At 38.8% G+C, this 72,089-nt stretch overlaps 4 protein-coding genes across 4 annotated transcripts in view; 2 read left to right on the plus strand and 2 right to left on the minus strand.

Annotated features, from left to right (window-relative positions):
• The first annotated feature begins 4,499 nt into the window (after window positions 1-4,499).
• On the plus strand, window positions 4,500-21,449 carry cbarpa (CACN subunit beta associated regulatory protein a). The gene is made up of 10 exons (XM_065276847.2): window positions 4,500-4,631; window positions 7,565-7,627; window positions 7,849-7,994; window positions 8,088-8,149; window positions 8,232-8,397; window positions 9,122-9,293; window positions 9,398-9,532; window positions 10,570-10,765; window positions 12,786-12,975; window positions 14,948-21,449. The coding sequence occupies exons 2-10, from the start codon at window positions 7,589-7,591 to the stop codon at window positions 16,431-16,433; spliced, it is 2,592 nt and encodes an 863-aa protein (XP_065132919.1). The 5' UTR covers window positions 4,500-4,631; window positions 7,565-7,588; the 3' UTR covers window positions 16,434-21,449.
• Window positions 20,882-40,952, minus strand: stk11 (serine/threonine kinase 11). Its single transcript, XM_065276882.2, has 11 exons — window positions 40,787-40,952; window positions 34,715-35,483; window positions 29,971-30,054; window positions 27,368-27,457; window positions 26,448-26,580; window positions 25,928-26,064; window positions 25,668-25,795; window positions 24,584-24,641; window positions 23,777-23,970; window positions 23,373-23,612; window positions 20,882-21,458 (listed from the first exon to the last, which is right to left on the minus strand). The coding sequence occupies exons 2-10, from the start codon at window positions 34,999-35,001 to the stop codon at window positions 23,404-23,406; spliced, it is 1,320 nt and encodes a 439-aa protein (XP_065132954.1). The 5' UTR covers window positions 35,002-35,483; window positions 40,787-40,952; the 3' UTR covers window positions 20,882-21,458; window positions 23,373-23,403.
• A 4,658-nt stretch (window positions 40,953-45,610) lies between these two features.
• On the plus strand, window positions 45,611-57,361 carry vapal (VAMP (vesicle-associated membrane protein)-associated protein A, like). Its single transcript, XM_065276902.1, has 6 exons — window positions 45,611-45,757; window positions 55,115-55,267; window positions 55,389-55,492; window positions 55,759-55,839; window positions 56,173-56,352; window positions 56,453-57,361. The coding sequence occupies exons 1-6, from the start codon at window positions 45,700-45,702 to the stop codon at window positions 56,612-56,614; spliced, it is 738 nt and encodes a 245-aa protein (XP_065132974.1). The 5' UTR covers window positions 45,611-45,699; the 3' UTR covers window positions 56,615-57,361.
• LOC135767216 (protein APCDD1-like) overlaps window positions 57,215-72,089 on the minus strand; it is a 36,544-nt gene continuing 21,669 nt past the window's right edge. Inside the window, exons 2-5 of the mRNA XM_065276877.1 lie at window positions 66,002-66,155; window positions 65,105-65,606; window positions 61,208-61,529; window positions 57,215-60,975 (exon numbers count right to left, since the gene is read on the minus strand). Of these exons, the coding sequence (XP_065132949.1) occupies window positions 60,548-60,975; window positions 61,208-61,529; window positions 65,105-65,606; window positions 66,002-66,155 (1,406 nt within the window). The 3' untranslated portion in view covers window positions 57,215-60,547. The remainder of the gene's footprint in view (window positions 60,976-61,207; window positions 61,530-65,104; window positions 65,607-66,001; window positions 66,156-72,089) is intronic.

The following is a 72,089-nucleotide window of genomic DNA, read 5'->3' on the forward strand; positions in this document are numbered from 1 at the left end:
CTCATATCTTGTTATTTCTCTCTCTCTCTCTCTCTCTCTCTCTCTCTCTCTCTCTCTCTCTCTCTCTCTCTCTCTCTCTCTCTCTCTCTCTCTCTCTCTCTCTCTCTCTCTCTCTCTCTCTCTCCTCTCTCTCTCTCTGTACATCTGCAAAGCAAAAAGTGTGCATGTGTGCACATGCATATATATCCAGACACAGCATCGTGACTAAATGTAAATTATATTTATAAATTATTTCAGTATAAAATTTTAATTGCAATGATTGGTGTTGTGATATCAGAAGAACTGGAACACACTTTCTGTCTGTCAGTTGTGAATTATGTATTGAAAAATATTGCAATAGGTTTAATAGATCATTGTAAAGAAAATCTGTAAATTAGTGTTACATTATGAATGTAACTTAGTTTATATTGAATTATTTGTGATGTTAATGAACTGCTGGGATTACATGAACCACAATTTATATGAAGGTATCCAGTGTGTAACCAGAAGTTCATCCACCTAAAAATTACTTAATGAAACTATTTGGTATGTTTAATGTTTACTAATATATTAAGTTCCTTAATATATATATATATATATATATATATATATATATATATATATATATATATAAAATTATACAATGACTTATTAATCAAAACATTAAAGCTAGGGATGCACCGATACAACATTTCTGTGCTTGATTTGATGTAAATGACATCTACTGATACTAATAGATAGAGATAGTTTTGCTTTTTACTCCTTGTTTCAAATTATTATGCTGTGAAATCCTAGAAGTGCAAGTACAAACTGAAATTCTGTATTCCTTATCACTCAATTCAAAAGAATCACACATTATGAGTTCTGATGCAATTTTTGATTCCCAGCCGATATAATCTGCCCTGATCATTGGTTGTTCTTTCAACAAAATCTCTGTATCATGTTTCCTTCTAGATCATCACTTACATTGATATCATTTTGCACACTGATGTTAAAAACTTCTGTAGAAATTACAGAATTACTGGCAGCTGTTTCCCAGTAACTTACTTTAAATTGATGTTATTTACTGGCAACAGTTTGTTCAAAATTAAACAAACATTCAACATTAACAAATCTTTATCTTTACAGAATAAAACTAAAATTACAGCCTCATGCAAAACATTTTGGGAACCAAAATCTGAAGAAAAAAAACAGAAAAAGGTTGATGAGAATTTCTGTTCCCATGAATGCTTTGCATGAAGCTGTATTATAGTTTTATTCTGTAAAGAAAAAACTTTAAACAAACTGTTGCCAGAAAATAACATCAATTTAAATCTACAATAAGTTACTGGCAAACTGCATAACTACAGCTGTTTTTTTTACAGTGAAACTAAACTCTTTTGCTCATCTGTTTTTCTGTAAATGTATTTTATAAATGCTGTTAGAATATTGCCTGATTTGTCATAAATATCTTCTGCTGAGGTAAAAGGTCAGTTCTGCAGTCAGGTTGCTATATTTCACCTGTGTACCTTTTGCTGTAAACTCTTTTGCTCATCTGTTTTTCTGTAAATGTATTTTATAAATGCTGTTAGAATATTGCCTGATTTGTCATAAATATCTCCTGCTGAGGTAAAAGGTCAGTTCTGCAGTCAGGTTGCTATATTTCACCTGTGTACCTGCTCTCAGCTTCAAAACCCTTTCACATTCACCAGCAGGCCTGAAAAACTTCCTGTTTGATTTCTGACACTTTTCATTGAACTCAAAGTGAAACTATAGTCGACAGGATTGAGACTGCAGATCGGTTCCTGTTGGACAAACAGATGCTGGTTGTTGCATCTATAGATAATGTTTTTTTTCTGTGTATTCCATCAGAAGAGGAAGTCAACAGAAAGACACTTTAGCCCACATACACTGTATAACCAGTTTCAATATCTGAAGCACATACGAGTTTGCAGTTATACAGTTATATCCACCTTATTTTCGAATGCAGAAGTAAGTGATGTGACGTATTTCCTTTCTTTTTTACGAGACGTCCGTTTCAATAGCCAGCTGGTAAAAAAAGTGTAGTGGGAGCATGCATAAAACATGATTTAAACAGTAATGGTAAATATACCTGCCATGTATAACCCAGTGTGAGGATGAAATTGAGAAGTGGCCTGATACATCATATGAAAATATATATGTGTTGTTGCTCAGGGGTGACAGGTCTTCAATGCACAAATATAAAAGCACAGAGACATGCCAGTATCTTTACAATGGGAAAGTCAGCTGAGTATTTGTACATGCCCACTAAACATTAGACGTCTGATGGACATGCAGATCATGTCTTTATTGAGTCCGTCAGTCCAAGACCAATTCTGGGCATCTACACGATGTGCAAACTAGGTCTGCTATTTGAACGTCTAACCATGAGCCGACTAAGATGTCAATATGCAGCTCAACATTTGAACGCCTGACTAAGTAACTTTTTTTGATATCTAAGACGTGCAGAAAATTGACATTAAATGCTGTAGATGTTGATCACAAGACACATAACTTGATGAAATGTGCTTTCACCTGTTGCTGAATTTGTTTGTGTCACTCTCCTTGAGGAAGGCATGGGCCGAAACACGTTAGAATGTTAATATAACTTTTGTATATGTTGCCATCTAAAATAAAGTTTTTTTATTTAAAAGAGCCATGGAAATTTTAAATTGTGTTTGATGGATTAAGATTAACCCTAGAGCAACTTCACTTAAATTCTTTTAACATTGTAAGTTATTTTAACAAACCATAAAAACATATTAAACTATTACATGTATTCAGTTTTGTTTTTGTTTTATGAAAATATTATTACATTGCTTCTTACGCACTACAAATGTAGTTTATAAAATTATTTTCTTATTTTAAAATGATTTGCTTTTTCATTTAAAGCATAACAAAAAAACGCGCAAACATATTTAGAACTATTATAAACAAGAACTAATAAGCAGTTTATTTCGTATTTTGTACTGTAATCACATTTTTGTAATAATTTATAGTAGCAGAATAAATTAACCAGCTAAATCAGCATATTTTTATCAGCATAATAATAGTTAATTTTAAACAATTATTGTTCACTGGCAGTTTCTATGAAAGGTTTTACTGGATGGATGTGTGGATCATGGATGCACGTGCGTCACATACACATTCAGCTAGTGTACGGGGATTATGGTAAAAACAAAAGTGTTTGTAGAGATTTACTTAATTTTTACCAACTATTATGGCAACCCCTAACTGCACAAATTATGCTGGTCTTCCTGTATTTCATAATAAACATTAAAAACCCAGTCAAAATGGCACACTTATGTCTCTCGCAATATGACTACCATTAGCTTTACCGGAAGTCTTACACAAAGGAAATGGCGGCGCCCGCATTTATGTCAAAAATATGATGGATAGAATACTAATAGCTCACAGTTACTTATTTCTGCATTTATGTATGTTTGTAGGCTATGTTTTTGATTATTTATTTCTGCGTTTATCTTTTTATTGATTTTATCATATTAATTTACCTTGCTGAACAAATCCAATGCTGTTCCACGCTGGTTTGGTGCTGGTTTAGCTGGGGGTCATCATGCTGGTTTTCCAGCAGGGTACTTTCGTCATTTTCGTAATTTATTTACTAACGTCCCTAGGGTATATGTATAGGCTTTTATCATTTCAAAATAACATTAAACTCATAATTACACTAAAAACAAAACAGGTCTTAAAGTATTCTCTTCAATCTTATGTGCTGGTTATTTAAGATGCTTTGAAAAATTAACAAGATGAATCGACTTCAAACACTTGATGTTTTAAAATCTAAAAATAAGTTAAACAGTGACCCCGTGTGGTAGTGATAGGGACTGTTATGACCTCGATATTCCTGCAGTGTTTAGCTCAGAATAATATTAATAGGCTACTTATTAATACAATGAAATGATATAAATACTTTTTTCTCTAGAAAACCGCAGAACAGGCAATATGCATGTGTCTATATTGTGTGAGATTTATATGGAAAGCAAACTCTTTGCTATTTAAAGTATTTTATAAATAAATAGATAAATGTGATAGATGTGTTTGACAATTTTTGTTTGCTTAAATTTCTTTTCACAGCCTCTTAACAAATGAAGGTTTTGTTGTTTTGGGTATCCAATATACTGTATGACACGCTCTCTCTCCAGCACCGCGCACTGCATGAAACGTCAGCAGATGACAAACCGACGCTGCGTGACTGCAGTGCTCTGCTCACAGAGAGATAATCGCGAGACCCGTGTCACTAAAAACAGATCCATAAACGACATTTTATATTAATATTATATTTAAATACATTATATTTTTCGCGTTCCGCTCCATTCATTTGAAAATCAACGAGGAGATAAACACAGACATACATAGATTGTGCGCGTTTGTGAATCAAAGCGTTTCTGCAGTGCACAGTGAAGTAAAGCATCATCTCTGACGCACATCAGAAGGAATCCCACCGCTCGCATCATCAGCACCAGTCTCCGGCCTCGCATCATCACCGCCAGTGGGCGTGTCCACAGTCTCCGGGCTTCATTCATAAACTCGGGCTGCCATTAGGATGAAATATAACGCGTCTTCAGGAGGTTCGTGCCATTGGCGAGCGCCTATAACGCGTCCCTCACACGGACAGCATGAATTATAAATAGGTGAGTGATTCACGTAGTGGGCACAGGGTTGTTTAATGTTCATATGTTACTTGCGATTTAACGTTTTATTTATATTGAGAATTTATCGTCGCCTTGTATAAAGCATCTCATCGCGTGCTGCATCAGTACAATAGGCTTAACGTCTGACTCATCGCTTTAAAATAAACAAACACATCGCATCATAAAAACAGATTTTCTTTTTATGACGGACATCCGCGTCGCGCGCATCTCTCATCGTGACCACACCGCGTCGCGTCCGTGCACGCGTTTTGCACTGGACTGTGATGGCGCGAGTGATTTTACCGCCCTGCGTGGAGCGTGAAATGAACGCGGCGCAATGATACGTGGGTCGACGCGAGCTCAAGTCATGAAAACATTTAAAAATCACCGAACGCAAAAATAATCATTAAATTGATATGAATAATACTGCGTCGTTCTTCTGAAGCAGCACCGTTTATAACAACACGTTCACTCGAAAACACGCGCACGGTGCACTACGTCATCTTCTTGTTTTTTTTTAGACTGTATACTTATAGGCTACCGTACTTTATCATTTATTAAACAGATATGTGAGATTAACTAGTACTGACAGAAATTTAAATAGCTGATTTATTTAGAGTAAATTTGGATAAAATATTGAACATTTTGTGTATAATTGTAATTAACATATCATTACTGGTCCCTGACTGGTCTGCTTCATCCATTATAAAGCCAGACTGGTTGTGCTGGTTGGACGTCTTCTGTCCAACTTTTTGCATTTTTGTTTCTCTAAACCTCACCATGAATCCCATGATTCCACAGCTGACATCAGCAAGACCTTTCCTGATTTCCGTTAGGAACATGTGCATGTATTTGTGAATTGGAAGCAGTAGTGATTTCCTCATGAATACACAATGACCTGGAGCCGCTCTGTTTCCCAGCACCACACATGCACAGAATGCATTGACTTGCTGTTTAATTGCGAGTGTGTGTGTGGGCCTAATGAATGAAGAAGTTCATGCAGTTTTAATGTCTCACAGGAGTTTACACGCGTGTGTACTTCATCAGCATCAGTCCAGTGAGAGTCACACTAAAGTACATATGAATATTTATATGTGCACACCTAGATCTGTGCTGGAATACTGACAGTAGCCGTATACAGTTAACCGTGTAAACCAGTTTCTCTTTGCATATCTAAGAACACCATATAAGAAACTATATTTTGTATCTGATAAATCCGTAAATGTTAGTGTCATCAGTTGTTTTTGGGGGTTTGCTAATGTTGGAGAGCGGAGACAGATGTGTTAAAAAAAGATTTGTACAAGATCAAATGTCCAATTTAATGATACAGTGTCCAAATTGTATTTGTATATAAAATAAGTGCTCGGTTGAATATCTGCATTAAAATATCAAATATCACAGTTTTATTTATGTTAGAGAATATGCATACATTTCAAATAAAGTAGCTATGTTTGTTATGTCTCAGATAAACATTAGATAGTATTTCAAATGTAAACAAAATTCTGTGACTCTTTGTGTTGGTAAGATGTTGTGGTGTGGTGATCTACATCTTTGTGAACTTGATCTGAACTGACTTCTTAATCACAAAACCCTTTTGTGTATACTGATCATTATAAAATAGTACATTTGATTCATGTAATCTGGTTAAAATACATTTTCACAAGTCAAAATTTTGTTGACACATAGAAATCTTAAAGGCAAAAAACTTGATGTAAAGCTTTGGCCTGTCTGAGATATTGGGGCCATTTTAGTTTTATATTCAGTAAGATGATACCTTAAAGATGTAACATAATAGGTGCAGTTTCCTGGACAGGGTTAAGATTAGACCAGGACTAGGCAGGGGCGAATTTATCATTTTGGGGGCCCCAAGCAAAGCCAAGACCTTAGGCCCCCATGCCCCAACTTTACATACATTTTACTTTATCATATTTATACCCCTAGGCATAAATTGTATCTAACAGTATAGGAGGGGCAATACAATTTCTCAAGAGCGATTTTTGAAGGGGGCACAATTAATAAAGTCAAAATTGTACTTGTAACAATATGTGTATACAGAGGAAAGTCTTAATACAACTAGACCATGCCACTGTGAGGTAAGGGAGAGGGGGACTCAAAATATTTTTAACCTCATTAGCATTTTTTTGTTCCATTATCAATACAAAATTTACAAACAATTTTTGTCTCATTAACCTTTCTACATACATAATTATTTTAAGTATATTGTTTAAAATACACAGCATGGTTTTTAAATAGTGTCTTAGGGCTTCGGAAGGGAAAGTCCTGATCCACCCTTCACTTCCAACCCCTCGTGATTTCCGCCTATGATTTTCCAGCTGCTGTTCAATGTAATGACAGATGCAGGCTCAGTTTATTCAGTGGGTGACCTGGCCTGGTTCTTCCTCAACATTTGATGTTTAATTTTTCAGTAAGAAAAAGTCACGAGTTTTGGCTGCCAGTATTGTATGTTTTCTGCTTTGTTTTCTTTTATTTTTGAGCGGTGCTACAGTATATGCACTTCACGTTTTCTACTTAAACCTCCTGGTATTAAATGAGGTCAAAAGGAAGTAAGTTTACCACTTGTGGCCAGCAGGACCCACGTGCATTTGCCTTATATTAGGACATTTAAGTAGTTTTTAAAAAACATACCTACAAAAAACAGATATTTTAAGATATGAGAGTGCAAGCTTTGATTTAGTTAAGACAGCCCAATTTTGCTTTTTAGTCTAGGCCTAGGCATATAGTAAGCCCTGTCCAGGAAACCACCCCTATGATTTATTGTAACGTATATGAGTATTTAGTCAATAGATGGTCCTGAATCTATAAAGAGACCCTAAAAGAATCTAATCTTTCTGAAATCAATGTTGATTCAGTTGGTTTTGATGAATCTGTAAAGAATACAGAGCAGTCTCTCATATTCATATCTGGTCTTTCAGGTGTCACACATTCAATGCTGGACCATGAGTGATGAGTCTCCATTACAGACACGCCTGACCACCGTGAGTTTGACACAGTTAACCAAAAACACAGATAACTTAAACTTCCAGTTAACTCTTTTAAAAGTAAACTGAAGTGAGTGTCTTGCGTACTAGTGAGATCAGACATCTCACATTGCTGATCTTAGACCAGATTTACTAATATGTCACAGTTTATAATGCAAACTGAAGCGTTTAGCAGGTGTAACTAATGCTCGCACCTGTTTGTGTGAATGTGTGCGCAGGATGTACCGTTGGCATCAGGTGCGCAGGAGAAATACGTCCATTTGCTGGTGCTGTTGTGTGTGTTTGCTGGCGGGATAATCTTCCTTCTGTCCATCCTGATCATCTTCTGTCATCGCTGCTGTCAACGACAGCGCAGACACTCCAGGTGATTCATAAATATTACACTTCAGATGAGGTGAAGTTTTTCTGATTAGTTCCTCATCATGAATCTGATCATGTGTGTGTCGTGTGCGTCTAGAGCCAGTGAGGATCAGGAGAAAACTAACACCACGTATATAGAGGAGAGTCAACCATCACAAGGTCTGTGACCATATTCTGCATTTCATAACTCCTGTGAATGTTTCCGGTAATCTTTCCTGCTAAAATAAAATCCTGTCATCAGATGTCACTATCAGAATGGACAGCGGTGAACCCGTCTCTACAACCAGTTTTCATGGCGATACAGAAGCCGAGCAGTTCCTGTCTGTGGCGTGCACGGCCCGCCGAGTGTCTTTCAATGAGACCGCCATTTATGAGCAGAGCTCAAAAGACAAGGAGAGAGGTCGCAGGTCAGAAACACTTACAGAATGGTCATGTGAAGGGTGAAGAGGTCACACTAACCCTAATGTCTGATGTGTCAGAAGTTCATATAGGATACTTATAACAGTAAAATTATTTCAGATTAATGAGAGATTCTGTGTGTATTTAAAAAACTCACATCATATTTATTTGTATATATATTTATGCAACAAATATGCTGTTGTGTGAAATGTCGCTTTACGCTGAAAGCGTTTCATAATCACAGCGCTCCAGCTCCGCTCCAGGTTTACAATTTCCCGCTTCCACTGCATTATGGGGTGTTAACATCAGTTGTGCTTGTACACTGTATGCACTCACATTTGACAATTAATTCCAACTTTCTTGACTAGTGAGGAGTTGCTGTAAGTATAAATTATAAAAATAAAGTTGAAATAACTTAAGCAAATTCAACTTAATTTTTATAATTTATAACAAATCCTCACAAGTCAAGAAAGTTTAAATAAAATTTTAAATTTAAGTTGATTAAACTTAAAAATTTCAGTGAAACAAATACTTTTTTTACAGTGTACTCTCGGAGTAAGAGAAAAACCATAACTTTAAAAAGAAATCCAGGAAAAATCACGCCGCTCCACTCTTCACTCCCACTCTGCTCCACTTACATTTTATGTCGTAGATGTCCAGGACAGAAAGAGGGAGGGAGGGAGGGAGGTCCTGGGCAGATATAAACCATTGGTCCATCTGTTCCTCCATCAGATACACACTCACAGAGGGTGACTATCACCACCTGAAGAGATCTCGTCTGACCCATTCACACATCCAGACACCTGTACTAAAGATCGTCACTATACTCGAGTGTGAACCACCTGAAAACATCATCAACATCTCTGATGAATCCTCAAATGAACCTTCCCTCGCTATATTTCAGGTAACACGCACACCTGAACGAGAAAAAGTTTAACAGTGCAGAATAATATGCTAATACCGGTAATTAATACAGTACTAGATTAATAAGTGTGTGCGTGTGTGTAGCCTAGTGAAGGTCAATCATCAGACTCATCTGTACTGTGGACAAACCAAAGCTCCAGCTGTGCTTTACCCGGAGACTCTCTGAACACCAGCGTCACCAACAGCAAACACTCCACAAAACCTCACCGATCACAAACTGTAAGTTACATCACCTTTACTAGACATTACATCATTCTAAGTGAATCAATATGTTTAATCTCAAGATCAGAAACACTGCGCACACTTGGCAATAGAAAGGTAGATAAGGATTTAATAGTCTGGACACCCATAAATCAAAAGATAAAAGTAAGAAATGGTGTTTTGAATATGTTTAAAAATCTTTTTATATATATAATAAAGAAGATGTTAATGAAATATAAAGATTTTATGTTTCATGTGACATTTTCTTCATGCTATTTAATTAAATTTGTACAGCACAATTATTTGCAGTGTTGGGTGTAATGCATTACAAGTAACGCGCATTACGTAATAATATTACTTTTCCGAAGTAACGAGTAAAGTAGCGCATTACTTTAAAAATTTACACATTAAAATTTGAGTAACTTTTTTAAAAAAGTAATGTGAGTTACTTTTCAGTTTAATTAAGTTGATTTAAAAAATAATGTACTGAATTAAACTGAACTTATACCATGGGCCTGTTGACTGCTTTATTCTGATTGGGTTAGAAATGTTTCAGGGTTGAATGTCTTAAAAATAGGCACCAGAGCGATGTTTGTGGTATAAGAGGAATAATTGACTCGGTCCTTTAAATTAAATTATAAGAAAGATTTCTAATAATTAAATGGCCTGTCATCAATTATTCCTTACATATTAACATATAATTACAAACTATATGCATCGCGGCCGAGAGGGAAAAGTTTAAGCCAGAAACAGGACAGATGGCAGGAGAGCTTGATATTTTTGCAAGGAAACTCAATTAGTTACTTTTTTGGAGTAACTTAATATTGTAATGCATTACTTTCAAAAGTAACTTTCCCCAACACTGATTATATCTATAGATAATGGCATTATTTGATATAAAATGTGTTTTAAACAAGTAAAAAAAAGAAACAACCAATGTGTCCATACAGTTTTTCGTTATTGATGTGTTATTTAAATAAAATTAGAAAACAATTAAAAGTCCCAAAAAGAATCTTAATTTAATTTATAAAATGAATATATATATATATTTTCAGCTGGAGATGTTAAGCAGAAACGTGCCGCTGGAAGAAGACGTGTCCGGCAGTGGTTCAGGTTTGGTTCAGGGCAGCATGTTAAACTTTCTTTCTAAACTCCGGCGTCACGCCAGTCTGGAAGGTGCCGCTCCCTTCTACGGCGTAAAGAAATGGAGCTTTGACACCATTCAGAGAGCAGCTAGTTTAGATATGAGAGGTGAGTGGGACACAAATATGTGTGAATAACTGAAATATATCAGATCATCATCTTTAGTTATTCAGTTAAATAAACATTCTTCAATAAGAGGCTATGTAATGGATTTCAACTCTTCTGAATTGTTAAAGTTACAGACCGTTTTCATTCATTTGATCTCAAAAGTTGATCAGATTAAATACAATGAGAGCTGTGATATTGTCAATGTTGGATTAAAAAACCACCTTATGAGCAATTCCAGCCGTATGTATATGTCATACCGTATGTATAATTTTCAGTCAAAAATTAGAATATAATAAAAAATGTATTTTTTGCAAGTATATATATATATATATATATATATATATATATATATATATATATATATATATATATATATATATATATATATATATATATATATATATATATATATATATAGGGCCCTATCTTGCACCCAGCGCAACTGACTTTGTCAGTGACGCATGTATCATTCGTATTTTGCACCGGCGCACAGCGGGTTTTTCCCTCCACAGACGCACGTCGGCAAACTAGGAAATGAACTTGCGCTCCCTGGGCGGTTCAGCGCAAAAAGGAGGCGTGTTGCGGCGCAAACCATCCCTGATGCTATTTTGCAGTTTCAAAAAACCATTGCGCCACTGACCAAAAAAAACTAGTCTAAAGTCAGTGGCGCGTTGCGCGTGGTTCATTATGCTATTTTAAGGGCGCATGCTTGACCATAATGTATAGCGTGCAGATCCACCTCCCGTTACATGGCGTGCCCGATTTATGCTGGCAACTTGGGATTCCCCCGTCTCCTGACATCATTGTAGCGCTTGGCGCAACGATGGGGATGCCAGCTGATGAGACTGTGGCTATTTCCTCTCACGCCTGTTTAACCTACGCTGATTTGGGCGGGTTTCTCCTATCCCCATACAAAACAACTTCTCTGTCTCTGACTGCTCTTACAAGAACGTCGGTCTCCTCGGCTGTGAACCGCTCCTGGCGTGCGCCTGGTAAATCCGTCATAATAATAGCAACCCGCCATGGAACTTGCGCCCTTGTGTTTAAAGGGAATGTTGGATAGCGTTCTGATTGGTTTATTTGACGTTACGCCCAAACCACACCTATAAATAATGAACCTACTTCAGACAAACCCCTTATTGATTTGCGCCCGGCGCAAGAGTTATTTCTCCCGCCGGGAAAATAGCAACAGCGCCCAAGATCCGCCCACAAAGTCACTTGCGCGTTGCGCTTCGCACTTGCGTTTCAGATCGTTAAAATAGGGCCCATAGTGTGCAATGAAAAGAAATGATTCATTCAATTTACTAACATTTTTTAAGGTAAGTGGTTGCAAGTGGTTTACATTTAAACAAAGTTTTTTGATTTGTTTTTCAAATTTTCTTTGTCTAAATGTAGCTTAAATAAATTGATTGCGACCACTTACCTTAAAAAAATTAAGTAAATTGAATGAATAATTTCTTTTCAGTGTGTGCACATTTAAAAAGTTTAAAAACAGAGACCTCACATGGTATTTAAGCTACCAAATATTAGCATCTGAGATATCAGTATGGTTAATAATTGTTGGTGAAAGCTGTAACTTTCACGGTAAGGGTTGATTTTGCATGGAATTGGTCTCATGCTACAGTCTGAGCGCAGAGATCTTAGAGATCAATACTCCATCAATAGCAGAAGAGAAGCGATGCTTTCCTGAGAGCTTCTGTCTGAATAAATGAATAAATAACTGCATTATTCTTCACCTGATCCATCTGAGTTCTCAAGTCAACCACATTACCTGAGCAAAAGATTCAGTTACACGCTATTATTATTATTGGAGAAGGACATCTTCTCTCTCTGTTACAAAAGCATCATATTAATGCATTACAGTGTTGGGTGTGGGTAGACACAATTACAATTGTACTTCATGGAGAAACCAATTGAAACACTTCTTTGATCTTGATTAATAGATTAATTTAATTTGTTTTTTCTACCAGGGTACTGCTCAATGAAGGCCATGATAAAGATTCATCTATTTTTCTCGCAGGTTCTCCACGCAGACGTGCGTTTCAGAGGCAGAGAGCTGCCAGCGAGACTCTGGATCCTGAGGAGGATCATCTGCAGGGTGGAGTCTGTGACTTTCTGTTGAGAAAGAGTCCGGCTCAGCCTCAGACGGATCCGCCGAGACGTCTCTCCGCTGGTTCTCTGGAGCCCGGCGCAGGAACTTCACTCAGCAGGTGCGCAGACACTGTCTGTTATCTCTGAACATTCTCCGGTGTCTCAGTTTTAAAGAAACATCTTTGATGATATAAAGCAGGTTTTTAAACAAGTTTCTGTTAGTACGTTTTTAATTTAGCTTTTTATTTAAAATTATTTATTTACATTTTATGAATTCATTTTGATTTGATTCCCTTTTTCATCAACTCACAAACCCCCTGCGAACAACCAAGGGGTCGCGAACCCGAGTTTGGGACATACTGGTAAAAAGCATTTTGTTGGCAAATTCTGTGCAAAGATTTCCTCAAAAGATCTCTACTTTGATCCAGCAACAAACTAAGTACATCTCACCTATGACTGCACACATGAATGATCTCTTTGTGTGAAAATGAACAAGAGCTAGATGCAGGGGTCCGGTCAACACTGAAGGGGCACATTGAAACACTTGTTGACTGTATTTAAAGTTATGCAAAATAGTGTCACGTATAATAATGTGTTTAAATGCTTCAGAGGACGAACAGCTGAAGAAATCAAGACCGGCACTAACATCCTATTTATAGTTTTCAGTCATGTGTTGGAGGGCAACAGAGCGGCAGTTTACACTGAGAGGCAGCACAAGCCGGTCAATGTTTCCTATGTTTAAAGCACACACAAAACAAATATCTCAATTTCACCTCTTAACAGAAAAAAATAAGATATGAACACAAACTAGTTTTGGGCACTTGCAATCTCAGCCCATCCTCACCCCATGGCGTCAATATTTGACGCCACTTGACCATGCGTCAATATGTTACGCGGAGGGTATACCCTGTCGGTTTAGGGTTAGATTTACATAATGACATCCCTACCCAAACCTATCCCTAACCCCAATGTCAGGCGACAACTGTTTAATTTCGCGTACCTAATAGTATTGAAGTCCCCAGTTCGTCAAAAAATGACGCGAAGGGTATACCCTCCGCGTAACATATTGACGCATGGTCAAGTGGCGTCAAATATTGACGCAATGGGATGAGGATGTGTTGGCAATCTACACCCTCAGAAATAAAGGTACAAAACTGTACCTTTTCTGTCACTGGGGCTGTACCCTTTCAAAAAGTACAGCTTTACACCTAGGGATTAAATTTTACTACCTCTGAAGTACATACTGGGAACAAAGAGAGCTTATTAGTACCTCAAAATACATATAAGTATCTCAAAGGTACATATTGGTACTAAATGTTTACATATCTGTACATAATGGTCCATACAATTACCTTTTTAAGGGGTGCTGCCCCACTGACAGCTAGGGTACATATTTTGACTTTTTTCTAACAATTCAGGTCCTTAAGGGGTTGTGTACACCAACACTTTTACGCCCGCGGCCGGCACATGTTTTCAATTGTTTCCAATGGAAGCCCAGAGTTTTTCAAATAAACCAGCAGCTAGCGGGTTTTTTCCGCGCTGAAAACCGGCGCTCGGCGGTTTTTCCGCGTTCGGCGCTGAGCGTCGAGAGTTGAAAGAGATTCAACTTTGGGAGAAAAGCTCCGCTCGTCAATGTCAGTTTTCACACGGCCGCCCAATCACAGTGGAGGAGGGGCGGGACATTACCACAGCAACCAACCGGCTCGCAGCTGAAGTATCACAGCTACCAAAGCGCTCAGCTGAAGAAAGCTGGCACTCAGCTGAAAAACAGCTGGCATTCGGCATCCTCAAGGCGTTTTCAGCCGCGTTTAAAAGTTTTGGTGTGTCCAGCCCCTTAGGTACGGCAATCTACCCAAAATTGTATTGAAAAAAATGGGATGAACTATTGCTTTAATGCTGGGGCACTGAACGTATTGAGTCACTTCCAGGGTCTCTCTGTATTTTACTTTCTCAGATCTCTCAAAGGGTTTTATTGAGAAAATCACAACAGAAACATATTGTTCCTTATGTATTCTATACATATTGCATCACTTTACAAAAAGGTTCAGAAGAAGAAATGTTCATGTTTTTTCAACTGGTTTCTGTCTGCAGGTTAGAGGTGAAGAGTGTAATGGAGCTCAGATACAACACAGAAGCAGATCTTTCATCACACGGGTCTGTGGAGATGAAGAGCAGTGTGAATGGAGACACCCTGAAGACTGCTGAAGAATTTGGACCAGATAGTTATCAGGAGAATTTTGAGCAGCCCAGCTTATATCGTGACATCTGGAGTCTGAGAGCATCGCTGGAGCAATACGCCTCTTCTGACCTGAGCAGCAATGACAGAGACTCCACACGCAGCGATGCCGACAGTGTCTGCTCTGTCGGGGCTTCCAGAACGGGTGTAACAAGCTATCAGTCACAAGACATCGACGATGAGATGGACGGGGACAGTGAGCTGCCTTATGACGATGCCGGTAGGGAATCAGGGATGCAGAGAAATGTACGGGACAGCATGGAGTCGGAGAGAGGCGTAGATGGAGAAACGACCAACAGGAAACTTTTGCAAATGGACAGCGGTTACGCCTCTATCGAGGCTCCTTGCAAACCTCCGGAGGATTTTCGACTGTTTGGAAGCGCTTCTGGGAAGACCGCTTCAGAACGGCGGCGCTTTTTCACCAACGCAGGACGCAAAGGTACGGTGTGCGAGAGTTTTGAGGCGCGGCTGTTCAAGGAAGAGCTGGAGGACGAGGTGTCGGATAGTGCAGAGGTTAAGGTTTCCCCCAGAAGTGTCCCAGAAGAGCAACCCACAGTCAAACCCCGAGCGCCCTTCCGTCGTCGAGACTACAGCATTGATGAAAAGACAGAGGCACTGTTTAATGAATTCTTGCGTCACGATCCCCAGTTTGATCAACAGGGGTCGCCCTCACTGAGACATCGTCACCGTTCTCGCGTCCACCTGCGCAAACAGTGGCAGCGCAGTAAACAGTACAGTGACCCCGGGGCAGCGCGATACTCGCCGTCACTGGAACGACAGCGCTGCTATCCGCTGCGCAGAGGCGACAGCGCCAACTACCCTCTGGACACGCGATACCACAGCACCTTGCCTCGCATAGCTAGCGCTGCCGACGAGGAGACCAGCGAAGGAGCAGCCGGTACAGAATCTCCTGAACCGGAAAACAGCGCTATAAAACCTGAGGGTGCTGGTCCGTTCTCAGCAACTGAAAGTCCTGGTCCGGACCCGGAAGAAAACGCTAACAACAGCAGCAACAACATGAGTTGTTATTTCTCTTCTTCGCATTCGCAGGGCTTTGAAACAACTGCCCATACTGCAGATGCACATAAACATTTAAAGACTGAGGTCATGAGTTCTCTTAGTCATTTGCATTCATACACAGACCCTGTAAACATTCATCATACTCACCCAGATCCAATAGGTTCAGGCAACGTACATCACATCCTTACCGACACGAGCCGGTCAGACAAACTAGTGTCTGCGTTGGATGATCGGCTGTACTCCAACCTGAGGACTCCCATAGGAAATCAAGAGTGTGTAGTGACCGTGAGCCGCACCTCACCAGACCTGGGAGAAGAATAAACACTTGTGTTATGTTCACACAGGCTATGTTCACACTGCAGTCAAATATGACCTGAATCTTTTTTGGATGACAGTTAAGTCATGTAATAAGATGACCTATTTGATCAACTTAAAGTCACCATGAAAATAAAATTAAAGGTGTAATGTATGTTTTAGCGACATCTAGTGATGAAATTGTAACTCAATTTCAAAATGCAAAGAGAAGCTATGGTATCCGCCACAGGACTAAGTCTAAGTTCCTGTCATCGTCTAAAACAACGTAGGAATGAAACCTGCTTTGTTGAGTAAGTTGTCTTTGATAGGGCTCTTATAGAAACATGATGACATGTCCCTACATTTCTCATTTTCGTTTCACTCGGATATATATTACGATATGGAAAAGAAAACGATTGCTAGTTCTGTTTCATGGTGACTTTTTGCAGTATGAATGTAGCCTGACGGATTTACAACTTCTCACGATGAACTTCAGATTCAGGTAGCGTATATATTGAGTCAAAACATTACATTACACTGTGAAATGGGTCACAGCTGTTTGTGCTTTAAGAGGTCACATTTAAACACTATCAAATATCTCTCAGAATTGAATATTTCTATTTTAAGAGTGTCATGGCAGCATGATTTATAATGTTGAGACATTTGATGATTTACCTGGACCGTTCAATTTACTGCCATTGTCATCACTTACATGCATCCCACAATTCATTGCTTCTCATCTCATTCGCTGCTTCCGAAATTGAGTATTGTGACAATCATACTTAAATTAAGTACCTTTACATTCTACATACTGCATATGTGTGCAGTATGAATACAGTTTGGACATACTGCATCTGCCATGAACGTCCTTTGACCTATGATGTAATCACAACAACCGCGACCAATTTACCTATGTGTTGTTTAACAAGTACAATTAAATCGTGAGGAATGCATGTCTTGGTACCTAAATCACTTAAAGAGCCACCTGGTTCATAGAGCTGGCAGCTCCTTAGCCTCATGGGATAGTCAGTCCATCAAATGGACACTTAAAGGCTGCGTCCCAAATGGCGCACTTCACATTGACTTACAATGGCAGTAGTGTGTATGTGTCCGTTAAGTCCACAAGACTGTATCACATTGAACATTTTAGGTTTGAAGAGGGTACTCAAGGGTGCCCACTTTTCAGTTGATATGCACCATTGTTACACACTTTCCCCGCACTTAAGGTCAGCGCTTCACAGCACACTTAAGCTGCATTCAGACTAGCAGCGACTAGCAGTAGCAGAGCGACGCAATCTCATTGATTTCAATGGAAGCTTGCCGACTTCCAACGACACAAGCAACAGTGACCGTTGGCGACTGGATGGGGCATGTCCAGTCGTATGACAAACCTGAGAAATGTTTACTTTATGCAAATTATGAGTGAATTTTGGGAGGGACAACAAATTATGGTCTGTTAAACCCATTGGTTTGTGAAGATAGTTTTTGAAGCTTAAAGTAGGAGTTGCCTGCGGGCACCATCTTGGCTGCACGTCACCGCGAATCACTCACGGATAACCGAAAATGGGTAAAGAGGCGGGACATGGGTGAAGCTGAGGTGGCTGGTTTTAACTTCCATTTTTACATGGAGGTCTATGGGAATTGATTCCCTTTTGGAGCCAGCCTCAAGCGGCCAGTCGATGAATTGCAGTTTAAGTCACTTACGTATTGGCTTCATCATAGACCGTTTCTCAATGTCAAGGATACTTCCTTGGCAGGACTAGTCCTTACAAGTCACTTCCTTCAGAGGCTAGACGAGGCTCCTCTTTAGAATTTGGAGAACACGTAAATGGAACAGGCTAGCAAGTGCACGTTGTGGCGTCATTACGTCACTAAAAATGTTTGCTTTCGGTGATGCGCATATAGGATTGAGGGTGATTTTAGAGCGGGAAGGATACACATATGGATCCTTTCCTGTGTATGGGATATTTTTCGAACGAAGGACTCCTTGGTTGCATTTCCGAGGATCTTCGACATTGAGAAACAGCCAGAGAGATCGGAAGGTTGCCCCTCTGGGAGAACCAATGAGAATGAAGCAGTGGAGTTCACGTAATCTTTCTCTCATCAGTCATTGGAGTGGACGTTACTGGAGTAGGGCGGCAGTGGTTCATGTAGGTTGTCTACAAATTGGAAGGTTTGTGGTTCAATCCCCGGTTCCACCTGACCAAGTGTCGAGGTGTCCTTAAGCAAGACACCTAACCCCAGCTGCTCCTGATGAGCTGGATGGGGCCTTGCATGCCTAACACTGCCGTCGGTGTATGAATGTGTGAGTGAATGGGTGAATGTGAGGCAACATGTAAAGCGCTTCGGATGGCCATAGGTCTATGACGGCCCTATATAAATGCAGTCCATTTACCATTTTTTACTCATTTGTTTAGGACAACCAGATATAAAAACGACTCTTTTGAAACAGACGAGTGACACACAGCGACAAAGTTGCTTATAATTTGAATATACCTTTATTCCCAACAGCAAAGCGGTGTCACGTCACAAAAGTGCAGACTTGAAGCAAGGCCGGAGTAATTAGGTTGCCATTTGGGACGGGGCCAAAAATCTAGCTGGAATTAGAAGGTCATCCGGGTAGTTTTCACCTATTGTTGTACTATAAATTCGGATTTACTACTTGATTTTTGAATACTATATAGTGTGGGAGTAGGTGATTTTGGATGCATCAATTACACATTTGTTGGAGCTTAAATTTAGACCCAATTACAAGCCTCATTATTAAATGACTTTGTGAGATATTCTCAGTACATGATCCTCAATAACCAAACCATATCATACCACACAAATTCATGACCTTTCCTACTCTGCACCATGTTACTGGAAATTAAATGTCACTATGCGGGTGTATCTAAGAGTTGTTGCCATGGAGACAGAAAGCCATGATAAATGAGCACAAATCTGCTGATTCAGTACTATCCTGCGCTTTAATTTTCACATTTATACATTTTTTCCCACCTTCATCACTTCAGATTTTTTGAATATATAGTCTGAAACAACAGTTTCCTGCAGACAGAGAGGGTGGGATTTTTTATCTATCATTAACATAAACAAAAGAATGTGAAGTTTATTGTTTTTTGTATCATGACATTATTGACGGACAGGCAAAGTATGGCCTGGATTCATGACGTGTAACGTTGTCATCATCTTCATCTAAAGGTAAAAACATACACCTTAGACCAAAGTCATTTTGCTCTTAAAATACACTACACGATAATATGGATGAACTTTAGTATCATTGAGCTGCTGTGCATGAGATGCTGTAGGTCTTTATGAAGATCTCAGCTTGTTCATCATCATTCACACTGATTGTCTTTTCCTGACCGAGTTATCTTTCCGTTTTATTTTTGCCCTGATACAGAATGAACATTTAGATTATGAGTGACCCATAGAAATGTTTTTTTTTTATAATTTTTTTAATGCAAAGATATAAGTTCGTAAAACTCTGTAAGACTTTGAACTCGTCCGCCCTGGAGTTTACTGCTATCGGGGTAAGAAAACAAATTCCTCTGTAAACAATCACCTTAACTTCTGCACTTAATACAATGCAACAATTTATGGATTTATGAAACATTTGCTTCCTTCAAATGTTTTGTCTGAGATCTGATGTAAAAAATTGTCATCATTGTCGTAATAAAGCAATAAGTTAATCCTGGTTGGGGTTGTTACCCCTTACCTGTGGTAAAATCAGTGTAACAGATGGCTCCAGTGCATTATTGCTTCAAGATAACAGTGGCTCCAGATATGCATTACTGTGATTTGGAGAACTTATATAAAACATTGTGGCAACAGGCCGGCATTCATTCGCCATTTAAAAACGCATAAAGCGCAACTCATCCAGTCAGAATGATTCATTATATAACCAGAACTGTTTCTATGTGCATTACTACAGAGAGCTTTGTAAAAGGCATGGGATTATTTGCGTCTGTAATGCTCTTTCATGTTCACTTTGCATGTGACACGGCAGCAGATGATTGGCTGCTTTTACACCTGCAGCATGAGCTGAATATAGAGCACATCAAATATTTTCATGCTGAGCAACACTGAACACATCAGCAATGAGTCAAAGATTCATCTGGACAATCACTTACTGCTAAACATCCTTAATAATATTTCTTATGTCCTCTGAACATCTTTAAAAACACTAAATATACCCACAAGGTCAATTTGTAATAATTTATAAGTCAATGTAGTTGTTCAAGATTATTTTCATTCTCACTATGAGCTGCACAGTTAACGTCAGTTATTTGCTGGTGTGACTTGAAGAAAAGGGTTTTAACAAATGGATGGTTCAATGTAAATGGAAGTTTGATTCCTTGTGATATGAACCATTTAATTAAATATAAAACCTTGAGGACCAGACAGAAATGAGGAGCCAGACTTTTCTCCAACAAACAAACAAGCAAGCAAGCAAACAAACGACTTAACTCTGCTTTAGTTGGGATGACTTTATATAAATAATACTTAAAAAATATTTAAAGGGAAAAATAACAAACCAAAAGGGAGAGGTACTGCAGTGAGGCATCAGTCTTCTGTGTCCTCCAAATGCTTCCCAGCATGCAGTGTTATAATGCGTTTGCTTTTTTAACATTGGTATCATTTGTACCATAATCTCTCTACAATAACTGATCTCTTTGTATCATTTATGTCATTCTTTACACAACACAATTTGCACTTTAAACTGTAGTTAACCACTGTAAATTAAAAGATGGTCTAAAAACTAAACGGTGAGGTCAAGTCACATGTGCCCCATTGGCTCGCTACAGAAAAACGTCCACACGGTCTTCTGGTGCCGATCTGTGGCAAACATAAATGAGACCGGACACAGAGGAGAAGAGAGAGAGGAGGACCACGTCCGTTCTTTTACAGCATTCCCAAAAGAAGTCGCTCTGTTCCAGATCAAGTCGAGCAGGAGACACGAGTGTCCTGATGCCGTTAGTGTCGAGTTCATTTTCAGGGCAGAAATGTGCGTTGGGAACAGCGTTCAGTATCGACTGAAGGGACATAAACCTACAGAAAAAAGAGAAACAATACAATTAATACACTGTTGAATTCATGTGCTAATCACGGACAGAGAAATGCAGAGGATAATGCACACGAGAGAGAGAGAGATTGAGACTGAGTCATCACATTCACTGCGGCATCTCCTACGTGTGAGAGGAACCCCACCCTGTAAACACACACACTCATGCACACAACTGCATACATGTGTCATCCATCATTACTGTGAGCATCTTATCATCTAAAACAATCTCTGGCTATTCATTAAAGTCATCCATTATCAGAAGCTATGCAGGACAGCAGCTGACGACTACACAAATAGCTGTACACACTGACGACGAGTCTCAAGGCTGATTTATACTTCTGCTTTCGACCAATCCATAGGCTACGCATACGTTTTCATTTATTTATTCTTCTGCATTAATGTTCACGCATGTGTAATTGCACGTTAGCGCGAACATTGCTGCAGAACATTGATGTGTACGTTGTTTGACGTACAGCAGTGATTGCGGTAAATAGACAACGGTTGCGTCCAAAATCACATACTTTGAAAGAACTTACTGAACTGTGAAACAGTAGGTACTATATAGTATAAATTAGGGCTGGGTATCGATTCAAATGTTTCAAATTGATTTGATTTCGATTCACAAGCCATCAAAACAATTTGATTTTGATTTCCGATCCCAATTCTCGATTCGGTTTTTATACTCGATTCTGGATTCAACTCAATGAATACAGATTATATAGAATATTATATTATCGACGCTGTCCGATGAAAACCACGCATGTCCATTTTGCCGATTTTGAGATTTTTCGACGGATTGAATGTTCAGGTTTGTTTCCGTATACAGTATGAATAAACATAGCCTGGTGAGACAATGACGTTCGCCACATACGTCTAGGAGTAACAAAATTACGGTAGGACTGTGCCAACAAAGTATCTGTCTAGCATCACCATGTCAGTGTATTGATTCATTGTCCCTTCATAGTTTGCAAGAGACATTTAATACATTTATAATTAATATTAAATAAACCAAGCGTATTTAATAAACTAAGACATAGACTTTTTAATAAACTGAGCGTATTCATCTGTCAATATGAAACGCGACTTGGCCATTCAAATTAATGATCGGAAGAACGCGTATTGACCACCGTTACTGTAAAATATGCACGTATGTCCATTTAAACTCAATTTTGGTCAAATGTGGATTATATCATTACACTGGAATATGGTTACATGTAAAGATGCCGTACCAAGTATGACAACGCCACATTCAACTGCTTTTGAAATACTGTTTTTTTTCACTTCCTGAAAAGTAACCGTTTTGGACATACGTGAGTTTCATCGGGCAGCGACGTTATATTAGCTCCTTGGTGACATCTAGTGGAGAAAACTAGTAATTAGATTAACGTTAATCTTACAGTCAATGTTTGCGGAAATAAAAATGGAAAAAAATCTATTCATGGCCTGTGAGAATCGATTTTGAATCGACCACAAAAAAAAAACGATTAATCGAAAAATAATTTTTTATCCAGCCCTAGTATAAATATGGATAGTATGAATGAATTCGGACATACCACATCTGCCATGTTGATACATCACGTGACATACTTCGTCATAACAACAAGTTAGTTGTTAACTGAGATGACGTTAAACTAGCGCAATTTAACCACAAGGAACAGCTTTGGACATTTTTGAATAAAACAACGTCACTTCTAATTCGTTGGATAATGCATCAACTTAACACTTCAGGATCTTGCCAGAAGGATCTTCGAACACAGCCATAGACTTTTGTCGCAGCACGAATGGTTAAATATCGCTCCTCAACTTTGTCCATTTTAGTTTATACCCTCACAAGCGGAAATGCGTATGAGGAAATCAGCCTACTTGAAACAATTTAACGGCTGTCTGCGCAGTCTCACCTGTACAGAGGAGAAGATCAGGTGGATGAGGTCATTGCTGCTTGCAGGTGGAAAGTTTGCGAATCTTGCTCGCTGCAGACATGCCCTTCCTGGAGGGATTTGAAGATGAGCTGGAACGCCGTTCGGATTTGGGTTTCAGCGGAGCCGACTCTGTCCCGTTTATGCACAGAGGCTTGGCCATAGGACACCTGCGCTCTGGAGGACGCTGATCTATGTCCACCTCATCCTCAGGCACCTGTCCTGCTCAAAGCAACACATCATGTGTGTGATGAAGCATGCTGCTCAGTAAGCAGAGGAGAGCTTGACATTTGAAATAATGCCTCCAATGATGTCTTTCCATCATTTATGCTATACAGCTGTCGTATGAACTCCAGAAGTACCTCCTACACTATGTACAGACTCACCTGGTACTGTAAAATCCTGAGTATATATGATGTCATCTTCTCCATCAAACATCTCGTCGTCCTCCTCTTCTGCGTAACCATGAAGGTCCTCCAGGTATGGCACCACCGTCATGCTCCGCCAGGGGTCACGGGTTTCAGCGCTGGGCGGTATGGGGACGGGCGGTTCTGAAGGGGGGTGTTTCTTACGAACCCAGCTGAGCAAGAATAGAAAATGTAAGCTTTGATTTATTGTGCCTTCAGAATTGATTGTCCTTTCACATTTATTGTATTATGAACACACACCAATATTAAATTAGTTCATTTCACAATGTTGATTAAAGGTCCACAGTGTAGATTTTAGCGACATCTAGTGGTAAGATTGTAAATTGCAACCAACTGCTCAGTCCACAGCTCACCCCTCCCTTATAAAACGCATAGAGAAGCTACGGTAACCACCACAGGACAAACATGTCATCGTCTGAGACAACATAGTGACAAAATTAGCTCTATAGAGCAGTTTTTTACACGTCTATGTAAAGGGACCTGCGGGGTACGTAGATAAAAATGGCCCATTCTTAGGTAATAAAAACAATAAAGTTCATTATGTAAGGTCTTTATACACCAGTGCTAATATAGTTATGTAGATTATATTGCATTTCTGTCAAGAGATCCCTCTAAAAGTTACACACTGCACCTTTAATTGAAGAGACCAGTGAAAGCACTGTGAATATGTAAGTGGATATATAAAGTGGATTAATGTGCGTGTGTGTGTGTGTGTGTGCAAGTTATGGGATATCTGAGCATGTGTAAAGGTTTTGATGAACTTACTTGTGCTGTCTGATGTGCTGTATTGAGAATCTCTTCACAGGATCATATTCCAGCATCCCTGCCACGTGATGAAGAAGAGAGTCATGCTGCATCATCATCATCATCACATCAAACGTATCTTTCTATGCTAGTGAGGTGTCAATCTATCTGGTCTGTAGTTTACAACACATCCTTAAGCATGCAGTTCACTCCACGAAAGCCAATGGTAGCATGTGCTTTGAAATCACATTTGCTTAAAGGAACAGTTCACCTAAAAATAAATTTTTTCTGTCATCATTTACTCACCCTCCAGTTGTTCCAACCCTGTAGAAAAAAAATTGTAACCAAACAGTTCTGGGGCACCACTGACTTTCATAGTCAATGGTGCCCCAGATCTACAAGGCAAGGGACTTTTTTTTCTTTAAATTTCCTTATTTGAAAATTTCAGAATTTTCATTTTTGGGTGAACTATCCCTTTATGTGACACAAAGTTCTGATCGGATTTTAGTTCTGTTGAGGTAGATCTCAGAATCTGGATTAAACCTTGGCCTGACTAGGTATAAAAGCCTGCTCATTGCTGGCCAACACACACACTGTTAAACATGAGCTTCTTTTCAAATGTGATATTATGTTGGCAGCAGGTAACATTTAAGTTTATGAGATGTACTGTAGGCTGGTATCAGTATTCAGATGTTGATGTTGAACTCTGAGGATCAGATTATAATGAAAATGATGTTAAACCGTGTGCTGCGGAGCCAACAAAAGTGCTGATCATTAACAACACAGCACCATCTAATGATCAAACCTATGAACTACAACAAGACAAACAATACAGTACAGCTTATCAAAACCTTATTAAACAGCTAATTATTACATTTACATATTTTATAATTAAATTATTATTTAAAACAGATTAAAATATGCACAAATTTAAAGAACATGAATAGATTGACAGAACCAGAACTCTGGGGTACAAACCAGATTTGATGTATACCAAAAGTAATTTTGTTGAATTTTGATCGTGACCATGTTTTAATCAGACCTTTAGATGTATTTCTATATTAAAGCGATATTAAAGAGAAGTCTGATTCAGTGTGATTCCTACCTCTCAACAGATCAGACAGCAGCGGTCCACACTCCTCAGGAATCGTGTAGTCACCTTTCCCAATGTTTTCAAACAGCTTATAGATGTTGTCCCCTTCAAATGGGTACAGACTCGTCGTTATGTTGTATCTGTGAGGAAGAAAGGGAGGCAGATTCAGTGCACAAGATCAGGATAATGGGTCGGTCCTAACCAGAGTTTAATATGTGACCAAATAAAAGCAACATAAAATTATTTTGTCTGTGTGTTTGTGTCTAACTCACAGTGTGACTCCAGCAGACCAGATATCCACTTTAAACCCTGAAAATGTTTCTAGCCCGTTGGCGATCTCGGGTGGCTGGAACGCTGGTGACCCCTGGCTCGTCCGACATGTGTCATCCTCTGCGAAGGGGTGGAGAGCCTGGAGATCAAAGGTTAACAGACGTATATTCATACATGTGGTATATTTGGTACAGTTTGGTAGATGTTACCTTGTAGATGTAATGCTTTAATTCTTCCCATGCAAACAGTTTTTAAATAATTTAAACATTTATGATGTGTAAAAGCAGAGCAGCTTAAATATAAAACACTCATGCTTGTGTTATTAATGCACATGCCTCATTTCATCAAGGCCGACAATAATTAGCAGTAAATGTAGACATGAATCACTCAAACGCTCTTTAACAACACAAGCACTCTTGTGTTATCGCTTAGCAGACGCATTCACTACATTCACTACAGGATTATGATTCCCCGACCGCTGCTTGAAGCCTATAAATAACCTCAACACAACAGTAAACTCACCTCTGCTACACCCAAGTCAGAAATCTTTAACGCCCCATCTGTCGTAAGCAGCAAATTCCCTGGTTTAATATCTTTGTGCACAATTCCCTGGCTGTGCAAGTATTCAAGGCCATCCAACAGCTGGCAAAAGTACCTGAGAGACACAAAACAGCCAAACATCTCACCATCTTAACAAATAGTAACATATCTGAATTACTCTGACATGTTCAGTGTTCACAGGTCAAATATCTGATTAGTATGAACTAAAATGATGTCCTTAATATCATATATTGATGATAATAGATGTAAATATATGTGACATCATCTGTGAAATCCAGGTTGAAGTCTATTAATCTAAAAATGAAATTAGGTGCAAAGTTAGATTTTTTTCTGTTTTTTTTTCTCTAATATGGTCTATAGCAGTGGCAGCTGGTCAATGGGGGCGCAGCCCTCCAAAGTTGGCCAGAGAAGAAAGCTACTTTTACATTTCACCATAAAGTTAAATATATAGTGCACAATAATAAAAAAATTAAACCATTTAGTTGTACTGTTTTACTGTTAGTCATGTGATCATTTATTTAAAAATAAAAACTGAGTTTATAGTGTGTGTGTGTCATGTTTGTGTGTCTGGGGCGCACCCCAAATGAGTGTATGTAGGTCAGTAAAAAGGGTAAAAACATGTGACCTGAGACTGAGCTCTAATTGGTTTCGGATCCGACCTGGGGCGCAGGCCAATTGAGTTGGCTAACATTAGCAGGATGCTACAGTATTTAAGTCATGATATTTATTGTTTTCCTTGTTTGCGGTTTCAAAGTCTGCGTGAAAGAGCGCATGTGAGCTGCCTTTACGTGGACATGATGCTCAGATAACCATCATCTGGTAGGCAAATAATTTGTGATTTTCTAAGTGAAAAACTGTACATCTGATGGAGGCAGGCATACCCGTGAGCTTGAAATACTGGAAATCTTTTCTCTGGAACGCTGTCCAACATTTCCTGCATCCCACAGACACAATACTCCATGATCATATACGTGAGCGAGAAGTAAAGGAAACAAACCACAGAGCTTCACAAAAAAAACATGACATGGGACTAATGGGAAAAAACATTTTGGACAGTGATGCAGAGCTTTATAATTGGAATCGGAAGTGATTATCCCTGTGCCCTATTCCCTTAAAAGATCAGGGGTCGGATTCACGAAAACATTCTTAAGACTGAAGAAAAATAAGAATGTTCTTAAGATAAATTATAAGAAGTTCATAAGAATGTTACTATCTTTTCTTTTAAATGCCATACCAGCTTCTAAGGCTATATTCATGGCAAGAATAGAGTATAATTAAATAAAGGAAGATTAGAAAAGATTTTTAATATTTATTTCGTAAGAATGTTACTAAGTGCAATTCTTGAAAATTTCTTGAGAAGTTCTCAAATATTTGCTTAAGAACATCTTAAATTTTTGTCTTAAGAATAAAATGACAAGCGTTGGTTACCTTCAATAGCAGGGGACTATTTTTGGGCACTGCATAATATTACTATGCCTGCTGCAGTCATGTTACAGCAGCAAGATCCTTGATTATTACACAAAAATGAGAGTATAATTCCTAGCCATATCTGTCTAGAAAATCACAACTTTTAATTTTCTGTCGGTCTTAGTACACGATGTAACTTCAAAAGAGTCAAGTTTTAAATAGGAAAAATATCAAAACTCTTTGGTTATTTTTTTCCGCTATGCTAATGGTCTAATCAGATTCAATGGATTGTGCTAAGCTATGCTAAAAGTGCTAGCGCCAGACCCGGAGATCAGCTGAATTGATTCCAAAACGGTAATAATCAAATGTTTAACTCTAAGGGAACTGGAAAATGAGCATATTTTCAAAAAAAGTGGAGTGTCCCTTTAAAATTATAAAAGACGTTATTTGCTGTTGTAGCAGAGGTCAGCTAGTGTATGAAGGCGGCGCGGTGAGAAAACATTCCCTAATCTCCCAATCGGTCCAACGAGCACTCAGCGCCTGTGCGCGCTTCACTATCCACACGCGTCCGCACGTCAGGGTGAAGCGTGCCCGTGCTTTTGGAGCGCTCGACTCGAGCGATTGCCGGTTCGTCTCCCACTCAGAGCATCTTTGAGCGGTTAACATTAGTAATTTCACAATGAATGTATTATGGAGGAAGTAATGTGTTAGCTAAATTATCACTAATACTTATTTTTTTATATACATTACTGAAGTAAGCCATAAAACTTTCCTCATTAAATTAATATTTGTGAAGTAAACGGTTTAAATTGCCATTTCTGACTAAACAATGCATGTGACATTTAATACAATCAAATTAACTTCTAAAACATCTTACATTTTGAAATTTAAGACTACTCTAAGGTTATCCTAACTTTAAGATGTTATTTAAGATGGTTTCTTTTCGAGAATTCTTAAGAAGCTTTTTGAGAATACAAAATATTCTTAACTTTTTTCTTAAGCTTGAATTTAAGATAAAAATGGCAGTTCAGAAGAATTTTCTTCTTAAGAATGTTGTGTGAATCCGGCCCCAGAACTCTTGTGTAAACTTTAGAGGGAGTTGCACAATTGTGTCTCATACTGTGGTTGACTAACATACAACTGGGCAAATAAAGCAGTGAAATACAACGTCATTTTCTCTGGAGCGACTGTATGCGTCATCCCCTTCACAAAGTGCCCTTCAAGGTCATAAAAATGCTGTTTGGAATTCACTGTGTGACACGTTCATGAGACTGGTCTGACTGTTTGTATGGTCCAACTACTCTTGATCTCGAAGTTTGATCAGTAGTGGAAAGGGCATCAGAAAATCAAAACCAGCAGACTGATGTGAGAATGTGAAACAAAATGCAACTAAACAAACTAAGTTACATGCTGTTCAGAAAGTTGAACTGCTCCCATTGTGGATGCATTAAATGATCACAACAGCACGCTTTTGAAACATGGCCAAGGCACAATTAATTTTGCAATATTAATAAGCAGCAGTCTTTCACTATTATTTTAGCTATTAGTCAGTCTTAGCTCTGCTTTTGTCGTATATCTTTGTATATTTGTATGGCTCTCTGGTATATCTTGAAATTTGATGATTAAATATGAGATGATATATTATGAAAGCACATTTTGCACTTTTGACTGTATTTTCATCTTATTCAAAACAATCTTTACTGTGTGCTTTTTTGGACTTTTGTGGGTGCTTTCGAAATCAAACTATTGGCGCTTTTCCATTGCAGAGTACCCCACGGTTTAATTTAGTTTGGGTCGGGTCAGCTCACCTTACTTTGGCATGGTTAGCTTTTCCATCGAGTTTAGTATCACTTCGCAGTGGGAGGGATTATAGGCGTGTCCTTATATATTTGCGCTGCCTGCTGTGACATCATACAAGTGAGAGCGTCGTTGTATATTCCCATACACAATTATAACAAATGCGATTATCGTTTTCGTGTTTGATCTTCAACTTCACGTTTGAATACTGGAGTACTCGTTCCCATCACAACTATAAATGTGTAGATAACACACAGATAAACTGTGTTTTAAAGGATATATTTTCTGCTTCTCCTCGTTGTACAGCACATCCACCAGCTGAATGATGTTTTTGTGCTGAAGTCGTCTGAGCAGCTGAATCTCCCTATAAAAAAAACACATAACAATCAAAAAAACAGTTCAGTTAATAACTGATTAACAAAACCACAGATACACATTATTGACATGAAGTGAAGTCTCTATGGGTGCTGTGAAAGTTTATAAAGTGTTTCAGGGATATAACACAATGCATTAAGTCTCAGTGTTTCAGCTTAATTAACTTTAAATAATATTTTTTTTTTTAAGCTTTTGATTCAGGGAATCAAAATATGACTACAATAAATTCTTGATCGTAAATAAACCTACTGACCAGAGCAGAGGTTCCCAACCTGGGATCTGCTCCTCCTCTTGGGGGGAGCTAAAGTTCACGGGGGGGCCTTGGGTAGCGTGGAATCTAATATACCTTGGCTTAAATAAAGATGCATAAAATGTTCCACTAATAATTAAAGAAATATTTTGAGTTTTTAAAAAATCATAATTCTTACAACGCCAAGATAAGGTTTTTAAATATTGTCTTATGTAAAATTATTTATTTTAATTGTGCTCACTCCATCTCAAATTGCTGATCAACGTATATTGGCAAAATCAAATGAAAAGATTGATGTAGAGGCCTTATGTGCATCAGTAGATTACATACAAAGTCAATGCAAAGACGTAACAGACGCGAACTCAAGTGGGGTGATACGAATGATGGGAATTGGGTGGCGCAATGGCCGTGAAAACACACGCTATTTGCCTCAAGCGAGTCTTTACGCAAGTTAAAAATATTTGACTTTAACACAAAGTTAACTCCTGCAAGTAATCTAAAGCAAGGAACACAATACTTTGTGTTTGGTGTGTATGCACCATTAGACTGTTGACTGGGGGGGCAAGGTAAAAGTTTGGAAACCACTGTCATTATACAGACATCAGAGACCAAGGAATATCCGAATATAAAATGAGTGATTTTACTGTAGTATTCAGCATGGGTCACACACTGCAGAGACATACTGTGCTGCTATAGGCCAGAAATAACTGCAGGACAGAAGCTCATATATACACTGACACGGTTTATGTGTCTGTCGGGGGGAACAAGACTACACTTCTGATTTTTAAAACATAACTTTGCTTCCTGCTAGCTTGATATACTTTCCTCCAATCTCCTATAATTGTGTAAAGTAAGCCAAAAGTTAACTCAGGCATGACCTGTTAACCTCCACTGGTAGATGGTGCTACACCACAAATACAAAAAGGATCTTTCTCAAATGACGCTTAAAAAAAGAAACTTTGTTTTGGTAGCAACACCAAGGTTATGGGTTCAATGTAGGGCTGGGACAACGCGTCGACGTAATCGACGACGTCGACGCAAAAAATACGTCGACGCAAAATATGCGCGTCGATTCGTCAGACCCAAAAAGACGGCGCCGTTGAGTAGTAGCAACGCGAGTGGCTCCAGTCCACGCCGGCTTCACAGCAAGTGTGAGCAGTGCGTAAGCGGCGCATGTTTTTTCAGCGCCCATGTTAACAAGCATGCACCCTGCCGCATGAGGAGCGCGAGCTCGCGGCTCTGTAGCAACAGTGCTGCAATCGTTTCTGCGTGGGTTCTGCTGCGCTGCTCAAGCTCATTTAAAGTGAAAGTGCTTTGTTTATGGTTTAAATGCTCGTGGATTGACGCGAAAGAGTGTCATTTTACCATAAAATCATGAATGTGATGCCAAGTGTGTTTTAAACAGAGCAATTTAACAAAAAGCAATGAAATATGTAAAAACACACTGTTGCCAGAAGACTGCGTTTTCATTCACTCTCTGTTCAGCAGTAAATGAGTCCTCATCTATCTTAATAAACTTATGAGAAAGAGATTTAATAATGTATGTGCTTCTTAAGTTTAATTGTGTTTATATCCGTCATTACATGGACTAGAACAGCACGAAAACAATGTGGATTAAACAAATCAAGTTATAAAAATTACACTGTGTGACCATCAAAAGGCACATTGAAGAGGTTTTGCTCATAAATTGCATGCAAAATAAAGTCATTTGAACTTGAGATTTTTATACTGTTACTAAACAGCACAGAATGAGCTGCAAACGCTTTATGAAATGCTACCTCTGACTAAGAATGCATTATTTTGCACTTGTATAGTCTTTTTATTTAGAAATTTCAAGAACAATCAACATATATTGAAATGTTTACATTCAGATATGTAAATCAACATGTATAAATTGCTATTAGTTAATTAATGGGGAGATAATCGAATCGAAGTCGAATCGGACTGATAAAATGAATCGTTAGATTAATCGATGAATCGAAAAAAGAATCGCTAGATTAATCGTTAAAAAAATAATCGTTTATCCCAGCCCTAGTTCAATGTTTAGGGAAAACACATAATAAATAAATGACCATCAACCAATGAGTGCTGATATTATCCAGTCACGTGTCATTTAGAGCTCACGTGATTGGCTCAAAACACCTAGATGTAGAACCCAACGGCCATGAGCAAATACTTTATATCATATATTTTTTGGAAACTCCTGAGGAGATGATGAATGAATGTTGAACAATCAGATACATCAGGGATGTACAATTATACACACCAAACACTACTCAACCTGAGGCTGAGAAAATATCTATATCAAAAGATCTTCAACCTTTCTCCTGGGGAGCCACAGTCCTGAGAAATTAAGTTTCAACCCTGCTCCAACACAACTGTAATGACTACAAGTGAGACTGAGGAAGACTTTGATTATTTGGTTAAGGTTTGTTTGATAATGAATTAAGGTATGTTTGTGATAATGGATAATGGACAGTGGATGCAAAAGAGCACGGATGATGAAGGCCTCTGATCTAGATGTTGTGAATAAAATGATATTTTGTTTATGTTGAACATACACTATAACTCACAAAGAGCAAACAGAGGTCATTGGAATAACTGGTTCAAAGCCAGCTCTGTTCTGGCATCCCTCAGACACAAACATGGCAATAGAGGATGTGTTATGCAATAATGGTCATGTTTACAGCATGCACCTGCCAGCCTGGACCTGTTGCCATTGGAAAAGAGGAATGAATGCTAACAGCTGCCGTCAACATATTGACAATTACGTATTAAAATCTAATAGACACTTTTATCCCAAAAGAGAGTTTGTTCAGATAAAACATTTTACCAGTGTGTTGACTGAGAATCAAACCCACGATCTTGGTGTTGCTAGCATCAAGCTCTACCAGCTGAACTGCAGAGAAACATACTGCGATACGCTGCCTTCAAAGACAGCTGACTACGTAGACAGTAGGCTTGCAATTTCTATGAGCTCTGACGAAACACACACATCTTCACACAGGACGATTCTGATGCCAGCCAAAAACCTCTCATCTATTTAAAGTAGAAGCCTGCAGCTCCACAGCAGCCCATTTTAATTAATTTAACTGCTTTGTGTGATTAAACAGCATATGATATTTCACAAGAGGAAGAGAGGACTTAATCACTGACCTCAAAACAAACACAAGAGTAACAAACAGTTCATTACCTGTAATGCAACACTTCCTAATGAAACAGGATATTCATTGAGGAAATAATGCTGGGATGGGACTTGAATTGACCAACCCTGAATTGATTGGAACATTGATCGTTACAGAGCTGAATGAAAGTATGCATTGGATTCTGGGGAATTTACCAGCAGTACAATCTTCCAACCAGGACCAGATCAACGTCAGCTTCCAAATCATCTCTACAAAAATCACTTTATAAATCTAGGGATGCACCAATACCGATACTGGTATCGGCCTCGATACCACATTTTCTAAAGTACTCGTTAAAAGTCCCCCGATACCGGTGATCGATACCACGGTTTAAGAAATGTCTATGTTTGAGCGGCGTGTACAGGGTTAATCCTCGTGTTGTCCAAAGAGGCAGAGTTTACAACAAACTGGAAAACAGGTCCCTTGTTTTTTTGTTAAACTATATGACTAAAGCTGTTACCTGTAAAAATCTGTTAAATCATGTTTTTTTATTAAGTACTCGGTATCGGTAAGTACTGAAATGCAAGTACTCGTACTCATACTCGTATTCCAAAAAAGTGGTATCGGTGCATCTCTATATAAATCTGTTATATACCATTGTCCCATAATCTTTAATATGAATGTTAACCACCATTAATTACTAGTTAACCATCATTCAGAATAACTGCATTACCTTTAACAGCAGCACAAAACATTAAGAACTAGGGCTGCAGGATATTAAAAAAAACTGACATTGCGGTTTGGGGGGGGGGTCACAAACCTAAATAATGCACAGATCCAATATATTAGTGTTGCACGATATGCCCCATAATGAGATCACCCAATCGTCAGCCTGTGAGATCAGTGATACACAATAGCATCAGAGGCGGGGGCAATACTTTACTCATTTCATTTATTTTTGTTCATGTTTTCCTTAGCCACTGGATTTTTGGTGGACAAAAAAGAAGACAATTTACTCTAAGGGCAATTTACTCTTCTTAAACCTGACGCCGTTAATCTGAGCACCTCATTGAAGCCCAGGCGCCTTGAAATTTTTTGAGAGTCAGGGAGTTGGAACAAGCCAACTATTGTCACGAAGGCCCCCTATTGGCCATATGGCTGACTATCGTTGATAGTATCGTCTATCGGCACAACCCTACAATATGCTGTTATGCAATTAATTAATTAATATTATTCACAAGAAAAGAAGGAAGGTAATTTTAAAAAGACCTTACTTTTTCACGTTGGCCTCTCCATTGGGAATTCTCCTCAGTTTCTTCTTCTTCAGGATCTTCACGGCTCTGCGACACAGAGTCTCTGAGTCCAGCATCTCTTTCACCTTTCCGTATGAGCCCTCACCCAGCAAATCTCCCATCAGATATTTGCCGATCAGCTTGGCGCGCTTGCGTCGTGGTTGGTAGATGACCTCGGTGGAGTCGATGCGGTGGATGAAGGTGTCCATTCCCATGAGCTCATTCTCCGTCAGGTAATCCAAATGCTGAAGTTCAGCCCCCAAGCTCATCTTCTCTGCCCTCTCTCTGTTCCACTCGCTCCAGACCTCAACGGCAACACAACGGCCGACAGGCGTCTGGAATATCAGTATTTTATGGAAACAGAGACACAGTTCTGACTGACCAAAATCAGTTAGTAGTAAAGCACCAGAACGAAGTCACATCTGGAAAACAACTGCAGTGGCATGGCTAACGTCCACGTCGGTTAACCAGTGAGTGAAGACAACAGTTCAACGCACCAGAGCCCACAGGGTAAAAATTACACGACCTCGCAGGGTCAACAAGTGCTGGTTTTCTGCTTTTTTATCTCAAGGCTTGAATTAGCCGACGCTGGGAATCACAGGAGCCCAGCACATCTCTGCAGGTACGTCTGGTACAGTATGACACAAAATCTTTACTTATAGAGGTCTCTTTGAGAACGTTGCAATCAGGAACTACAGTTTTCTACTTCTGCTCAGCATTATGGGAAATCACCATCCAAGACACAAAATACCTACAACAAAGAAAAGACACAATAACCATATCATCAAACATATTAGCAGCATAAAGAGCATTAATACAGTGGCAGCCGTTTGAATGTAACTGCATTATATGTCATCTCTCGCAGCTAATTTAACTTTTCTGTCTCATTTCTGCAGTGACATTAAATGTGTAATATAAGTGCCCTGATACCTTTCAGTTTTAGGCATGGGCCGATTACCGGCTTCAAGGTATACCGAGGTTTTAAACAGTCAAGGTTTCAAAACCACTGAAATATTCTGTGATACCGTCTCCAAGGTATGAGCTGTGTTTATACAAAATTCATTAAATCATTAAGTCATGTGATTGATTTGATGTTTACATTTAATATACATTACAAAAATATTATATATTTTTTTAAAGCATATTATAATTTAAAGGCTTTATTTTTACCTGGCATTTAAAAAATAACACATTTTAGTGTTGCAATGGCAAAACCGTAACACTGTGAAACCGTGGTATTTTTGCTAAAGGTTATCATACCGCCAGAATCTTATACCGGCCCATGCCTATTCAGTTTCATGGTATACTGAAATTACCATATAAGCTTATTCCCTTCAGATAAAGAGCCCCTATTTTTCCTTTCAAGAATTTACACTTTTTTGATGTGTAACTGTGTGTTAGTACATGTTAATGATCTGCAAAGTTACGAATCTTAAAGTCTTTGATGATGCAAGTTACCGTCTACAACTGAAATCTCTTTTCATGGACTACAATGAACGCAAGGATTGTACGCAACAGTTTACTTCCTTGGCCTGTTAATGATGACACTATGGTTATTATCAGAAATCCGCTTCTAACTAACAGCCTGTTATTAGCCTATTCTTCATATTTGGTATGATTTAAACTTTGTTATTTATACCATTGTCCACGATTATGAACGCGATTTTGCTTAGCTTTGAAACACGGCTCTGTGCAGTAAACTCCATCTGAAAGCAGGTGATGAGTTGACTGATGAGATTTCTTACATTTCTTAACAAACGTTCGTGTTCATAGGCACTAGTTTGCACGGTGAACCAGTTCTGGAAAATTACCGGTATAATATTTCAAAAGGTAATATACTGTGATTTTGCTGGTTTCAGTACTGGAAATCCTGTTGTTCCTAAGTTCAATGCTTGGCGGCAATGCGTTACCAAAGTGATGCGAAACCAGCGAGCTCGACAGCATAGAGTGAGTATAACACGCGAGGGGAGGTGGATCAAGCTAAATGGCCACAACTAACTAACAAAGGGCTGCAGAAATTAAACATGGCATTACTTTGCCTACTTATGTGTTGAAAAAGAAGAACTATCAGACCTAATGCACCAGTCTGTAACCAATGTTACATGTTAAAATCTGTGAGTGAGTGAAATGCTAAAAACAAAGATGTTGAGGAGCCATAAAATATTAATAGAATTGGTAACACTTTACAATAAGTTATTAGTAAACATAGTTAACAACTCTCGATTTTATAAATGTAATAGTGAATGCATTAGCTAACATTAGAGATGCTCCGATCAGCATTTTTGGGGCCGATCACCGATTACCAAGATCATGATCTGCCGATCGCCGATCAGTGCCGATCACAGAATGGCAGTGGAATGGGAATCTTTTATCTATAATCTAGCAGAGTTTACATTTGTAGAAATGAAACTAACTATAAATTAGGTATATTATTGTTTTAATAGAGAATCAAATAAATAAGCACAACAAATATTTCTTCTTGCAAAGAGAAATGTAATATGCCTTTAAAAAGGTTTATGTCTGTTAAAAGTAATTAAAATAAAACACTTCACAGTCTTTACTGTATGAATTAAATATACACGCATTCGTATGAAGTACAACAGTGCTTCAATGATGAGCAGAGAGTAATTTTATTGAGAGATGAATTAGGATACTGTAGCTTTAAGACGTGGGAGAGATCGTTCTCTTCACGTGCACGGACAGGCTGCTGTGTATGCGTGCGGCAGGTGTCCGCAAACAAGAGCAGCTGTGAGGAAAATGGAAGTTTAAACCTTCAAAACTTTAAAACGAATGCAAGTAATAAACTTTAGGCATGAGGATGCAATTGTCCGCGATAGATATGTGTTGTATACGCTGTTTGATAGGGATGTGAAGACGCATTGCGCTGAGGACCAGAGCACGTCCTCATAGTCCGCAAACAAGAGCAGCTGTGAGGAAAATGGATGTTTAAACCTTCAAAACTTTAAAACGAATGCAAGTAATAAACTTTCGGCACGAGGATGCAATTGTCCGCGATAGATATGTGTTGTATACGCTGTTTTTTTTTGTAAAAGAGATGTGTGTGTTGCGCGTAATTGCAGCCGCATCAGGAACGCTATGATGAGAAAAGTAAACAGAAAAATCGGCTCATGAGATCGGCAAATTTAGCGAGTGCCGATCGCGTCATTTAATGCCGTTATCGGCCGATTTACAATCGGCGGCCGATCGATCGGAGCATCACTAGCTAACATGAACTAATATTAATAAATGCTGTAGAAGTATTGATCATTGTTAGTTCATGTTACCTAATGCATTAACTAATGTTAACAAATACAACCTTATTGTAAATTGTTTTCCACAGAATTTGCTTAAGAAAAAAGGTATTAGTGATATTCATTTTAATGGAGTGGCACGGACACATGGTTTATTTATACACGAGATGTGAAGCAAATGTCCTTGGCCATGTCAGTTAGTGCTCAAGCCGAGCCCCGGAGCACCCATGATATTAGCGCTTATGTGCGTCTTTTGAGGAACCTTATTGGTATTATAATGTTTCCAGCAGGTAATCATTGATATCTTGCCTTGGCAAATAGCGTACTAACTTAAAGTCTGCTGGCCGTTTGCATTCAAACGAACTTAAAGACATCTCATTGGTGGAGATTGTACTTTCGTTTTTTTTTTTTTTTAGTTTGTGACATGCAAACAACCGCGAGTCGCTGCACCACCACAGTTTTGAGACAAATGCAGACATGGTTTATGTTTTAGAATCCTTACTAGGGCTGCACGATAAATGGCATGCGATATCACGCGCATCTCGTCAGTAATGCCGGTTCCTTGATTAGTATTAAATCGCCATCAGCTAGGGATGTACGGATAGGATTTTTTTGGGCCGATGCCGATACCGATATTAAACACTTGTATACAATACTATACAGTTGGTCTATTAGCTAGTTTATTTCTGCATCAAATTATTTTTACTGAACATGGATTTTATCTAATTAACATTCAACTGACCAACCTAATAAGATAGGCACAAATTAAGCTAAAACAAATACAATAAGACAGCATGACAACCTTCAAAGGTGGTTTTTGCTATTCAGCATTTATTTTATTAACAACATTTAAGTGTAGGTGCTTTGAGAATTCCACTTTCTCTTAATTTCTTCGTTTCTGTGAACAGTATTGAGTATCTAAATGTTTATGCCGCTGTATTCTTTGTTGTATTTATTAATGATGTTGGCTTTGTTTGTCAATTGTTATTTGTTTATTCTTGCTATCTAACCCTGTCTTGACTAGGTCTCACTTGTAAAAGAGGTTACAACCTCAATGTGACTTTCCTAGTTAAATAAAGGTTATATAACATCAACTAATTTTTTTTACATATAATGGATTTCTTTATGCAGTTAATTAATAAACAATTGGTATCGGACTTTCTCATGCTATTGCCGATATGCCGATGGTTTCAAATTCATAAAAAAATCGGCCGATAAATATCGGGGGTCGATACATCGGTGCATCACTACCATCAGCTGCTTTCATGTGGAGAGGCATTAACTGCAAAGAGCCGTAGTTTCCTGACGCATGCGATACGTCCGCGATAAAAACTGGGAAATTGCCCCGATTGTCAGTAAACTACGGCTCTGTGCAGTTAATGCCGATCCACTTGAAAGCAGCTGATGGCAATGTAATACTAATCAAGGAACCGGCATTACTGACGAGATGCGCGTGATATCGCATGTGATTTATCGTGCAGCCCTAATCCTTACCTTACCAATCTGTTATGTTCTGTTCAGGCCACGCTAGCAAAGTTAATCGATCAATTTGGTCATCTGCATTTTCTGGATCGGATTATGGCTTGTATTGATAAGGTAGTATGAGTATTGGGAGTATTCATGCGAGTATTGCTTTGGGAGCTAATCTTCTAAATATGGTAAGGAGCATCACATTTCCATCACACACGAGGTATCTGGCCAATCACAATGCATTGGATAGCTGGCCAGTCAGAGCAAACCGTGCTTTTCAAAACAATGAGCTTTGGACAAATCGACAGGTTTCCACGTAAAAAAATTTTCATGGACTACAACAAACACACGAATGTAGGTAACGATTTACTTCCTGGGCCTGTTGACGTAGACACGACTGTCATCATCATAATTCCTCCCGCTTTGACTCAGAGCTTGTAAGTTAATGCCTGTCAGCATTGCGACCAAATCTTTCAAACATGGTAAGGAGCGTCACATTTCCTTCTGATGTAAGAGGCATTCAGGACAATCACAACATACTGATCAGCTGGCCAATCATGGACACAGCGCTTTTCAGACTGATGAGTTTTGTACAAAATCAAAGCATTTCAGGAGGACAGGAAATCTCAAAGCTACAAAAATGTACAATATGTAAAAAATATAATGTGTTTTAACCATAAACCACACGAACACATTGTATTATACCAAATACACAAAATAACACTGTTTTTAGCAATGAAATAGGTGCCCTTTAATTATTTTTCTAATAAAGCCAGTAATATAATATTTTCAGTATGGCATGGCACTTATATTACACTGCATTAGATCTGACAAATACAAAAAGCAATATTTTACTAAGAAAAGTACCAAAGTGCATGAATATGCAAATTACCCAGTACCGGTATTACCATATGATACCACGATAACGCCACAGTACACAATGTCTCACTACAGTAAATAAATATAATTCCAGACAAAAACAGCAATTCTACAGACAAAACTGAATTGGGGTCTCGGGTCTGTAAAAAAAAGACGAAATAAAGAAAATACAAGATCAACATTTCTGCGAGGTTAACAAATTGACATGTTTGATGATTGATTAAATTTTTCAATGCGGATAAACGTTCAAGCATAAACACACTGACAGATTTTATAATAACAAATATGTGTGCTCTGTGTGTAAGGTATGCGTGTACTTTATGTGAGGCAGGGGTGTGTTGTGTGTGGAATGTTTGTAAGGTTTGTGTCGAGGAAAACGAGTGTTTTAACGCCAGCAGTTAGCAGCGGCTAACACAAATCATAATAACGGGATATATTATTGAAAAACACTGACCTGAGATTAGCATTCATCTACACGACTCAATGACGGATGAAAACTCTATCTTTCATTCCTCTTCTGCTCATCGTTCGCTGATTTTCTCTCATTCGTTCTTCACATAAGCTGCTGCTTCAAGGCTGCCGCCATCTTGTTTACCTCCCTCCCATCGCTCGTTCGCGCACGCGCTTCCCCAGGCCCGGGAGCGCGCACGTCGCCAGCAGCAGTATATCCGCGCACGCACCCGCTGTCGATTTCCATTCGTTTTTTATTTATAACGTAAAATTTTTCAATTTTACATTTTTAAATACATTTTAATGTGTAAATATGTTACGTCAAATATGTGTATGTGTGCTATTATGTAAAACCACATAACCGATACTGATTGATGGCTTATAAAACTTCTCATAAAGTAAAAAATGTCATTACCATCACACACAATAATAAACATTCACGTCATCAAGGCCATGCCCCATCTTTAGTCCGGGACATGCTGATAAATAATAATAGATTATTTATATTATTTCTAATAATACATTTCTTAATATTTGTGTATATAGCAAATATATTTGTGTGTTGCAAAAACGTCATTATATTAAGGACGGATGCACTAACATGACGTATTCTCATAAGTGTGAGTTTATGTGTTTGAAATGGATGATCTCTGCTGGCTGCTCCTGTAGGTTATATTTAACACGTGTTAAGCCCGAAGAATGCCAAACTGAAGATCTTATTACAGCCTCTTAATGATTACAGGACAAATATCAAACACCAGTTCAGAAATAATTGTATTATTTAAATTGTAACTAGTAAATACTTTTGCTGTGTCCATAAAAACATTTATATTATCAGTTATCATGCAGGTGTAGCTTACATGCTGTCAGAGCACAAAACTTACTTAATTCATGTGGCTTTGGTTTACTTGTTATTTATAACACTAAACAAATAAATAACATTTACAAATGTGATTTCATACTTTTCTGTAAAATCTTGACCATTAGTGCTTAACCTCGTCCAACTCTGCCACCTCTGTAATTAAATCTTATTAAAATCACCATTAAAAATATTGAAAATTACAAAATTAAAAAAACTACATAAACTGTCTGGGCGTATTACAGTAAAGGTTGAAAAGTCTGAGCTGCCCGGTAGATTTAAAGCCTGGATCTAGTACCAGCATTCAATCTTGCCCCGTGTCCACTGGCCCCTGCTGGTCTATGCAGTCCCAATGACAACAGTTGAGTCCTCAGAAAGGACAATCGGTGGCTTCCTTCGGAAATGGCTGGGCCTCCCACACAGTTTTACCAGCGCTGCACCGTATGGGACAAGTAACACCTTGCAACTACCCTTTTGTGGCCTTAGGGAAAAATTTATGGTGGTACGCATCACAGAAGCCCTACAGTACAGGGACTCCAGTGACAGAAAGGTTTCATCAGCCAGCATCGAGGTGAGGATAGGAATCAAATGGAAGTCTGGGAAAGCAGTGGAGCTGGCAGAATCTCGCCTGAGACAAAAGGCAATAGTCAGCACCGTGGCACAGGCAGAGCGTGCTTGGGCTACTTTCCAAAGCCTATTGTCATTAAGATTTGTGGCAAGGAAAGACCCCAGCAACTCCAGGAAGAGGTCAGAGCAGGCGTGGAGGTTTGCAGGGCGGCGAGACTCCGGCAGCAGGGAGCGTGGATAAGGTGGGAGAGTGCGGTGCACGATTACCTGGGCAAACATCCTGCAGGCAGATTTTCATCGGGTCCGTTTCCTGGCACAGGCTGTATATGAAGCACTGCCAAGCCCAGAGAACCTTCATGTTTGGGGGAAGAGTGAGACACTATCCTGCATTCTTTACTCTGGAAGAGGCTCTTTAGAACAACTCCTCAGCAGCTGCCCAAAGACTCTGGAGGATGGGCGCTATCGTTGGTGACATGGTGCTTAAGGTAATGGCTGAGAGTTTAGCATTAGCCATCCACACCAGCAAGAGCCACTGTGCTCCAAAGAAGGTAGTCCCCTTCATTAAAGCTGGAGAGAAACCACAGGCTCGCTCACAAGTGACAACAGGCCTCCTCCATAATGCCTCGGACTGGCAGCTGGTCGATCTGGGAAACCAACTGAGGGTCCCCCAGCATATTGTAAGAACACGTCTCCACCCAGACATGATAGTTACCTCAAAGGTTACAAAACAGCTGATCATGCTGTAACTTACGTATCAATGAGAGGCAAACACGCTAAGGACCAGGATCTGGTTGCGGAGTGCAGGGAAAGAGGCTGGAAAATCTTCTTTGAGCCCATAGAAGTTGGCCGTAGAGGCTTTGCAGGTCGGTCATTTTGCAAAGTCCCAAGCCATTTGGGCATTACAGGGGCGGCCAAAGAGGGCCATTCAATCTGCAAGTGAAGCTGCAGAGAAGGCCACAAGGTGGCTTTGAAGGGCTGATCCGTGGACTGTTACTGGGTCTGGGACGCAAGTCAGGGGCCTGATCAACCCCGTCTGGGTCGTCTGGGCGAGGGTGTATGATGTTGCAAGACCCGAAACACCCAATGATCCCAAGATACATCACTGAGGATGCATCCCAATGAATCCATGAGATGTTTCTTGCTTATACTAAACTTTAACTTGTTACACACACACATACAGACAAAACACACTCATGTAAAGAGCATACACATTTTGATTTCACAGCAAACATTGTTTTTACTTTCTTCTACAATTGTGCATTTGACAGGGGGGACAGGGGGGCACATGTCCCCTCACTTTTTTGAAATCTCCCTCTTCAATTTAATCTTTTAGTTTTGATTCAGCAAAGTTTTTGTTTTGCACCACAGCTACTTTAATATTTAAATGTGGCAACTATATTAATAAACTCTATTAATAAATAAATCTATTAAGAAGCGGGCTATAATGAGTGCCCTCAGACTGTGCCAAGTGTGCATGATTAGGTTTATCAGAAAAGCGTGACTGAACATAAAGTGCACCCATCAGGTGCTGAAAAACATGAAAAAGAGGAGAGAACAATTCCAGTTAGACAGCTGGTCATCCATTTTTATTTTAATATGTTTCTTTTTTATGTTTTATGATTCTGAAGCTTTCTTATTAATAATGTAAAATAGAAATGCGCTCAGTTACTTCCTCCGATTTGAAAACATGAAAGCTGAAACACAATATTTCCTGAATGTATGTTGTTCCAAGCAATCAAGCATTAGTTATGTAACAATGAGTTTCAAGAGGACTAAAAACCATTTAAGTTTGCTAAAGTCTTGCATATGTTTTCTATGTAGGATAAATTAAAATTAAACTGTAATCTAATTTTGCTTTGATTGTCCTGAGTATGAAATAAGTTTGTAATGAAATTTGTTTCACAAGTGAATCATTTGTTTGAGTCAGTTCACTTGTATACTCGTAGAACCTGTTGAATGATTCATTCACAAACAGAACTGATTTAGATCTAGAGTTCAACTCCTTGATTTAGTGATTATAATCCTGTTTTAGATCATTTTCATGTTTCTTTCTGTGGCTTCTGCTGTTAATAAATTCATAAAACATGAATTATTAATTATTCTTCAAGTAAAATAAGTTATGAGGCAGAATGTGAATTTTTTGTTGTCGGTGTCAATGTGTACTCATGTGATAATTGTGCAAAACTGATTTGTACGTTTCTAATGTAATGAATATTGTGTAGTTCTCTTAATTTAAAGAGTCGTTACCATTGATGAATCTAAATATTCAGCCTTCTTATTCGTCTAATACTTATAACATGCATGCATTGAGGTTTGTTTTTTATTGTTATTAATACCCATTTTGTAATATTACACTGCACTGTAAAAAATGCAGCATTTTTGTCAAATCAACATATATTTTTATACTTTAACTTTAAATTAAGTTAAACAAAACCAAGTTGTTTTAACTTCATGCTGTACTCCGGTTTCCTCCCACAGGCCAAAACATGCAAGTTCGGCAAATAGGTCTGGATTAACTTGGGTATGAATTAACCAGTTCTTGCCATGAATAGATGTTGTGATGGCGTAGAAGAAAGAAAGAAAGAACTTCATGCTGCATTTTTTACAGCGTGTGTATTGCTTATAAAACCAATGAATTTGTATATTAGAAAAAAAAACAATTTATGCTTAAAAAAATAAATAAATAAAAACAATTTAATGCAAAAATAGTTTTTCAGTTTTTGTAATGCGTTGAATTATAAAATCGTAGTCTATTTTGTAACTGAAATTAAATTTGAGTATTAGGCTACCAAACACTTTAGCCCCACGCAAGACCAGAGTTGCACCGCCCTGACCTTACAGTATATCCTAATGTAAACACTTCTGAGAGATCAGAAAACAATCTCTGTTGACGTTCATTTTATAGGTTCTGGAGGAAAATTAAATTCCAGACGTTAAAGTGAACGAATGTTCTTGATGGGGCTGTGTGACCTACCTGTAATAAAAACTGAGTTCAGCTACTCTGATTGTGAAACAGACGCAAAAGTTCAGTTTACGTGGACACTGCAGTGTTGCCAACGCCGTGGTTTTCACGCTCAATAAGTATAATTTTTAAACTTGTTGCACTGTTTGACATTTGACAAAAAGTGTAAACATAAGCAATTGGGTCGACAGTACAAATACAATAATTTATGCATGTCATTTTATTATTCACTCTAAAAGACTCTCAAAAATTGAAATGCATGATTTTTGTTATTTTATGATTAATGCAACACACATTTCATCGATTAAACTGAAATATAATAACAGAATGCTGTACACTAAATTAAAGAAAATGTGTAAATGCATATAAAATTCAGTCGAAAATATGCTATGTTGAAATGAGTTTTAATCTAATTTTGATGTGTCTCATGGATTTGGCAACCCTGCAGTGAGTGACTCAGTGAGTGTTTCGGATCGACCGTGCGCGCGTCTGTCGGTTGCTATCAAGCGTCTCCTCCCGGGCCACAAACATGTCCAAACTGGAGCAGATCCTGATCCTAGATCCTCCGAACGACCTGAGATTCAAAGGTAAGAGAGTCGTGACGAATAACAGTGGGGTTTGGTGAAACCTAAACGGGTTTTGCTTTAGACGAGCAGAAGGTGGTGCGGGCCTCGCCAGATCCTCGGGCTTGAGTGAGTGACGGGCAGAGGGATGGACGCTCCTGCCCGGTTCTGCACCACTCCGCTCTTGGGCAGGTAGGCCGTGTGGATGAGGTGTCAGTTCGGGCAGAAGCACAGGAAACTGTGGGTCCACCAGGGTGCAGCGATACGTGGTTTGGTCATAGGACAGCACTTCAACTTCTTATCATGTTCATGACAGCGGTATTTAACTTACGTGGCAGTCTAAGAACACTATGGTATATATTCAAAACGTATATACCATATATGACCAGTTGACAGCTGCTCTGATGATCTTGTCACTGTTTGTCTATAGAGGGTTATGGGCCCTTTTTGCCTCCATTACTCTGATTTTACCCTTTTAACGTTACCTGTAAAGTCGGTTAGGTTGATTTGTGTTGTTGTCTCATCACAACCATATTTGTCCGCTTCAGAAACATTCGACATGGATTCTTTGAACGCCCAAAAGAATATAAAAAAGTTGAATATGTATTTGTTGTGTTGTCTCTCTCTCTAATCATCAGACACACAGATCAAACCTGCAGTCTGTAACCGATGTTGAGCTAGATAAGAACTTGATGATATACCATGTGTTAGTTTTTTGAGTTCCTGGTGCAGAATTACACCACCCATGACATCATCACATTGCTTCTTCAAGGCACAGTTTCAGTCTCTGAATGTTTAAATCTCACTTCAGAATCTGAATAAAATTCGGCAAGGGAATTTGTACATTCTGTTGAAGCAGAGCAGAACTGCATATTTACCTTTCACCTGTTGAAGAGTCATTCCAGTATGACTGCTTCTGTTCGCATACATAATCTTTCATCAAAATATAGAAACTTGATCAGGCTGTGATGTTTTTGCTGACCTCAGCAGAGCAGGGAAAAATAGTATTAACCAACTAGATTTTTACCTTTTTCTTAAATTAAAGTGGGTGGTTGTTTACTAACACCGAGCGACAAATCACTGATATTGTGGTTTTCAGTGTTGATCAATGGAACAAGTCTGATTACTTGTCATCACATCTCAAGTCGTGAATGATGTGTTTGAGTTGATGTGTGATTTATGTGTTGTTAATGATGATTCATGTTGACAGAGTGATGAGGAGTCTTTGTGTGTTTTATTGTACAGGAGTATGTTGAAGTCTCTGGTCATGTGTTAGTCAGTAGCCCCTTTCATTTACCAGTAGGATTTTATCAGTAAATACAAAAATGTGCTGTTCCCAGACGCAGCGACGTTCAGTCTTTTACCAGTAAGACATCATTCACACATCTGCAGCAAAATACCGCAGTGAGAAGCAGAAGTTACCTCTAAACTGCCACAAGGCAAGCTCAGTGTATTTGTAAACAATGGCGGGTTATGACTTCATATCCACGGTACGTATATTATTGTTTTCACTTCTGTGGCAAACGCTGGCAGTTGCCTGTGATCAAACTTCATTATATTAGGTGTTTCTAGCTGAAAATGAGTCACCTGTGTGTGCAGAAACATCCAGTTATTTTACAAATTCATCTATTCTTCTTTAGCCCTTTTCACACAGATATGCCGTAAGATACACGGGACAGGCATCCTGGAATTTTCTGGGACAGTTTGATATTTTATTCATTCACACTGACATGATTACCCGGTCCCGGTAAGACACGTGACCTGTTGAAAGTCCCGCCCTCTCTTCTACGCAGCGTCTGAAGTTTGCATATTTTTTATTATTTCTCTCTCCAGAAACAACTTGCGTGCATTTTTGTTTATGATAAGACTACAAAGGAGCGCGTGAACGCACAGTTCTATTCTGGTGTATGATCTCAGCTTCAGAGTGGATATTTGACGAGCTCCCTGATTTCTGCTGTGATACAGTTTTCAGACATTTCTTATCGTGATTGTTTATATGCATTTAAAACCCGCATTTTGAGGAGCTGAACGATATATCTTGTTAGGATGACGCGCGGGTATTTTCCTTTATTATAGCTCAAATGAGCACGTGACGCGATATTCTTTTATGCTGCTGAATGATCTCCGTTTCAACGCAGTAAGTAACGAGCTAACTTACCTGATATCTGCTTCAGTCCAGTTTGCTGACATTTCTCGTAGTGAATGTTGTAAATCCCTCATTTTAAAGAGTTGAACCAACTTCATGTTGCCATGAGAGGCGCGTCCTCACTACGGCACGTGCGTCATTGTTTATGCGTCTCATTTATCATTTCCTGATAACTGCTTCAATCTAGTGTGCACCATTTCTCGTGGTGAATGTTTATATGCATGTTATCTCTCGTTGTAAGGAGCTGAACCATAACTTGTGTTGTGATGATGACGCGCGCGTCCTCACTTCGACACACCCATTACGGCATTCTTGCGGCTTTCTGTTCACACAGAGGGTTACCCGCGTATCTTACTAGGTCCTCTTTCCGGCAACGATCCCAAAGATTAACGGAACGAGTTTTTGTTAACACAGACGCTTGTCTGGCAATTTTACGGGTATTTTCTGGGACCAGAGGTCTGTGTGAATGGGGTTTCTGTGTAATCTCCTTTAAAGGGGTCAAATTGTCAGTTTGCATGTTTTCCTTTGTTTTTAGAGTGTTAAATGATGTCTGTGCACATAAAAGATCTGTAAAGTTGCAAAAATTAAACTTTCAAATCCAAAGAGATATTCTTTTTAAATGTGAAGCCTCATCCACGCCCACCTAAAATGGCTCGTTTAACACGCCCATGCAGTTAGACGTCATACTGGTTTGAACATTTTCATAACACCGCCCTCATATATACGCAAAGATAGAGGGTGTAACTTTCAATCACGCTGTAGTATTGTTGTTTCCGCCATGTCGAGCAGACGCTGTGTTTCGTTGCAAAACTACTTTGGTTGGCATTCCAACAGAGTAAACATTAAGAAACCAGTGGTTAGGTTTTATTTACAACACAGTTTCAGAACAGTACAGCCCAAATGTTCAATTGTGTGCTGCACATTTTAAGGAGGATTACTTTCTAAACATCGCGGAGTACTACCGCTGGATGTACACAAAGGCTTCGTCTATAAAGTGGAGCAATTGTAACTTTGCAACTACACTGACATCCTGTAAGTAACCGATGTTTTCATATTTAATAAATTTCCTCACTGACGATTCAAAGACGAGTTTTAAGCAGTGACGCGCCTGTGTTTTTATGCATTTTCTAATGATGATCCAAACGCGAGATTTGAGAAGTGCAGATTAGTGCTTGTTTGTTGTTTCTACGTTCACAAATGCAAACATGGTTTATGTTTTAGTATCCTTACCTTACCATCTGTTACGTTCTGCTCACATCGCGCTGGTAAAGTTGATCGATTAGCTTAGCCATCCGTGTTTTCTGGGTCAGATTCAGGCTCGTGGTGATAAGGTAGTAGTAAATACGATAGTAACTCGTGGCTTTCACTATTGGTTTGGGAGCTCATCTTCCAAAACTTGGCAAGGAGCGTCATATTTCCGATTACGTTACTGAGGTATTCGGCCAATCACAACGCACTGGATAGCTGGCCAATCAGTTCACACCCGTTGACACCGCGCTTTCTCACAACGATGAGCTTTGTATCAAACGACCTGTTTCAGATGGGCGGGACTTAGAGGTGCTAAAAAAATGTATGGTATGTGGAAAATAATGATTTTTTTTAACCATAAACCACACGGACACATTGTATTACACCAAATACACACAGTAATGTGCTTTTTAGCCCTAAAATATGACCCCTTTAAACCGCAACAGTCACACAAAACAGGCTGTTGGGGATCCCCTATCAATGTGATGTCTAGGGCTGGACCAGAAAATTCGAATATTCGTTCCGTGGGTTGACATTCGATTTTCAGTTTTGAGATTCGATTATATTTATAAATATTTTTCTGCGTTAATGCAGAGCTTTTGCCAAGCAGAAAGTGCGCTTCACGCTCCCGCTCTGTAGGTGGCGCAGAGAGACCAACATTCATAGCCAACAACCACCAAACGCCACCAGTGGAAGAGATCGCCTCAAACGGAAAGCGCGCTTCCTGCTTTGGCATTCACGCTAATAGTGTTGTAAAAAACGTTCAGTTTCATGCAAAAACTGATTGATTTGCTTCACAAGACGTCAATATGTCACACAGAGTTATGGGGGATTACTTTTGTATTGGATATATATGCTTTAGCTCTTAAAGTGTGCGGATCGGTTGACTTGCATGACGGAGCTCTGGGGTTTCTGCAAAATATCTTCTTTATTGTTCTGCTGATGAAAAAAGCATATTGGATGGTGTAAGTGTTAGTAAATAAACTTGATTTTGAAAGTATGCTACCGTTTTATTACAGTTTGTTGAACTTCGTTCATTTGTTTTCGTTGTTTTATTTAAATAGCCTACCCTTTACGTTGTCAGTAATTACTGTGCTGCTAATTTCTGATACGGGAATGTTTGTTTGTTAGAAAAATGTTAGGCTTCCTTATTAAAAGTATTGCTCTTGTGTTTTGTTTCACTAATGTTGTTCTCGCTTGCGCTGTTCTGTAGTATTTTTAAAGTTTATTAATTCTAAACGTGTCACATGTCCATATTGCACGAAAAAAAGGCACTACACTCTCTTGGGTCCGCAGCAACACATCCGCCATATAATAAAACTGTAGACAGACAGACACACACATACACACACACACACAGAGATTCCTGCCTTTATTAAAGAGAAAAATATGTTCAGCCCCTCCTTCCGAAGCTTCGAATATTCGATTTTATTTCTACTAGAGCTTCGAAGCTCAAAAAATGGTATTCGGAACAGCCCTAGTGATGTCACATTAATTACGCCCCAACCATAACCATAACAGACTTCGCCTTATGAGCCATGTTTTATATTATTACGTTTAATGTTACAATGCATAAAATTATCTGATTAAAGTTTTAAAGATAGTTTTTTAAGCCATTGTAGAAACCAGTAATACATTTTCTGTGGTTAAATACTACTGAAGAGGGCGCCCATTCACCAAGAGAGAGCGAGAGCGTTCATGCGTAAATGAGAGTGAGCATGTTCACATAATTTTTTACCCTCAATAAGGAGTTTGATCATAAGATTAGGGGGGCACTTTATATTGCTGAATAACACCTAGCTTAGCGGCCCTTTAAACAACTTTGGTAAAGAATTGTGGACTTACCCTTAGGTGTGCTCAACTTTAAAGCGTAACTAAACCCCTGGTCTGAGCGTGACTCCACCCACTGGCAATATTTGAAAAATGCAAGAAAAGTGGGCAGATCCCAACGGAGATAGAGGGGACGAACTAGTGGGTGGTGGTGAGCTTGAATCTGCTTGCGTCACAAGTTATTTTTTTGGACCCAACATCCAACAAAAAACTCAACTGCAGTTGCCCCCGTTCAACCTGAAGAGGGCAGCACTGGTTTTTACACCAAATACTGTAGTATTGATACATTTTATACCCGAATGTCAAAAAACATACTAAAATCAGTGAACAGCACTATTAAAGCATCATTCTTACAGAACATTAACTAAAAAAAGTTGGTTTAGGGTTTAGTTACTCTTTAAACAGCGTGCGTGTGAAAACGTCCATAAACTGTGGGGGAAACGCATCATCTTTATCAGAACGTTATGATTGGCTTAGAGCTGTCGCATCGCAGTAAATTACTGTTAATCTTACAACCTGGTAAATTGGCAGCACTGATTTACTAGAAAGGTTCTTTTCACACATGATTTGTTAACTGCAATTAACCAGTAATTTACCAGTAAAGACTGTATGTGTGTGAACTTATGTGCACTGGACTTCAGGCTCTTAACTACAACATTTTTTATATGTTATTTTATAGCCACATTATTTTATCCGTGGCAAAAAACCCTTTCATTGGTTTTGAGACTTGCATATTAGTAGGGCTGGGCCAAAAAATAGATTTTTCGATTAATCGTTTTTTTTACGTGGTCGATTCAAAATCGATTCTCAAAGGCCATGAATAATTTTTTTTCATATTTATTTCCGCAAATATTGAACGTAAGATTAACATTAATCTAATTACTAGTCTTCTCCACTAGACTGTTCTGACTTTTTTCAGCATACATTTTTCATCTTGCATCAAAATTGTATTGTATTTAACATAATTGTATGCATTTAAAAATTAGAGATAGGTTCTGTTTTAAAGGTGTTCTAAGCGAATTCACGCGTTTTAGACTTTTTGTTACATACAGCAAACATCTCCTCACTATTTGCTAGCTGCCTGTCCGCTGATCAAACTGTAAAAAAACGCGATCTCTGTAGACAACCCAGGCTCCACAAACTGCAATAAAAACGCAGTGGCCAAACCAACCACCAGAAACCATAACAAAGTATTCCAGACAATAAACGACAAGAAGGATTTGGGGGTGGGGGTTGTGCGCCTTCATGAAAGCACGGAAGGGAGGAGTTAGCTACGCTCCGTTTGTTTGAAAACAGTTCAAACATCAACACAAGGTCTTGTACACACTGCAAACTTTCAGGAATGACAACCACATTTAAATGCGGGAGTGAATCCCCTGAATGTTCGTTTCATGTCTGTACAGAACAAGACTCACTCCCGAAAATGTGATGATTGACACAGAAATAACCATAGCAACGTTCTGCCGTCTCGCGTGCTTACCACTCACAGCTTTGGCCAAAATAATTTAACAGCATTGTGTTTTGCAATAAACCTCCTTCTTGTCGTTGTGTTTTGTACACTTTTGTGAGGCTGCTTCACAGAGCGCGGTCTTGCAATGTTGCCAGGTCCATGTCTTTTTTGTACGTAAATACAGTTTGGGCGCTTAACCGTTTATGGCTTTTGGCTCATGAAGCGATCAAGTTTTTGGTGTTAATAAAGTGTGAAGGTGCCGGTCCCAATATTTTTATCTTTGAGGTAAAGCATTCAGAGTTATTTCGGTTTATTATTGGATTTTTCTTGTTCGCTGTTTGTTTAGTGCAAGATCTGGCAACACTAGTCAGCAAACGCTCGTGCCTCTGTCATTTTCTGCATCGCGCATACAGAAGACTTTTTCCCTTTCTAAGCATTTATTTTTTCAAAAGAGGGACCTGTCATGTCCAAAGCTGCATGTTTAAACACTTGATTAACTACTAGTTGTTCACTTCGGTAATGTACACACTAAGCAAAGTTTCTGTAAATGCGTTTGTCACTATCTGCATTTTGCAGGAGTTAATTTGGTTGTAGAATGTGGTTGTGAGTCCCGTAAAATACTGAACTGTGTGTGTACAGAAAAGGATTAAGCATTAAAAGGTGAAGTGACAACCAAATTAATATGCAGTGTGTACGGGACCTCAGAGCACCTAATGTACCTAAAATAAAAGAGTTTAATGTAGGGATGCACCGATAGGATTTTTTTGGGCCCATCCCGATTTAAACAGACAACTTCTGGCCGATGCCGATACGGATATTAAACACTTGTATACAATACTATACAGTTGGTCTATTAGCTAGTTTATTTCTGCATCAAATTATTTTTACTGAACATGGATTGGATCTGATTAACATTCAACTGACCAACATAATAAGAGAGGCACAAATTAAGCTAACACAAATATAATAAGACAGCACTTCAAAGGTGGTTTTTGCTATTCAGCATTTATTTTATTAACAACATTAACTAATTTTTTGCATATAATGGATTTCTTTATGCAGTTAATAAATAAACAATCGGTATCGGCCTTTCTCGTGCTATTGCCGATATGCCGATGGTTTCAAATTCATCAAAAATCGGCCGATAAATATCGGCGGCCGATACATCGGTGCATCACTAAATGTTCAGGTTTGTGGCTCTTAATTTCTTTTTATTAACAACCCTTGTAAACTTAAGTTCACAGTTTTTTTATATATAAATATAGGATTTGTATTAAATCTATATTCATTGAGTTGAATCGAGAATCGAGCATAAAAACCGGGCTGAGAATCTGAATCGAATTGAGAATAGGAACTGAATCAATTTGATAGCTTGTGAATCGAATTGATCTGGAACATCTGAATCGATACCCAGCCCTACATATTAGATTGATTTGTCATGGAGTTATCTGTTGGCTAACTCCACTCAGGCTACAAGTAAATATGTGATGTATGCCGTAAAGCAGGTCAAACTACGCAGGGAGTGGATGGGCGGGGCTGTGTTCTTGTACCCTAACACGAAACACAGAATGTGGTTGTAGGTGCTAGGAGACTGCCCAGGTTGAAAAAAAAACAGGAAAAAACAACCCGTGGAGACAGTTTAAACAGTAGCCAAATCTAAACTCTAAAAAAAGCAGAGGACCCATCGCACAGCATCTCTCATCGAGTTCACGCTTTATCTCTGGATAAATGTACAAAGCTGAGTTGGAGAAAGTTGTTCTTAATTAGTTTTCAGATATAGGAAAACTAAATTTTCACAAGGCAAGAGGCTATTTTATTGCTTTATGTAGCCTATTGTAATGAAAGTACACACGAATGCTGTAGAATGTACAGCACGTGACCCCATTATCTTATAATGCGTTGCCATTGCCTTGCTATTGCATGTTTCTGTGACAAGAATTATGTGAGACAGAAATATGAGGTAAATATAAGATGTGAACTTGAGCATAAATGTTCTGCGCATGTGAACAATGTTTTTTGCATCCCATTGAGAAAATACTACGAAATCAATACGATCCAAATTTCTGATCGACCTCAAGTGAGCCATCAATACGATAACAAAAGGATTATTTGGTTGCATGTAAACGTAGTTACTTGTTCCTGAAGATGCAGACCTCAGTGTTGTGATAAACCGGCTTTGTTGAGGATGATGTGGAGGTTTGACATGAAGAAAGTCAGGTTTTTTTAATGATATGATTTTTGTCTCACTTCATTTGATGTTGTGATGTTTAACATCTGCAGAAATAAATCTTTCACTTAATCCTGATCTAATTTATAATGCGTGAGCTGTCATAAGATACCGGGTCTGAATGGGCAACTCAAAAGCAATATTATTTACAGTAACTCTGAATGTGTCGATTTCTCGGCTTTTCGTGATTTCATCTGAAGTGATTGTTAGTTTCACTGTACGGTTTTTAGAAAGGAAGGGTTGTTTGATATAGCAGTGAATTGTGACTTTACAGTCCATTATTTAATTCAATAAAGGCTTAACTGATCTGTTTTCGTGTCATTGCAGAAGCTTCACCTCATATTACCTCTGTTTGATACCTCTTAACACGTAACACAGGACTGTCCATGTTATTTTTTTGTTTTAGACAGTATTATGATTGGAGTCCCTATTTAGTGATAGTTTTAAAGTCAAATTTAAAATAAGTTTCTTTTATTTCAGGTCCGTTCACAGATGTCGTCACTGCTAACCTCAAGCTGAAGAATCCATCTGACAGGAAAGTGTGTTTTAAAGTCAAGACCACAGCACCACGCAGATATTGTGTACGGCCCAACAGCGGCATCATTGAACCCGGGGCCACACTCATTATCTCAGGTCAGGGCTCAGAGCGTCTGATGTGTACAGATCACTTTATAATCAAAGACTTTATGATAATGTAATGTGTGTGGTGTTGCTGTATGTCAGTGATATGCTAATATTTGTTTTTGTCACACAGTGATGTTACAGCCCTTTGATTATGATCCAAATGAGAAGAGCAAACACAAGTTTATGGTTCAGACCATCTTTGCACCCACGGCCATGACAGACACAGAAGCCATGGTAATGCTTTTTACTTACTGCTTTGTGTGCGTGTTTGTGTGTACATAGGGTTGTATTTCCACCGTTGTGATGAGAACAGCAGATGGCAGCAGAGAGTCTGTTTAACTCACAGTTCACACTTCATTCATTTTACTTTAAAAGTTTTGTATATTTATGAGCATGCGCTTATGTTTGTGTTTTAAATCGTAGTATATTTAAGACTTGTTGCCTAGGTAGACAAGATGTGTCTGTTGCTAATAAATGTAATGCCTTTCTATCATTTGCAGTGGAAAGACGCAAAACCCGACGAGCTCATGGATTCCAAACTCAGATGTCTCTTTGATTTACCATCTGAAAGTGATAAAGGGGTAAGTGAAGACATACAGAGACACTGCATTCACCCCTGAACTGAACAGAAATAAAGCTGCAATATTAAACTGCAATTAGATAAAATTTTGGTAAAAAGCATGGTAACGTTGACCTCTCTCAAAGGTTTATATGGAGTTTTAAGGAGTTTTGTCTCCAGTTACTTATAATCTCAGTAGTTAGACTTTGTAAAGACTTTAGAAATTGCTGTGAATTGTGAACTTTCTTCATCTAATTCTAAGCTATTCCATGAAAATAAAAAATGTAAATGCCAATTCAAGCATTTTTGTGAATCTTTACGTGAACATTTCCCTTTTACATGTTCATGTTTTTAGAATGACATTGACGCAGCTAAAGTTGTGCCCACACTCAACTCCGCTAAAGTGGACGGGCTGGTGGCACCTAAAGGCCTCAGCGCTGCCATGGATGACTCTGAGATGAAGAAGATCCTGGACGAATGCAAACGTTACCAGACGGAGGTTAGCAAGCTTAGCGAAGAAAACCGCCAGTTAAAGGTAAGTACATTTTGACTCGATTTTATTGTAAAGATCCATCTTGTAGCTCATACATGTTTGTTTGTAGATTTACTCATTATGCTTTGTTTTTTATTTTTAGGATGAAGGTTTGAGACTGCGAAAGACCCAACGAAGTGGACACATAGCATCTAACTCCAATTCTCTGATTGGCCGAGAGTCCACTGTAAGCTCACTTCCCTCACTCCTGGTCGTCATAGCAGCCATCTTCATCGGATTCTTCCTCGGAAAGTTCATCCTGTAGGGATAGGCTCCGGGATGTGACGCAGCGAACGGTCCCGAGCGAACGATCACACGAGCCTGATGAAAGAGTCTTTCTGTTGACGTGACCATATCAACGATAGTTTGGGCAGCAGCTTCACGGACCCCTTTATGTAGAATCAGCGTCCCACGAGCCCCGTAATCTGGGGGCCAACACTATCAGTACAAGAGACAGAAAGACTGTTTTTGATTTGTTTCCTATTTTCTGTTGATTGCTTGAGTCCATGAACTGGTTGTATTGGAGGGTTGAAGACGAACTGAGAGTATATAAGATCTGAAAGACGCTGATGAGTTAAGACGAGTTGATTTCTAGCATCATAACTGCAGTTTGTCTCCCCCCAAACTCTTGTTATGTTTTATGATGAACTGAAAAGTCTAAAGGCATTTAATCTTTCATTCAGTCAAACACAACAAAGACCTTTAAATCCTTTTGTCCTGGACGACCTTGAAGTTTGTCCCTTCACGGTTAGCTTAGTGGTGGTGATGTCAACAGTTGGACGGGCGACACAGGTGCCTCCTTCCTATGTACAGTTGTTCCTTGTCTGTTCCTAACAATACCAATGCAGACTGTTTTATTACTGTAATTATTATTATTATTATTATTATTATTATCATTTATTAATTATATTATTAATGTACTTTCTCTCAAAACAGAGCATTTTTTCCACAAATGTTCACAGATGTCTTTACTGTCTCATACTAGATGATGTTCAAGAAATTAAAAGAAAAATAGAAAGTTCAGCCTGTGTGTCCTTTATTTTGCTCTCCGTGAAATAATCTATTTGCAATTATATTAGTTAGTTTAAATGATCATATTCACACCTTATTGTTTTTTGTTTAGTACTTTAAACAATGAATGAAAAACTTTCATTTAAATTTTACAGTCCAGTTATTTGGATAGCATCTGTCCAATCAATGGATTATGTGACCCTGCCTGTGAAATCCAGTCTGAAGTCTCATAATTTAAAAATGAGATTAGGAAAATGAAAGTGATTTCAGTCATTGATTTCAAACTTTGACACAATCTTACTCAGTCAACATAAAAAATATCAAGGTTATATTTTCAAAAAAAATTCTGTACATTATGTAGTATTTTGTGTAGAAAACAGCACACTGTTAAACAAAATCGCCTCCTTAAGGATTACTCCACTTTCATAAAAAGTTCTGATAATTTACTCTCTCCAGGTCATTCAAGATGTTTCTCTTTCTTTGTTAAGTCAAAATGTAAGTTTTTATTTTTTTGAGGAAAACATTCCATGATTTTTCCCCATATAGTGGACTTAAAGGTGCAGTGTGTAATTTTTAGAAGGATCTCTTGACAGAAATATAAAATGTAAAACTATATTATCAGGGGTGTATAAAGACCTTTTATAATGAACCGTTATGTGTTTATTACCTTAGAATGAGACGTTTTTTATCTACATACACAAAGGGTCCCCTTACGTGGAAGTCGCCATTTTGTGCCACCATATTTCTACCGAAGTCTTTAACGGACAAACTGTGGGACAAAGTTGTCTCCGACAATGACGTGATTGTCCGGTGGCAGCTACCGTAGCTTCTCTATGTGTTTCAAAAGCGAGTGGTGAGCACTGGACATGAGCCGTTGGTTCCATTTTGCAACCTCACCACTAGATGCTGCTAAAATTTACACACTGCACCTTTAAGTGGAGTTTGCAGTTTCAATGCAGCTTCAAAGGGCTCTAAATGATCCCATATGAGGCATAAGGGTCTTATCTAGTGAAACAATCTGCATTTTGGCCCACCTCCCCCCAAAAAAAGTACTTATAAACCACAACTTCTCATCTGTGTGATGCACCAGCCTTACATAATGAAAATGATGATCGTTTTGCTAGATAAGACCTTTATGCCTCAGTTGGGATCATTTAGAGACCTAAAGTCCACTATATGGAGAAAAATCCTGGAATGTTTTCCTGAAAAAATATTTTAGATGACATGGGGTGAGTTAATTATCAGAATTGTTTTATGAAAGTGGAGTAATTATTAAAAAAAATTACATCACCTATTTCATGATAAAGCAGGAAACAAGTATTCCAGAAAATTCCCATTTTGTTTCCTTTGTTCTGTTCTGTTTACGTTCCCTGAAACCATCATACAGATCAGATGTCAGGAACCAAGTTTTTTTTGCTTGTTCAATTTGACGAGTCTGATACCTCTGGACTCACAATAGTACTGCAAATTTCCTTCAGTGAAAATAAAGTCATGTGAAAGGTTTAAAGTGGTAGTTTACTGAGTATTGAACATTAGCTGTTAACGTACTCATTGTGATAATTTTGTGTTGCCTGTTTCTGCTTTTTTGACAAACTGTCATGACCTGAGGACTTAATTTTAATGAATTTCCAAGACCAGGCTTTCATCCTAAATTCTTTACTGAAGAGAAAAATGTCTCCCTGCCAGTGAAATCCAGACTAAAGTCTCACAATATAACAACGAGATGCATCAAACTTTGATTTCGATCTTTGACATGACCTTTGTCAATATTAAAACAACACTTAAGAGTTTTTGCTCTCTGCTCCCCCTACAGGTTGGTAGCAGAATTGTCCATTACCACTGTCGTAAATAATTTAGCCTACTGCAGCATATCTGGCTCTGATTGGATTGTAGGTCTGCCGTAAAGCAAGTTTTTGTAGTTTTCACTCGAACTACAGGACTGCGACCCGGCGGTTTTGGCCGATAGAGGGCTCCAAAGGGAATGTGAAAGTGCCGTTCACCCTGTTTCGTGTGGATGAACGACTGAAACTTTTTTGGAAACGTTATTTTAAGGTAAAAAAAACTCTTTGGTGTTGCTTTAAAGATATCAAGGTTATATTTTTCCAGAATGTCCTTCACATTATGTACGATGACTTAGGAAACAGTAAATCACTTGGTTTTTACAGACAGGGTCACAAATGTCACCTAACATCTTGTCAGTTCTAATTATGAGTAAATTACCAGCAGATTCTCGTTATTTGGTGAACTATCACTTTAACTCAGCAGTGTTCATTTACAGTTTATTAAACTACCTTTATTCTCCATGGAGCCCTTAAACAAGTCACTTTGTCATCTCTGTACAACACATCTGTAGATAAATAAACATCCACAGAACAAAAACACAAATTTGTCATGTACCCGCCCTCACGTCCTCTCAAACCTGCTGATAATGTCCACAAATATGTTAATGTTTAATGACCATCAGGGCTGGTAGTAAATTGCATAAACTGTTTTGTGATACCACCCCGTTTAATTTTTTATAAGTCATATTTTGGAGCTTGACAGTCACTCTGACTCGATGGTGAGTAAACAATGGCTGTGTCCGAAAGCCTTGATGCCTTCATTCCAGCACGAAAGCGTCAAGCCACGTCTGAATCCAATGTAAGGTTTACTTCCCGTCTCCTGGGATACCTTCGTTGTCCTGTCCCAAAATCCTATGTGTGGACGTGCACAGTGAATGTGAGTGGTTGAGCCTGTTCGAGTTCAAAAAAATAAAATAAAAATGGCGGCCAAGAAGCACAAATTTAGTGTAAATAAATGTATGTTTTCTCTTTTTACACCTTTTAATTGCATTTCTAGCCAAAAATGTATATTGTAGTTTTCAAATATGGGATTAGTTAACACAAATGCGCTCTCTGTTTATATTTCAAACAGAATTCCACTACACTGCCTATGAAGGCTGTCCGAATGTGTTTCGGAGCTGCCTTCATTCCCCGAAGTCATTGCCTCATGAAGCAGCGAAGCAACAAGTCAGCTGCCTAAGCTTTCGGACGCAACCAATGACAGAATTTATCTGACAAATTTGCAGCTCTGTTGAGGTAAAGCGCGCAGTTTCTGCTGTGTTAAGCAGGTGAGTTCTGCATCAGTAGGTCCGCTCTCGCGCTTGGTTAACTTCAGTAGTGTTTTTGCATAATTCTGTCTCAGTCCATTAGCAAAAGAAACTCGTAAACACGTTCGAGGCCACAACCGCTACGATTGTTGCCAGGTTGCCATGGTAACGGCGCCATGCAGCATCGTTTCCCAGGCTGACGGGTGCCCTGCGGTGGCTGGCAGAACACTGGAGCAGCGGCATTTGATAGGAGGTCGCTCTCTTCTCTGGACGGTCCGGACTGGAGCCATCGCTGGGCCGCTGTCCGTTGTAGAGTACGAGTCGTCCGTGAATGTCCTGCTCCATCCGAAAGAGCTCGTGCTCTATGTGTGGAAGGCGGATGCCCAGCGCTGCGCAGCCATTGGTTGGAGTGACGTCCTGAACCACGCCCACCTGCCAGGAGCCTCGAGCGCCACACTCGTCCCTGTTAAAGTTGTTGAGTAGTGACGTTGCCGTGACGTCCATGGGGGTAACGCGCATGTGATTTACTACGATACAATAAAAAAACAAAAATGCACAAATGTTAATTTAGTAAATGGTAATGTATGGTAAACAACAGTGGCATGAAAATAATCAAAATAGTCTTTAAGTCGGCTTTGTTGTGACCCGGACATGTTTTGAGGTTTCAAGAGGTTTTTTATGAATCTCTTTAAAGGTAAAAATTAGTGCGCCTTTAACGACAATTAAAGAGTAAAGACAAGTAAAGCAGAGCAGTCTTACCTTCAAATACAAACTCTGTGGCACCCATGACACGTCGAGACAGATGTCCACCGCTGTATCGGCCTCTGGCGTAAATGCTGAACGTGGGGTGTTTGCAGAGTGGGTCAGAATAGTGGTGATAATTTCCTTCCCATGTGTTGTTATTGTCGTGGAATATAAAGTGTCGGGTGAGAAAGAGAACCTCCGGCCGGACTTCACAGCGCTGAGAGACCCAGTGGCCGTGCAGGTGTACTGCAAGGTCTGGCTGCAGAGGGAGAATGGGAGGGTGAAATTCATCAGAACGGCTGATGAGGTGGCAGTCCAAGCAGCTGTGGTCGTGATTCTGGAGATCAGAGATGACATTTTATTGGATTATTACATCAGCTTATTTAAAACAGATTAAACACTCACTGTTTATTGATAGATTAACCATCACCTAAGTGATTTTTTGTTTAAAAAAGGTCATTTAAGAAAACAAACTTCGTTATCCAATTAATTAAACTAATTTAATATTTTCCTTAAGGCCCAATAAACGTGTCTACATTTGCATTTATTGAACTCAAAATGAAGGAGGTGAATGTGACAACCCACAAACATTTGTTTGTTCTCACTTTAAAGTATATATTAAGTTGGTTCAACTTAATAAAAGTAAGTTACCTGGTTGCCTTAAAAAAATTATCTACAAAATCCTATATGAAGGTCATGGGAACCCAGATGAAATAAGTGCATTAAAATACACTTTAAGTACACTTAAATTGACTATTTTTACACACGAATTTTGTACTTAATAAAGAAACAAACAAATAAGTCTTTAGTACCTCTTGAGATAAACTTCAGAACATCTAAGTACCCAACTGTGTTATTTTGAGACATTATTTATTTCCAAAAATCAATTCAACTGGTCTTTAGTATACATTTTACAAGTGCGTTTTGTTGCACTTTACAAGGCACTAGAAAATCCTAATATAAAACATTATCAGTGTATCAGAAAAAAAAGCTAGACATTTTTGATAAATGAGTAGAAGCTTTGACAGGTGGTTACACATTAAAGGCAAGATTTCTGAATCTTTTGCTGCAACTAAATCTTCAGGTTTATACTTTTTTTATTTTTTTATAATGTATTATTATAAATACACTTATATTTAAGATCAAAATGCTTGAAGAAAATGTGAAAAAAAACACTTAAAAACAAAACTCTAAAATCAGACAATAATAAAACACCCACCCAGAAAACCATAAACGAACCCTCCTAAAGCTGCCTGATGAATCAGAAATTGAAGAGTTATCACATCTGTCAGGTTAAATAAGAAGAGATGTTTCTCATTACATGGCCAGTTTTGCTGAATGTGATCTGCGGCTTATTATTTAATAAAAAAAGTATTTTGTGGCTAAATTTGCGAACCAATTTTAAGCACGTTTCAACATCTTTTCATAGGAAACAATTTCTTCATTACATTTTTATGACCTCATAAACGTCACAAATCATACTTTAGTTGAAGTGTCTACTTAAAATCAGCTACATATGTGTGCTTGATAAAAGTTGTTTATCCTCACATTTATGTTTTCAAAGACAATGTGAATCAGTGCTTTGTGGAAAGGGGTTGTTAAACTTCTTTTAACAATAATAAAGACTCACAATTTCATGCCATGTTGATGTTTTGGAAACCATAGGCTGAAACCTCTTATGACTCATGCCAAGGTTTTGATGTCAAATTGAACCTGCGGGTTTAAAGCATGGAATTGCTTGTGATTCGGAATTCTGGGAACGCCACATCAATCACTCATTGTGATATTGAGAGCTTGTATCTGGAGCTTAGAGCAGCTTTCTAAAACAAACTGTTAATATATAAATGAAACCTTTGTCATTCAAGCTCAATTCATGCATCTCTGAGATCAGAGATTTATCCGTTCAAAATTCCATTTTATAATGCATGTACATATAATTTAAATACAAAACATAAATACAACAAGAAAAAACATGAGAGTGCTCAGTATTTTTGCATACTCCACTGGCTCTTGGCTTTTCCTCTGATGCAGTTTTAACTCTTGACTCCAGCAACACTGTTTCCTTTAAAATCAGGTTTCGTTTATTTCAATGCCAGGATGGAGATCAAAGGAGACCATCATCATTTATTATTAGTTTTATTATTGTGACCTCTTCTAAACCGTTAAGCAGAAACATAAACATTTCACATCACATCCTGTGTGTAGTGATGAAGAACAAGTGAGCCTTTACGGCCCATCTGAGATGTAAACAAGCAAGAGAGGAGAGATCAACCCCTAACCCTTAAAATAAATGATGAACGCTTTAGCCTGATACTATAAACCCAACACTTCATAAATCTAAGCGTTCTGTCAGGAATGTGTCACCTCATCCTCTTACACCAAATGAGAAACAACTTGACGGTTGTCTGAAGACATCTGTGTGCTTAACCAAAACCAACATAGTTTTTAAAACACTGTTTTAGGTACACTTTTAAAAGTTAAAATCAAAGATTAAAAAAACTTCAATTGGTAACACTTTAAAAAAAAGTTTTAGCAACTTCAAATTTCTCACATGAGGTAAAAAAATTAAGGTGAAAAACATAAAAAAGTTACTTAAACTGGTACCACTTAAAGTGAGAAAAAAATAGGGGTTTCCAAATGTATATTTTTTGTTAATCCAACTTCCACTTTTTCAGGCCACAGCATTGTTACAGAGATTTTCACCCTAATTCAGTTACTTTTGCTCTGGTAACATTACATTTAGGCATATTATATTATTTCCACGTCACTTTGAATAAAAATGTTAAATAGTAAAAAGAAACACTTAACTAAAATATTTCTCGTGAATTTACAAACCTCTTGATACACTTCCTGTCAGGAAATTTTTTTTCCCTAAATTTCATTGGGCTACCCTTTCAGAAACTAAAACTTTGCACATAAAGTGTTCATATTAGCAACCAAAACATATATTGGGGCACCTTTTTATGGTATTTGGACCAATGGTACTGTCCCAGTGACAGCTTGGGATAAATTATAGACCATTTTGTTTCTGCAGTGTATGATGAGCTTAAAATAAGTGGGAAAACATATTTTTGTTTGCACAAAATTAACTGTGCAATGTGCAACTGTGCGGCGCCGCGAATGAGGCATTTAGCGTAGCGCGGTAGACTCGATTCCGCCTCGTTCGCGTGAATGGCGCGAATTGAGGGTCTGGCGCGGTACCTGCGAATGGTGCTTTTGACGTGCATTTGCGGCTGACGCCCGAGTTGAAAATGTTGAACTCTGGCGGATTTTCACACCGCGTTAACCAATCAGGAGCCTGCTTGGAGTGACTCATTCAACAAGGCGATTGATATGACTCTTGATATTGTCTGTGAGAAGTCACCTGGAGCTATATGACACAAGTTCTTATTTCTATAGAGACAGGAATAAAAAGGACCTTGCTTGGAAGAGTGTCAGTGAGGACATTAGGCAACCTGGTAAGTTGTAGATACACATTTCACTTTTGAGTCATGTGACGTTTATTGACCCGGGCCGTTTATTTTCCCCCTGCAGTAATGTGACCAAATACAAACCGGTAACTCTCTCGATAAATGCACAATCAACATCAGCCATCTTGCAAACAGACGGCCGCATAGCACTCTGACACGCGTCAAATGCTTGCTTTTTCCGCACGTCTACTTCGCCCTAGACGGGCAAATGCATTCAAATTGTTCAAGCTGCAAACTAGGCGCGGTAGACGCGATTTTGACGCATGAAACGCGGCTGGTGTAAACGCAGCGTAGAGTTCCGAATAGATAAAATAAAAGACAACATCATATGGTAAAACCTGTAGTGATCAAATGTCAAAACAACATTTGAGCAAATTGGGTGATCAATAACTTCACATCTATTTTTGTATTTGTGTTGAGGGAGATCATCTGCAGACGTTACCTTGGTGTTCTGCAGTGCGGGCTGGTAACTGGAGGGTCGGTAAAACCTCCGTTCCTCTGGTTCTGTGTGGATGTCACCCAGGTAAAGCTCCTCCACCAGATGATCCGGATTCCGGTTCAGGTAGCGCTTCTCCACACGCAACAGCTGCAGCTCGTGCATGGCAACGTTCAGGCTGCCATCCTCACGCCATATGTTGTAACTCACGTTCGGCATCCATGCATCAAAGTTCCTGGAGCTGTGCTTCAGCCTTTCACTGAGCTCTCTGGCCACAGCCGCTGAGTGAAAGACCACCTGGGTGCGGTGGATCTGATAATCAGCTTCGGTGCCGCCACGCACGATCCACGATGCTTGGCGAAGACGCAAGCGGCCGCGCGTCACCAGTGTGTATGTTGGGCGCGTGCAGTGATTGTCGGCGTAGTAGAACTGGTGTGTCTGAAATGAGTTGTTGAGGAAGAATCGGTACGAGCGCGTGATGAACTCTGGACCCGGCCGAACCTCACAGCTACAGGGGTTAACACACAGAGAGGTATAAGCTATCATGAACTCTTAATAACACTGTATGAGTAAATGAGAAACTGATGTTTGATTTTACAACACGTTGACGCTAACTTGAAATGAAAAATCATATTAATGTTCATAATGTGATCCGGCTGTCGCCACGTTGACAGAGAGTTCATGAACCAGTGACTGTGCGGTTATCATTAAAAATCAAATCACTACAACATTTTCCTATGTACTTTTGTGTATTGGCCATTTGCCATTGATTCCTATAGCTTACACTATAGCAGAACACAGAGTCTCCATTACAACCTCATAATAAATTCCCATTCTAACCATAAGAATTTCTGTAATGGGAACAACAGAAAGTTTATTTAATCTCATGATTCAGAATCACACCTGGTGGAGACCCAGTGGCCCTGAATGTTCGGTGGCATCTGGATGGAGACGCGAGCGCTGTTATGCATGTGCTTCAGCATCAGGTGACACGATGGATCAGTGGAGGGAAGCTGAAGGCCATCATTGAAATGCAGTGAGGACGAATCCACCCAACCTTAGAGAAACCATAGGAAATAGTTAATGGCATAGTTCAACCCAAAAATGAAATGAAACCCATGATTTACTCACCCCCAAGCCGTCCGAGATGCATATGTCCATAATTTTTCAGACTAACACATTTTTAGTTATTTTAGTAAATGTACTAGATCTTTCAGTTGTTAAAATGTTATGGAGGTCCACCTCGTTCAAGTCCAAAAAATGTGCATCCATCCTTTTTTAAAGTAATCCAAATGGATCCAGGGGGATAAACAAAGGCATTCTGAGGGTAATCCGTGCATTGTTGTCGTAGAAATATTCATATTTAAAACTTTATAAACAAAAATAACTAGCTTCCGGTAATGCCGCCATCTTAGACGTGTCCGCATTCGGATGATAGTGCGCTATAAAAAGTGCGTATACTACACTCATACTCTCTCCTGAATGCAGAGGAGTCTAAGATGGTGCCGTTACCGGAAGCTAGTTATTTTTGTTTATAAAGTTTTAAATATGAATATTTCTTTTAAGACAGTAAAACAACTGTATTTTATCAATTGGTCACATTTCAGCCTGAAGGGAAATGTTTTGGGCCCAGATTTGTTTTTAGATGTAGTTCAAAAGGATGTAGAGAAAGAAATATTTTAGAACAGTTGAGTAAAGCTCTTTACCATAGGTGTCATTTACACTGGGGACATGTCACCACCACTTTTTGAAATGGCTGATTTTGTCCCCACCACTTTTTGAAAGTATTTGGTTAAAATGTTCTGAAAAATCAAACAATACCTGTGCGACTTACATTGCAAAAATGACTTTCTTACTTAGTATTTTTGTCTTGTTTTCAGTAGAAATATCAAAAAATTCTTAAATCAAGATGCTTTTTCTTGATGAGCAAAATGACCAAAGAAAATAAGTCTAGTTTTTAGACGAAAAATATACAATTTAAGTCAATTTGTGATTAAAACAAGCAAAAATATCTTTCAATGGGGTGAAAAAAAAAAATCTAAAATAAGCAAAATTTTCTCACCCCTTTGGCAGATATTTTTGCTCGTTTTAAGCACATATTCACTTCTTACGTCATTTTGCTCATCAAGAAAATACATCTTAATTTAAAAAAATTTTTTTTATTTCTACTGAAAACAAGACAAAAATACTAAGTAAGAAAGTCAGATTTTCAAGAATTTTTTTTCTTGTATTTTTGTCTTGTTTTCAGTAAAAGAGATGCTTTTTCTTGATGAGCAAAACGACCCAAGAAAATAAGTCTAGTTTTTAGACCAAAAATATCAAATTTAAGTGATTTTGTGCATAAAACAAGCAAAAAATATCTGCCAATGGGGTAAGCAATGTTTTTCTTTAATTAGGGCTCGAGCACCGAGGAGCAGGCCAGAATGGCCTGCACCGAAAGGTGCGAAGCCCTATTGTTTTTGCTCGGATTATTAGGGCTCGAGCACCGAGGAGCAGGCCAGAATGGCCTGCACCGAAAGGTGCGAAGCCCTATTGTTTTTGCTCGGATTATTATTTTTTTTTTTTTTATTTTTTTTATTTTTTTCAACACTTGAGCTACTTTGGGAGCCTTAACATACTCGAAAAGTCTTGGAATTTGGCACACACGTCAGAGTCGTGTGCCACTAGGCTCATGCAAAGGCTGGAATACGGGCGTGGCAAGGGAGCTCTGTAGCGCCCCCTGTAATGCAAAAACAAACATTGGGGCACAGATCGGGCAAACATGTATGCACACGTACGAGAGTTGGTACGCATATAGATCTCATCGACCCGAACAACTTTTGCACTCTAACATTTTAGCTCCGCCCAACAGGAAGTCGGCTATTTTGGATTGTTTAAAAAATGCATGCGGTGAACTTTTAAATACTCCTCCCAGGGGATTCATGGGATTGACACCAAACGTGGTGAACATGATGTCGAGACATTGTTCTTGCTAAATTGCGAAGGGATTTTTGATATCTCGAACGGTTCTGCCATGGCGAGGCGACAAAGTTGTGGCGAAATCACAGAAACAGGAAGTGTCTAATATCTAAGGCAAAAAATGTCTTATTGTAATGACACGCGAGGTGTTTGTTCGTCTGAAGATTCCGATCGCATCGATGTGCCTATTGTGACTCCCGGGTATAGCGCCACCACCAGGCGCCATGAAGTGTGTCAATCACAAAGGTGAATTTTTTAACAGTTCCATCCGATGTTCTTTTAAATACTCCTTCTAGTATATTCATGCGATTGACACAAGAAGTGGTCAACATGATGCCGAGACATTGTAGATGATAAATTGCGAAGGGATTTTTGATATCTCGAACGCTGTTCCCATGAAAACCTGTCAAACTTTACTTTCATTTTAAAGGCATATTTAAGCCTTTCAGTTGACGCCCATGTTCTTTTAAATACTCCTTCTAGGATATTCATGCGATTGACACCAAAAGTGGTCAACATGATGCTGAGGCATAGTAGATGATAAATTGCGAAGGGATTTTTGATATCTCGAACGCTGTTCCCATGGCAACGTGTCAAACTTTACTTTCATTTTTAACGCATATTTAAGCCTTACAGTTGCATGCAGTGAACTTTTATATACTCCTTCTAGAATAATCATGCAATTGACACCAAAAGTGGTCAACATGATGCCGAAACATTGTAGATGATAAATTGCGAAGGGATTTTTGATATCTCAAACGCTGTTCCCATGGCAACGCTTCAGAGTTTACTTTCATTTTAAAGGCATATTTAAGCTTTTCAGTTGACGTCGATGTTCTTTTAAATACTCCTTCTAGAATATTCATGCGATTGACTCCAGAAGTGGTCTACCTGATGCCGAGATATTGTAGATGAGAAATTGCGAAGGGATTTTTGATATCTCAAAAGCTGTTCCCATGGCAACGCCCCAAACTTTACTTTTATTTCAGGCATATTTAGGGCTCTTGGCGTGCTTATATTAACCTAAAAGTCAGCACACACATCAGAGTTGTCAGCTGTTAAGTGTGCACAAACAGGTCAGACATAGGCGTGTCTCTTAAGTGGCTCACTAGCGCCCCCATTTGTCTAAAATGTGGGGTTTCTTTTACCTACAGTCCCCAAATGGCTCAGTAACAACATTAAATAGCCCACTGATATTTACCCACTTGATGCCCTTGCCCACCGTGCATCGTTTTCTCGGACGCACCGTGTAGCGGTAAAAAAACGTGCGAGGGCCCGCCATTGCTGCTTGCAGCTATATTTTTTTTTTTATTTTTTTTTTTTTTTATTTTTTTCAACACTTGAGCTAATTTGGGAGCCTTAACATACTGGAAAAGTCTTGGAATTTGGCACACACGTCAGAGTCGCGTGCCACTAGGCTCATGCAAAGGCTGGAATACGGGCGTGTCAAGGGAGCTCTGTAGCGCCCCCTGTAATGCAAAAACAAACATTGGGGCACAGATCGGGCAAACATGTATGCACACGTACGAAAGTTGGTACGCATATAGATCTCATCGACCCTAACAACTTTTGCACTCTAACATTTTAGCTCCGCCCAACAGGAAGTCGGCTATTTTGGATTGTTTAAAAAATGCATGCGGTGAACTTTTAAATACTCCTCCCAGGGGATTCATGGGATTGACACCAAACGTGGTGAACATGATGTCGAGACATTGTTCTTGCTAAATTGCGAAGGGATTTTTGATATCTCGAACGGTTCTGCCATGGCGAGGCGACAAAGTTGTGGCGAAATCACAGAAACAGGAAGTGTCTAATATCTAAGGCAAAAAATGTCTTATTGTAATGACACGCGAGGTGTTTGTTCGTCTGAAGATTCCGATCGCATCGATGTGCCTATTGTGACTCCCGGGTATAGCGCCACCACCAGGCGCCAGGAAGTGTGTCAATCACAAAGGTGAATTTTTTAACAGTTCCATCCGATGTTCTTTTAAATACTCCTTCTAGGATATTCATGAGATTGACTCCAGAAGTGGTCTACATGATGCCGAGACATTGTAGATGATAAATTGCGAAGGGATTTTTGATATCTCGAACGCTGTTCCCATGGCAACGTGTCAAACTTTACTTTCATTTTTAACGCATATTTAAGCCTTACAGTTGCATGCAGTGAACTTTTATATACTCCTTCTAGAATAATCATGCAATTGACACCAAAAGTGGTCAACATGATGCCGAAACATTGTAGATGATAAATTGCGAAGGGATTTTTGATATCTCAAACGCTGTTCCCATTGCAATGCTTCAGAGTTTACTTTCATTTTAAAGGCATATTTAAGCTTTTCAGTTGACGTCGATGTTCTTTTAAATACTCCTTCTAGAATATTCATGCGATTGACTCCAGAAGTGGTCTACCTGATGCCGAGATATTGTAGATGATAAATTGTGAAGGGATTTTTGATATCTCAAAAGCTGTTCCCATGGCAACGCCCCAAACTTTACTTTTATTTCAGGCATATTTAGGGCTCTTGGCGTGCTTATATTAACCTAAAAGGCAGCACACACATCAGAGTTGTCAGCTGTTAAGTGTGCACAAACAGGTCAGACATAGGCGTGTCTCTTAAGTGGCTCACTAGCGCCCCCATTTGTCTAAAATGTGGGGTTTCTTTTACCTACAGTCCCCAAATGGCTCAGTTACAACATTAAATAGCCCACTGATGTTTACCCACTTGATGCCCTTGCCCACCGTGCATCGTTTTCTCGGACGCATCATGTAGCGGTAAAAAAACGTGCGAGGGCCCGCCATTGCTGCTTGCAGCTATATTTTTTCTTGAATTTTGTGTTTAAGAAAAATTTTCAAGATTTTTGTGTTGTTGACTAGCCTACGCTATGCCCATTTTTGATGCGCCGTTATTCAATATTTTTCCCGTCCTGCTGAAATGTTTTTTTATCTGATTTTTTGTCCCCACCACTTTTCAACACAAACTGACGCCCCTGCTCTTTACTGAATATGGGAACAAACTCGCAATTTTGGCAAAGATTGATTTCTTATTTTTTTGTAATGACACTTGGAGATAATAAAGCCCAGCTGGAATAACAATACAGTAAATGCATTTTTGAGCAGTGATCGGGCTCACATACGGCCACCACAGCTTTTGGTCAGGCTGTTTTTTCGGTAAGGGCAGGAAAGCAATGGAACAGTACTGGTAGCCATCAGAGAGTCTTTGTCATTCTTTTCATTCAAAAAGAATGCAAAAAAAAAATGGCTTATAGAGAGCCAAACCTGTGAGCACTAGTTTATTTTGTGTGTATTTATTAATTTATAATTATTTTCTATGAAATGTACTTGCTACCTACAATGTGTTCTATGTATTTTTATTTTGTGATTTTATAATTGTGATAATTTTTTAAGGTTGCCTTTTTGCACTTTTGAGCTAACTCGGGTACATTTACATTATGGTAATGTTGATGAATGTACACTGTCCTCTTTTAAATAAAAAAAAAAATGAAAATGAAATGAGAAAACCTTTAAGAGCTGAAGAATTTTAGGACTAAATCTTTGAAAATTAAACGTTGTGACTAAGCCTCAGTTCTGTATTGTTCTGGATTTCAAGACATAATCATTTAAAACCAGGAGTCATAAAAACTATCGGTATCTATCGCTATAGGCAGATATCATTCTAAGTAATGGAATATTTGTATCTGCATATAAGTTTTGTATGGGTCCATCCCTATTTGAAATGTAATATTGGCTGTAATCGGGACATTATCCAAATGTGCATGGGATTAGCAACAGTAAGATCATGGGTTCATCACGAGGTAACGTCTATAATGTTCTGTTTGACACTTCAGTGTGTGTTAGTAGTTGAGCAGGTTTATAACAAGGCCTGTTCAACTCGGATGCTTTTTAGGGCCCGAGCACACCGGGGTGTGAGGACCCTATTGTTCTTCAAGGAGTTATTATTAGGGCCCGAGCACACCGGGGTGCGAGGACCCTATTGTTTTTGCTCGGTTTATTATTATTATTATTATTAGG

Source organism: Paramisgurnus dabryanus, chromosome 6, assembly GCF_030506205.2.
Source record: "Paramisgurnus dabryanus chromosome 6, PD_genome_1.1, whole genome shotgun sequence".
Classification (NCBI taxonomy): domain Eukaryota; kingdom Metazoa; phylum Chordata; class Actinopteri; order Cypriniformes; family Cobitidae; genus Paramisgurnus; species Paramisgurnus dabryanus.

Coding starts and splice junctions, on each gene's coding strand:
- cbarpa (XM_065276847.2), top strand. CDS start 7,589: ATGAGTGATGAGTCTCCATTACAGACACGCCTGACCACC. Junction 7,995..8,087: donor CGACAGCGCAGACACTCCAG/GTGATTCATAAA, acceptor GTGTGCGTCTAG/AGCCAGTGAGGATCAGGAGA. Junction 8,150..8,231: donor GGAGAGTCAACCATCACAAG/GTCTGTGACCAT, acceptor TCCTGTCATCAG/ATGTCACTATCAGAATGGAC.
- stk11 (XM_065276882.2), bottom strand. CDS start 35,001: ATGAGCTTGGGGGCTGAACTTCAGCATTTGGATTACCTGACGGAGAAT. Junction 26,065..26,447: donor CTGACTTGGGTGTAGCAGAG/GTGAGTTTACTG, acceptor TTTGATCTCCAG/GCTCTCCACCCCTTCGCAGA. Junction 23,971..24,583: donor CAGCACATCAGACAGCACAA/GTAAGTTCATCA, acceptor ATTCTTGCTCAG/CTGGGTTCGTAAGAAACACC.
- vapal (XM_065276902.1), top strand. CDS start 45,700: ATGTCCAAACTGGAGCAGATCCTGATCCTAGATCCTCCGAACGACCTG. Junction 55,268..55,388: donor GGCCACACTCATTATCTCAG/GTCAGGGCTCAG, acceptor TTTGTCACACAG/TGATGTTACAGCCCTTTGAT. Junction 55,493..55,758: donor TGACAGACACAGAAGCCATG/GTAATGCTTTTT, acceptor TATCATTTGCAG/TGGAAAGACGCAAAACCCGA.